The 72,089-nt window shown below is 41.1% G+C and overlaps 1 protein-coding gene across 2 annotated transcripts; it reads right to left on the bottom strand.

The window, feature by feature from the left end:
- Positions 1-43,887: 43,887 nt before the first annotated feature.
- LOC122454325 (gamma-aminobutyric acid type A receptor subunit pi) lies at positions 43,888-69,795 on the bottom strand. 2 transcript variants are annotated; one of them, XM_043488708.1, is made up of 12 exons: positions 69,658-69,795; positions 64,809-64,904; positions 63,978-64,096; positions 59,526-59,593; positions 58,562-58,779; positions 56,990-57,072; positions 53,732-53,869; positions 53,114-53,266; positions 52,451-52,638; positions 45,635-45,807; positions 45,142-45,269; positions 43,888-44,130 (listed from the first exon to the last, which is right to left on the bottom strand). In XM_043488708.1, the coding sequence occupies exons 2-12, from the start codon at positions 64,859-64,861 to the stop codon at positions 44,015-44,017; spliced, it is 1,437 nt and encodes a 478-aa protein (XP_043344643.1). In that variant the 5' UTR covers positions 64,862-64,904; positions 69,658-69,795; the 3' UTR covers positions 43,888-44,014. The 2 variants fall into 2 exon arrangements, with proteins under 2 accessions (XP_043344643.1, XP_043344644.1); XM_043488709.1 differs by lacking the exon at positions 45,142-45,269.
- Positions 69,796-72,089: the final 2,294 nt, after the last annotated feature.

Here is a 72,089-nt window from a genome sequence, read left to right as displayed (position 1 = left end):
TAAGTCTACCTTATTTCTTTTTTAATAACTCCATATTCCTCCATATGTGTATACTATGATTTATTTAATCAATCCTGTACTGAGAAATTTACTTCTTTTTACTTTGTAACTAAAGCTTATAGTAGCAATGTTAAGTGAACTAACATATGCTCTATAACTAGGAGAGGCAGAAAAGACAAAATTTTGCCCTCAGGGCATCTGCAAACACTGCTCCAAAAAGGCATTCCCAGGTTAACTGGTACATAAGTTGATTATACATATACTCTTATGTTGTATGTTGACTTAAACATACAGTTTATTGTTCTCCAAGAACACTTTATCTTGTATATTGTCACCCTGTGTATTTAAATTATATGTAGAGTACATCATGAGAAACACTGAGCTGGATGAGGCACAAGCTGGAATCAAGATTGCCGGGAGAAATATCAATAACCTCAGAAATGCAGATGACACCAACCTTATGGCAGAAGGAGAAGAAGAACTAAAGAGTCACTTGATGAAAGTGAAAGAGGGGAGTGAAAAAGTTGGCTTAAAGCTCAACATTCAGAAAACAAAGATCATGTCATCCGGTCCCATTACTTCCTGGCATATAGATGGGGAAACAGTGTCAGACTTTATTTTTTTGGGTAAAATCAACTGGAGATGGTGACTGCAGCCATGAAATTAAAGGTTGCTTATGCCTTGGAAGGAAAGTTATGACCAGCCTAGACAGCATATTAAAAAGCAGAGACATTACTTTGCCAACAAAGTTCTGTCTAGTCAAGGCTATGGTTTTTCCAGTGGTCATGTATGGATGTGAGAGTTGGACTATGAAGAAAGCTGAGCACCAAAGAATTGATGCTTTTGAACTGTGGTGTTGGAGAAGTCTCTTGAGAGTCCCTTGGACTGCAAGAAGATCCAACCAGTCCATCCTAAAGGCAATCAGTCCTGAATATTCATTGGAAGGACTGCTGTTGAAGCTGAAACTCCAATACTTTGTCCACCTGATGCAGAGATTCTTTGGAAAAGACCCTGATGCTGGGAAAGCTTGAAAGTGGGAGCAAAAGGGGATGACAGAGGATGAGATGGTTGGATGGCATCACTGACTCAATGGACATGAGTTTGAGTAAACTCCAGGAGTTGGTGATGGACAGGGAAGCCTGGCGTGCTGCAGTCCATGGGGTTGCAAAGAGTCAGACACGACTGAGCGACTGAACTGAACTGAAGAACACTTCTGAGCATTGAAAGGGGGAGATATTAATGCATATTCTGGGCTAATCATGAAGCCATCCTGTAGGGTGGAGCTAAGGTTTATACTGGCTGTGAGAAAAGAAGTTGGAGGAGTCACTGTGGGCAAGCATGGTGAAGGGGACTTCTGTGTAAGAGGGCTGGTTGGCAAGCCTGTCAGATTCTAAATGGGGTAAGGAGAGCATTCCATTGTGAGAGTGGTCCTTGGAGTGTACAGAAACTAGCAGAGGAGGAGAGTATCTACACAAGAGTTTTGGCCAATTGTGGGATTTTGGAGCCCAGGTAACATGAAGAGAGTGTGTGTGCATTGAGGGCATGTTGGGGGCATAGTACAGGATTTTGATGTTCAACAGGCCTGATAAAGGCATCTATGCAGGTGTGTGGTAGGGGCTAGCTAGGCCTGGGAAGGGTGAGGGGAGTGTTTACATGGAGTGGTGTCCTATAAGAGGTGTCAGAGCCCAAGCAGAGAAAGAAGATATCAGTGCAGAGGAGAAATTGGCAATGGAGTTGGAAAACTGATTGGGAAATTGATGAAATAAATACATAACAATAATGGAAGTCAGATTTTTCACTGTGGGAAAAAAATTACAAATATGGAAAGGGGGAAAACTAGGATGAACCTTGTGGTGTTGGATTAAGATTAGAAGTATCAGTGAAAATTCATGGTTTTCAATATGTAGAGATAAATATAGAAATAAATTTAGGTGCATATATATACCTACATATATGCCTACTGAGAGTTCCTGAGGTCAGAAATACCCCAACATTAATGAGCACACCTAACATCCAGAACTTGGCCTCTAAAAATTATTTTCTACTTACAGGAACCAGTCCTATGGAGAAATAGCAGATTCCAAATTGGGGCACGTAAGTACAAAATGTGTTTAGAACATTTTTTGGTTGTCAAAAACTAAGGAAATCTTCAAAGAATGAAGGGGGCCTATCAAGAGGCCATAAGAGCCAGCTTGAAGGGGCTCCCACTTGCCAAATCTAGGAAAAACCAGGCATCAAAGTAAATTATATTGATAAGATTATAACATTTGATGAAGAATGGATTATTTACATACTCTCATTGCAGTTCCTTGCAAAATACGTACAAATTAAAGAAAGCAAAAAAGGGTAAGTTTTCATTGCAAAAATCTCATTCACCACCTTAACTGAGTGATTAACATAGATCATATTAGTAATGGGGCAAATGTAAATCATGTGCCTCTTGACAGGATGCAGTAATAACACAGCATCATCTCTGTGATAGTCTCATAAAAGGTGCATGTTCTGAATCTAATCTTGAAACATTATGATTAACATCAAGCTCAAATTGAGAGATATTCTATAAAATAACTGGCCTATAATCTTCACAAATTCCAGGGTAATGAACCTCAGTCAAAGGCTGATCCACTAAGAAAACTAAAAGAGAAACAATAATTTAAATGCAATGTGGGACTTCTCTGGCAGTCCAGTGGTTAAAACTCCACACTTGCAGTGCAGGGGGCACAGGTTTGATCGTTGGCCAGGGAAGTAAGATCCCACATGCTGCAACATGGCCAAGATTTTTTTTTTAATGCAATGCATGATTTGAACTGGATAATTTTATAATAAAGGACACATTGGGAATACTTGGCAAACTTGAATGAGATCTAAGAATTAGAAGGCAATAATGTATCAACGTTAATTTCCTGATTTCATGATTGTATTGCAATTATGTAAAAGAATGTCCTTGTTTATAGAAAATAAATACTGACATATTAGGCGATAAGATAATTGTGCTTCTTAAAATTGGTATGTGTCTTAGATTTGAAGAAATTCAGTCGATAATTTTTATTATCTTTGAAACAACATCACTTAAATAGTTGGGTGCTCTGTCCATACAGACAATAATCTGTAAAATATTCCGAGACCCCTAGGACTGGTTCTTTGTAATGGCAGAATTCATTTTAAGAAAATAAATCCTCTGAGAGAAGGCCTAAAGCAGAGCACATCATGTCTGCTTTAGGAATATACTTGGATTACTGTTTTACAAAGGAAAAAATGAAGATACATTCCAGGTACATGCCAGTAATGCTTGCCATTAACTCACTGATAAGATCTCATTGGGTGATAATCTGAGAAGTCAAAATGTTGGCCTCAGGAGTCCAGGGGAACCTGTCTGAATGATGGGTGTACAACCAAATTTTAGAGTGTTAAAAGGAGACAATGGTTGGGTAAAGCATCTGTCACCCTGACTAAGAAGAGAGGCCATGTAATCATAGTGCTAAAAGCAACACTGAACCACTTTCAGGGCTCCCACTCTATAGAGTGACAGTAAAAACCTTCTCTGGAGATGCCCACTTACAGAGTGATCACAGTATATGTTTGGTTGGTGATTTCTCTTTCAAGATGATTTTCAAGAATTAAGATATTTGAAAATGGAAAACAATATATGGCATTTCCAAAGGCCCATCTTTTTTTTTTTTTTTTTTGAGGTAAGAGAAGCATTTTATTTTATTTGAATCTTTTTTTTTTTTATTAGTTGGAGGCTAATTACTTCACAACATTTCAGTGGGTTTTGTCATACATTGATATGAATCAGCCATAGATTTACACGTATTCCCCATCCCGATCCCCCCTCCCACCTCCCTCTCCACCCGATTCCTCTGGGTCTTCCCAGTGCACCAGGCCCGAGCACTTGTCTCATGCATCCCACCTGGGCTGGTGATCTGTTTCACCATAGATAGTATACATGCTGTTCTTTTGAAATATCCCACCCTCACATTCTCCCACAGAGTTCAAAAGTCTGTTCTGTATTTCTGTGTCTCTTTTTCTGTTTTGCATATAGGGTTATCGTTACCATCTTTCTAAATTCCATATATATGTGTTAGTATGCTGTAATGTTCTTTATCTTTCTGGCTTACTTCACTCTGTATAATGGGCTCCAGTTTCATCCATCTCATTAGAACTGATTCAAATGAATTCTTTTTAACGGCTGAGTAATATTCCATGGTGTATATGTACCACAGCTTCCTTATCCATTCATCTGCTGATGGGCATCTAGGTTGCTTCCATGTCCTGGCTATTATAAACAGTGCTGCGATGAACATTGGGGTGCACGTGTCTCTTTTCAGATCTGGTTTCCTCAGTGTGTATGCCCAGAAGTGGGATTGCTGGGTCATATGGCAGTTCTATTTCCAGTTTTTTAAGAAATCTCCACACTGTTTTCCATAGCGGCTGTACTAGTTTGCATTCCCACCAACAGTGTAAGAGGGTTCCCTTTTCTCCACACCCTCTCCAGCATTTATTGCTTGTAGACTTTTGGATAGCAGCCATCCTGACTGGCATTTAATGGTACCTCATTGTGGTTTTGATTTGCATTTCTCTGATAATGAGTGATGTTGAGCATCTTTTCATGTGTTTGTTAGCCATCTGTATGTCTTCTTTGGAGAAATGTCTGTTTAGTTCTTTGGCCCATTTTTTGATTGGGTCATTTATTTTTCTGGAATTGAGCTGCAGGAGTTGCTTGTATATTTTTGAGATTAATCCTTTGTTTCTTCATTTGCTATTATTTTCTCCCAATCTGAGGGCTGTCTTTTCACCTTACTTATAGTTTCCTTTGTTGTGCAAAAGCTTTTAAGTTTCATTAGGTCCCATTTGTTTAGTTTTGCTTTTATTTCCAATATTCTGGGAGGTGGGTCATAGAGGATCTTGCTGTGATTTATGTCGGAGAGTGTTTTGCCTATGTTCTCCTCTAGGAGTTTTATAGTTTCTGGTCTTACATTTAGATCTTTAATCCATTTTGAGTTTATTTTTGTGTATGGTGTTAGAAAGTGTTCTAGTTTCATTCTTTTACAAGTGGTTGACCAGTTTTCCCAGCACCACTTGTTAAAGAGGTTGTCTTTTTTCCATTGTATATCCTTGCCTCCTTTGTCAAAGATAAGGTGTCCATAGGTTCGTGGATTTATCTCTGGGCTTTCTATTCTGTTCCATTGATCTATATTTCTGTCTTTGTGCCAGTACCATACTGTCTTGATGACTGTGGCTTTGTAGTAGAGTCTGAAGTCAGGCACAAAGGCCCATCTTGAAACCAGATAATTTGAACATGGGTTGTACCAGAGACACTTCACAAGGGGATTGCCACAGACTTGGCACCTTCAGCAATGGCCTAGCATTAGCCATTTATAAACAAGCCCTTTGTGTGTTCCTAGTGTTGGACATTTCATACACAGGCCCTGTTGGACTACCTTACCTGCAAATAGCCTGGTGATGACCATTTTCAGGAGACACCAGAATTTTGATGGGAGGAGAGTTTGGGAGAGAATGAATATATATATGTATGTATGTATGTCTGAGTCCCTTTGCTTGAAACTATCACAACATCATTAATGGGCTATACTCCAATATAAAATAAAAGGTTTTTTTTCTAAAAGAGACACCAGAATTTTGAAAATGGACCAAGCCAAGATATTTCTTAAATGAGCTATCCTAATCAAGCTTTCTTTCTCCATCTTTCTACTGCTCTACATTCATCCTCAAACATATACTTGGACAGTCTGTTTAAAACTGGGATAATGCACATCATTTTATAACTGTGTCTACTGCAATGCAATCGTAGATGGATCAGCCTTAGTCATTTCTCAAACTGGTTCACCAACTCCAGACTTTTTGCTTATTTGTATGGCAAATAACAGATTGCCTTGATGATTCAGTTCAGTTCAGTCACTCAGTCGTGTCTGACTCTTTGCGACCCCATGAATCACAGCACGCTAGGCCTCTCTGTCCATCACCAACTCCCAGAGTTTACTCAAACTCATGTCCATCGAATCAGTGATGCCATCCAACCATCTCATCCTCTGTCGTCCCCTTCTCCTCCTGCCCCCAATCCCTCCCAGCATCAGGGTCTTTTCCAATGAGTCAACTCTTTGCATGAGGTGGCCAAAGTATTGGAGTTTCAGCTTCAGCATCAGTCCTTCCAATGAACACCCAGGACTCATCTCCTTTAGGATGGACTGGTTGGATCTCCTTGCAGTCCAAGGGACTCTCAAGAGTCTTCTCCAACACCACAGTTCAAAAGCATCAATTTTTCTGTGCTCAGCTTTCTTCACAGTCCAACTCTCACATTCATACATGAATACTGGAAAAACCACAGCCTTGACTAGACGGACCTTTGTTGGCAAAGTAATATCTCTGCTTTTTAATATGCTATCGAGGTTGGTCATAACTTTCCTTCCAAGGAGTAAGCGTCTTTTAATTTCACGGCTGCAGTCACCATCTGCAGTGATTTTGGAGCCCAAAAAAATAAAGTCTGACACTGCTTCCACTGTTTCCCCATCTATTTGCTATGAAGTGATGGGACCAGATGCCATGATCTTAGTTTTCTGAATGTTGAGCTTTAAGCCAACTTTTTCACTCTTCTCTTTCACTTTCATCAAGAGGCTTTTTAGTTCTTCTTCACTTTCTGCCGTAAGGGTGGTGTCATCTGCATATCTGAGGTTATTGATATTTCTCCCGGCAATCTTGATTCCAGCTTGTGTTTCTTCCAGCCCAGCGTTTCTCATGATGTACTCTGCATATAAGTTAAATAAGCAGGGTGACAATATACAGGCTTGACGTACTCCTTTTCTTATTTGGAACCAGTCTGTTGTTCCATGTCCAGTTCTAACTGTTGCTTCCTGACCTGCATATAGGTTTCTCAAGAGGTGGGTCAGGTGGTCTGGTATTCCCATCTCTTTCAGAATTTTCCACAGTTTATTGTGATCCACACAGTCAAAGGCTTTGGCATAATCAATAAAGCAGAAATAGATGTTTTTCTGGAACACTCTTGCTTTTTCGATGATCCATCGGATGTTGGCAATTTGGTCTCTGGTTCCGCTGCCTTTTCTAAAACCAGCTTGAACATCTGGAAGTTCATGGTTCACGTATTACTGAAGCCTTGCTTGGAGAATTTTGAGCATTACTTTACTAGTGTGTGAGATGAGTCCAATTGTGTGGTAGTTTGAGCATTCTTTGGGATTGCCTTTCTTTGGGATTGGAATGAAAACTGACCTTTTCCAGTCCTGTGGCCACTGCTGAGGTTTCCAAATTTGCTGGCGTATTGAGTGCAGCACTTTCATAGCATCGTCTTTCAGGATTTGAAATAGCTCAACTGGAATTCCATCACCTCCACTAGCTTTGTTCGTAGTGATGCTTTCTAAGGCCCACCTGACTTCACATTCCAGGATATCTGGCTCTAGGTGAGTGATCACACCATTGTGATTATCTGAGTCGTGAAGATCTTTTTTGTAAAATTCTTCTGTGTATTCTTGCCACCTCTTCTTAATATCTTCTGCTTCTGTTAGGTCCATACCATTTCTGTCCTTTATCGGACCCATCTTTGCATGAAATGTTCCCTTGGTATCTCTAATTTTCTTGAAGAGATCTCTAGTCTTTCCCATTCTGTTGTTTTTCTCTATTTCTTTGCATTGATCACTGATTACCTTGATGATTACCTATCGGCATTTTTTTGCAAGTAGTATCCAATTGCACCTGCAATGTGAGAGACCTGGGTTCGATCCCTGGGTTGGGAAGATCAGTAAGAGGAGGGCATGGCAACCCTCTCCAGTATTCTTGCCTGGAGAATCCCCATGGACAGAGGAGCAGGGAGGGCTACAGTCCATGGGGAAACAGAGTTGGACATGACTGAGCTACAAAACACAGTACAGCACAGTATCCAATTTCAAACGATGTTATTGATTCTTAGAATATATAAGGAATGTTATGCTAAGTTACCTCTTAGTGAAATAGAAGGTTACATTCATTTAAAACATTAATCTTCTTCATTCAGCCTTTTTCACTTCCTCTATGATGCCTATCAAAAAATTTAGCACAGAGAAACACTTTATCATTTGATTATTCTTTCTTATCAACTGAGATAATATTTGGTCATCATATGAATAAGATAGGCTCTTAAATGAGGAGAATACTGTTTTAAAAAACTAGATCCTAATTTACCTAGTTTTTGGAAATTTGAAAAGAGTGATTCGTTCTATGTGAATTTTTACAGAAAATTTGACTTTCAAAAATGCATTGTTGTTATACAAGTAAATATAGGTGGCATTTTTATGTGAAATGTCTATATTCTCATACAAATGTGTTTCCTTTCTCATAGTCACTGGCTTCATATTTTTTCTCTTCTTCAGTGTAGTCTCCATAATTTGTATTTTTCTTTATGATTTGGTTCCTTGCAGGAATTTGCTATGTAAGTGAAGACTCTATACAGACAACAAGTAGGAGATTATATAAGTGAAAAATACAATGTATTTAAATAACTATTGGCCAGAGAGTAGATCTTTCTGTGCTCTAGTTACCCACACCCACCCTATCTCTTTACCTCTTGTTATAGACTGAGTGTTTGGGTTCCACCAAAATTGATATGTTGAAACACTAATCTGCAACATAACTGTATATGGAAAAGGGCCTGTGAGGAGGTGATAAAGGTTAAACGAAGTCAACAGGGTAGGGCCCTAATGTGATAGGACAGGTATCCTCCTGAGAAAAGGAAGAGAACACCAGAACTCTCTCTCTTTGCAACCATGTGAGGACACAGTGAGAAAAGGACCATTTGCAAACCAGGAAGAGAGCGCTAATTCAGAAACTGTACCCTGCTAGGCCTTCATCTTGGACTTTCCAGCCTCCAGAGCTGTGAGAAAACAAATTTCTGTTATTTAAGCCACATTATCTATGGTATTTTGTTATGACAGCCCCAGCAAACTTAGACACCCCTATTCTTCTCTTCCTCCCAGTGCACACACCCCTCTCCATTACATACTGTTACTCATCTAGCCCCAGAATTCAACTATATACATATTTGGATTACTTTATTAGTAGATTTCACAGAGTATTTGAATTGAATATGCACCACGCATAATCATATTATTTATTTTTATTTGATGTACAAAGAACTGTGTTTTTAAGTGGCCAAGTTCTACTCTGCCTTTTCAGCTTTAGAATCTATTTAAGGGCACTATTCATCTTGCAACTCTGAAAGCTTGTATCCTTTTACCAACTGCTTCCTATTTCTTCCACCCCACAAGCCCCTGGAAAACTCTGTTTCTGTGAGTTTGATTTTTTAAAAGATTCCACAGATAAGTAATATCATGCAGTATTTGTCTTTGTCTGGCTTATGTAACTTAACAAAATGCCCTCAAGATCCACCCATGTCACAAATGACAGGGTTTTCTTCTTTCTCATGATTGAATAATATTCATATATATTATATTCATGTATGTATCTTTCTATCTAACTATCTTATTTATCCATTGATGGATACTGAAGTTGCTTCCATATCTTGACTATTGTAAATAAAGCCTCAATGAACATAGGAGGGCAGATATATCTTCAAGAAAGTAATTTTCTTTCCTTTGGCTATGTATCCAGAAGTGGGACTGCTGGATCACATAATAGTTCTCTCTCTCTCTTTTTTTTTTTGAGGAATCTCCATACTGTTTTCCAAGGTGATGGCATCAACTTCCATTCCCACCAACAGTGCCCTTTTCTCCACATTCTTCCCAGCATTTACTTCTTGTCTTTTTTTTTTTATTTTTTTTATTTTTTCAGTGGGTTTTGTCATACATTGACATGAATCAGCAATAGATTTATACGTATTCCCCATCCCGATCCCCCCTCCCACCTCCCTCTCCACCCGATTCCTCTCACTTCTTGTCTTTTTAATGACAGCCATTGTAACCGTTGTAAGGTGATATCTCATTGTGCTTTTGGTTTGCATTGACCTGATTATTAGTGGTGCTGAGCATCTTTAATATACTAGTTGTCCATCTGTATACCTTCTTTGGAAAGATGCCCATACAGATCTTCTGACCATTAATTGGATTGTTTGGGGGTTTTGCTACTGAGTTGTATGAATTCCTTATATATTTTGTATATTAACTGCCTTATCAGATATGTGATTTACAAATATTTTCTCTCATTCTGTAGGTCGCCTTTTCATTTTGTCGATGGTTTCCTTTGCTGTGTAGAAGACTTTTAGCTTCTATAGTATAGTATAGTATAGTCCCATTTGTTTATTTTTGCTTTTGTTATCTTTGCTTTTGGTGTCAAATTCAAAACAACATTGTTAAGACTGAAGTCAAGGAACTTAGTCCCTATGTTTTCTAGGAATTTTACAGTTTCAGGTCTTAAATTTGAGCCTGTAATCTCTTTTGAATTGATTTTTATATATGCAGAAAATGAGTGTTCAGTTTCATTTGTTTGTTTATGGATATCCATTTTTCCTAGCATCATTTATTGAAGAAACTATCCTTTCTCCACTGAATATTCTTAGTTTTTCAAAAATTAATTGATCATAAATGTGTCACTTTATTTCCAGGCTCTCTATTCTGTTCCATTGATCTATGTGTCTGGTTTTGTGTCAATACTATACTGTTTTGATTATATTTTTGTAATATAGTTTGAATCAGGATGTGTGATGCTTCCAGCTTTGTTCTCATTTCTCAAAATTGCTTTGGTTAATTTGGGATTTTTTGTGGCTCCTTACAAGTTTTAGGATTTTTTTTTTCTATTTCTGTGAAAAATTCCATTGAAATTTTGGTAAGGATTGTATTGAATCTATAGATTGCTTTGAGTAGTTTGGATATATAAACAATTTAGGTGTTCCAATCCATTAACATGGAATATTTTCCTCTTTGAGTCTTCTTAAGTTTCTTTCATAAGTATTTTAGAGTTGTCAGTGTATAGATCTTTCACCTCCTTGGTTAGATTTATTTCGAAGTATTTTATTCTTTTTGATGCTATTGTTAGTGGAACTGTTTCTGTAACATTTTTTATAGTTTGTTGTTAATTACCAAAATAAAACTTATTTTTCTATATGGACTTTGAATTCTGCAATTTTGTTGAATTTATTGATTAGTTCTAACAGTTTTTTGGTAGAGTCTTTAGGGTTTTCTGTATAAAGTATCATATCATCTGCAAATAAAGACAGTTTTACTTCTTCCTTTCCAATTTGGATGTCTTTATTTCTTTTCTTGCCTAATTGTCTGACTAGGACTTCTAGTACTATGTTGAATAAAAGTGGTTAGAATGGACATTTTTTATTCCTGATCTTATGGGAAAAGCTTTCAACTTTTCACCATTAAGTATAATGTTAGCTGTGGGTTTGTCATATATAACCTTTATTATGTTGATGTACATTCCTTCTATATCTAGTATGTAATTTTTCTCTATCACCGTGTCTAAACCTCTGAGTTATACTGATGAGATCATACACATGAAGTAGTTTTGTAGATCTTCTAGCACCTTAAATATGTAAAGTGTAATATTATTGTATTGCCTGACATGATTATAATGGAAATGTTTTAATATTTCAAACCTGAACTTTAAAATGCAATTTGGAGGAGGGAATTCATTAACATTGTCAACAGATATATTGACTATGTGAGCTGTACAAATAATTCACATGCCTGCATTGACATAAACCTATTATCACCAGAAAGGAACATTTTGTCTGCCTTTTTCTTCCACTCCAGATGTGCTATTGGATGAACTGAAACTGCACAAGCAAAAGTGGCATCATTTCAAGTGAAGTTCTTTGTATTTTAAAGAGCAAAGAAATAATAGGACCTACAAGAAAAAAATAATTAAGTTAAAAATGGCTCTGGTGTCTAAAGAAATATTTTTATAAATAATTTGTGCATGTGTAAATTCAATTGGCACAAATAATTGAGGGCTTTTAAAATTCATATAAGTAGTCAGTAGATTTTCAGCCAGAATTGCTACAACATGTGGTATACTTATGGTCAATTAATCCATGACAAGGAGGCAAGAATATACAATGGAGAAAAGACAGTCTTTTCAAATAAATGGTGCTGGGAAAACTGGATAGCTACATGTAAAAAAATGAAATTAGAACATTCTCTAACACCACATATAAAAATAAACTCAAAATGGATTAAAGACCTAAATGTAGACTGGGTACTCTAAAATCCCTAGAGGAAATCGTAAGCAGAACAGTGTTTGACATAAATCACAGCAATATTTTTTTAGATCTGTCTCCTAGAGTAATGGAAATAAAACCAAAAATTAGCAATGGGGCCTAATTAAACTTAGAGGTTTTGCATAGTAAAATAAAACAAAAAGACAACCTATGGAATGGGAAAAAATACTTGCAAATGATGTGACTGACAAGGGCTTTGTTTCCAAAATATATAAACAGCTCATACAGCTCAATGTCAAAAAGACAAACAACCCAATCAAAGATGGGCAGTAGATCTAAATAGACATTTCTCCAAAAAAGACATGCAGATGGCAAACAGGCACATGAAAAGATGTTCAACTTCACTAATTATTAGAGAAATGCAAATCAAAATTACAGTGAGGTATCATCTGACACCAGTCAGAATGGCCATCATCAAAAAGTCTACAGATAAGACATGCCGGAGAGGGTGTGGAAATAAAGGAACCTTCCTACACTGCTGGTGGGATTGTAAATCGGTTCAGCCACTATGGAGAATGGTATGGAGGTTCCTTAAAAAACTAAAAACAGAGTTACCGTGTGATCCAGCAATCCCATTCCTAGGCATATATCCAGAGAAAACTCTAATTCAAATTCATTATATTCATTATATTTAAATTCTAATTCTAATTCATTAAATATTACTCAGCCATAAACAAAAATAATGGAATAGTATCATTTGCAGCAACATGGATGAACCTAGAGGCTTCCCAGGTGGTGCAAGTGGTAAAGAACCTACCTGCCAACACAGAAGACATAAGAGACTTGAGTTCGATCCCTGGGTCAGGAAGATCCCCTGGAGAAAGGCATGGCAACCCACTCCAGTATTCTTGCCTGGAGAATCCCATGGATAGAAGAGACTGGCAGGCTATAGTCCATAGGGTCACACAGAGTTGGACATAACTGAAGTGACTTAGCATGCATTCATGGAGGACCCTGTGTACAGGTCAGGAAGCAACAGTTCGAACTGGACATGGAACAACAGACTGGTTCCAAACAGGAAAAGGAGTACGTCAAGGCTGTATATTGTCACCCTGCTTATGTAACTTATATGCAGAGTACATCATGAGAAACGCTGGGCTGGAAGAAGCACCAGCTGGAATCAAAATTGCCGGGAGAAATATCAATAACCTCAGATATGCAGATGACACCACCCTTATGGCAGAAAGTGAAGAAGAACTAAAAAGCCTCTTGATGAAAGTGAAAGAGGAGAGTGAAAAAATTGGCCTAAAGCTCAACATTCAGAAAACTAAGATCATGGCATCTGGTCCCATCACTTCATGGGAAATAGATGGGGAAACACTGGAAACGGTGGCTGACTTTATTTTTCTGGGCTCCAAAATCACTGTGGATGGTGATTGCAGCCATGAAATTAAAAGACTCTTGCTCTTTGGAAGAAAAGTTATGACCAACCTAGACTGCATATTAAAAAGCAGAGACATTACTTTGCCAACAAAGGTCTGTCTAATCAAGGCTATGGTTTTTCCAGTGGTCATGTATGGATGTGAGAGTTGGACTATAAAGAAAGCTGAGTGCTGAAGAATTGATGCTTTTGAACTGTGGTGTTGGAGAAGTCTCTTGAGAGTCCCTTGGACTGCAAGGAGATCCAACCAGTCCATCCTAAAGGAGATCAGTCCTGAATATTCATTGGAGAGACTCATGTTGAAGCTGAAACTCCAATACTTTGGCCACCTGATGCGGAGAGCTGACTCATTTGAAAAGACCTGGATGCTGCGAAAGATTGAGGGCAGGAGGAGAAGGGGATGACAGAGGATGAGATGGTTGGATGGCATCACTGACTCAATGGACATGGGTTTGGGTGGACCCCGGGAGTTGGTGATGGACAGGGAGGGCTGGCGTACTGCGGTTCATGGGGTCGCAAAGAGTCTAATATGACTGAGTGACTGAACTGATGGATGGACCTAGAGATTATCATGTTAAAATCATACAGAAAAAAAACAAATACCATTTGATATCACTTATATGTGTTATAAGTGATATCACTTTTACCTTCATTGCTGGAGAGCCTGTGGAGAAAAAGGAACCCACCTACACTGCTGGTGGGATTGTAAATTGGTGCAGCCACTATGGAGAATGATAATGTTTTGTAAACACCAAACAGAAATGGAGTCACAGACATAGAAAACAAACTTATGGTCATCAAAGGGGAAAGGAGTGAAAGTGAAAGTCACTCAGTCGTGTCTGACTCTTTGTGACCCCATGAACTATATAGCCCATGGAATTCTCCAGGTCAGAATTCTGGAGTGGGTAGCCATTCCCTTCTCCAGGGCATCTTCCCAACCCAGGGATCCAACCCAGGTCTCCCGCATTGCACGTGGCTTCTTTACCAGCTGAGGCTCAAGGGAAGCCCATGAGGGAAAGGAGGAAGGGATAAATTAGGAGTTTGGGATTAACATATACACACTACTGTATATAAAATAAACAACAAGGACCTACTGTATAGTATAGGAAAGTGTATTTGATATCTTGTAATAACCTATATAATGGAAAATAATCTGAAAAAGAATATATAACTTGAATATAGATGTACTTGTGCTCAGTCGCTCAGTCGCTCATTCATGTCCGACTCTGTGCGACCCCGGGGACTGCAGCCCACCAGGCTCCTCTGTCCATGGGATTTCCCAGGCAAGGATACTGGAGTGGGTTGCCATTTCCTCCTCTGAATATATGTGTATATATATGTAACTATGTATGTAGATAAAATATGTCTAAAACTGAACCGTTTTGCCGTGCACTAGAAACAGCATAGCTGATTTGCAATAAGAATCAGCGATAGAGAAAATGTGTGTGGAGCTCGTGCGGTGTGGAAGAGGAGCTCCAGTGATAAGGAAACCTCCGTATCTGAATAAGTTATGAGTTTATTCAGAGACGCTTGTCATTCAGTGAATATGGGCTATTTAGGATGGAAAAAATTTTTGTTAAAATTTCTAAAAGTGTTTGGTAAAAATGAGAACTGTGAAGAATGTTGCTGTAAGTTGGGTGGGGGAAGCTGAGGAGAAGAAATTAAGAAAATAATGGGGGAAAAGTTCTCAAATATCTGATAAGGGACTTGTATATAAAATATAGAAAGAATGATTACAATTCAATAATAAAGGACAATCCAATTTAAAATGGGCCAAATCAATCTGAATAGACATTCCTTCCAAGAAGAATACAAGTGGCTCATATGCATGTGAAAAGATGTAACATCATGAGCCACTGGGAAAAGCATGTCAAAACTATAGTCAATATCATTTCACATACACTAAGACGGCTATCATTTAAAAAATTAAAAAGTAATAACAAGTATTGATGAGGATGTGGAGAAATTAGAAACCTTATAACCTTCTGGTAGAGATACAAAATGTTGCTGATGCTCTGAAGAATGGTCTCAATGGTTAAACAAAGAGTTCTTCATGATGCCGAATTTCTACCTGTAGGCATATGCCCAAGAGAAATGAAAGCACACCCACACAAAAATTGTCCACTGGTGTTCATAGTAGCATTGTTCCTGATAACCAAAAAGTAAAAACAACCCAATATACATACAATGAGATAATAACAATAGAAAGGAATGAAGTACTAACACCTCCTATAGTATGCATGAACCTTGAATACACATGTTTAAGGAAAGAAGTCAGTCACAAGGACCACATATTACATGATTACATTTATAAAAAATGTCTAGGGCTTCCCTTGGTGGCTCAGATGGTAAAGCATCCACCTGCAATATGGGAGACCTGGGTTCAATCCCTGGGTTGGGAAGATCCCCTGGCAAAGGGCATGGCAACCCACTCCAATATTCTTGCCTGGAGAATCCCCATGGACAGAGGAGCCTGGCGGACTACAGTCCGTGGGGTCGCAGAGAGTCAGAGATGACTGAGCAACGAAGCACGGCACAGAATAAGAAAGCCTACAGAGATAGAAAGGAGATTAGCAATTGTCTCTGTCTGGACAGGATGGCTAGTGGGATGACTAAGAGGAGTGGGGTTTCTTTATTGGGTTAATGAAAATAAAAAATTGACTGTGGTGAATGAAATTTTGGTGCTTGATGCATAGCTCTGTGAATATACTAAAAACCATTACATTGTACACTTCAGATGTGTGAATTTTACGGTATGGGAATTATATCTCAAAACTATTTTAAGAAAAGGAGCATATCAAAAAATACAAAAGATATTTTTTATAATATAAGGAATAAAAATAGTCATTACTGCAGGATCTCATTTTCAGTTTGTAGTTGGGAGAGGAAAAAATATATGTATTTGAACACTTACATACCAAGCTTTGTATAATTCTTATTGAACACAACCTATTGGCAAAATAGGTATTTTTTTAGTTTATACGTAACTTCAAGGATATTAAGCATCTTGCCAAGGTCAATCACATAGTTAAGTGGTAGAGCCCAGAGTTAAATAAGCTTTGTCTGTCTGCAAAGTATGTATTTTTGCCATTGTACTGTTTTCCCCCTTACCCCATAACTAGCTTTATAATTTTATTTCAATAATGCAGCAAAATCTAAAAAGACTCTTTATTCATAAATGAAATTCAGTAACTACGAATATAATGAATTCTATTGTGGTTGTTATTTTTATTTTTTAAAAATCACATTAAAGTATCCCAAACTTCTATGAGTTGCCTCCGAGGACATTTTTATCCATTTAGAGAATAAAATTAAAAATATGTGCATATGTTTAATTAATATTTGTATTACTAAATTATGTATACTAAGAATTCTCTTTGAAACATAATTAAATGTCACTGTTGTGTGAGTGATACAACATCTTGGAAACTGACGTACGGCCCAGAATACAAAGCTTGAGTCATCTGTAATCCAGCTGTGTGAATTTTCTTGTCCCTTTAACTATTTGTTGCAGTCTATGTATCACTTGATACAAGTCAACATTGTATGGTTATTTAATGGCTGATATGATTCTATTAAGGCAGATAGCTTTTATAAATTTTATATTCTATAGCTTCTATCTCTTAATATGAAGTATTTTTTCATTAGCAGCAATCTCAAGGAATCAGAATGGTCTATCAGTCAATTTAACATTAAAGTAGTTTTCCTTTTTTGTTCTGAGAAAGCAAGAATGTTGATACTAAGAGCACTAAATAAAAAACCAGAAATCACATAAGTTCCCCTTTACACAGGCGAAACTACTCTATGTGGCCCTCGGAAGTATTAGCTTGTGAACATCCAATCAAAAATAAATGGGATAAGAAATAAAACAAAAAGTTAACTTGTGTTAAATTGTTGCTTCTCAACATTAGGGAGTACGTTTTATATCAAGAAATTCATGAAGAATAGATGATTTAACTTAGCTCTCTTAAGCACCAAAATTTCTGTCCTAGCTTGTGCTGAAAGCTTCCAATATTCGGTAATATTTTCTTTTTTATTTTTTCTCTTTTGGAAGTATTTTGTGATTGATTACAATAGTAACCTTTTCTTGGACTTAAAATGAATCAAACCCATCTAGATTTAATCCTGAATTGTCCACAAATCACTTACTCTATTCTGGGTAAAGGAAATTGATATGACTTCACTCTTCCAGCTAATGCTGCATATTAATCTACGAAGTTGGCCCTTTAGTTTTCCTGTATGTTACAAAGCTTAATCTACTAACAATAACCTGTGCTAATACCATACATGATAAATGTACCTGTCTTGTCTGCAAAAGGTCTAACAGGCTTTCCATTGCTTAAGCATGATCAAAGTCTAGTATCATATTATCTGCCAAAACCCCAAAGAAAAGCATATCCAGTAGAGTGTGAAACCGTATTATGTGTGTGTGTGTCAATCATTCAGTCATGTCCAACTCTTTGGGACCTCATGGACTGTGGCTTGCCAGACTCTTATTATCCATGAGATTCTTCAGGCAAGAATACGGGAGTGGGTTGCTATTTCCTTCTCCAGGGGATCTTCCCAATCCAGGAATCAAACCCAGTTCTCTGCATTGACAGGCAGATTATCATCTGAGCAACTAGGGAAAGCTGTTAAACTGTTAGGTTTGTATTATTTAGCTCAAGAACATTAAAGAGTTAAGTAAAATGCAACTTTGAAAGTATTTTAAATGAGTTAAGCTTGTTTGTAGTTAAGTATATATGTGAGTAAATATTTTTAAATAAGTGCAAATGATTTCTTATGACTGTAGAAAAATCATAATTATGTCGGCAAATTGGTCATTTTGCAAAGCGTGTGAAGTCAGACCATTCCAGGAAGGTATTGACATAAATTAACAGAGTAATGGTTAACTCTATTTTTGTAAATGTGGTGAATTTTTAAAGGCTTGTCACAAAAATTCTGAAAGAATCCTGCTTGTTGAATGAATTTTCTTATACTTCAACTTCAAATGGTGCTATTATTCGTGTAAAATTAGAATGGGGAGGGACTAACCAAATCAAAAATGGTAAGATTTTATTTGCTCAAACCACTGACATTACCAGTCTTTTTAGACTTATCTTCTCAGCCTCAGGAACTCACAGATTACACTGAAAAATTGTGAGTCAATGATTAGAAATGATGTAGAAGATTTCTGAAAACTAGCTTTGATGATCTGAAAAATGATACTAGAAGAGCTAGTAACAAAAATTTTTTTAAGTGGACTCTGGAAAACTAGTCTTAAGAATACCCATTAATAAATACGATAATGCTATCAGGATCAGCGTTCCTGTGGTTCTACTACTCTGAAGAAAAGACCTACTGTCTCTGATTTACAACAGAATATTTTCACAATAATTTATTAAAGCTAATTGAAGATATTATTTTGAACATGTGGATCTGAGGCAAAAATATTCTCTTCGCTAAGCTATGTATTTCTCAGGAATTCTGAGTTTCAGCACATTTGGCGCTCTGCAAACTGTATTGTATCTGTAGTTCTTATACTCTGTTAGAATGGGGTGATATTATTATAGTGGGGACATTGCTTTTGAAGCTTTATCTCATTCTAGGAAACCGCTTCTCGAGATCTAAAGGTTTTATTTGTTAGAAACAAATGTATTAAGGAAAACTGTGCCTATGGACTTTTGAAAACTAAGTGGAATGACCATATTCTGAAATGCAAATGTTTGTACTACGAGCATATGATATCACAGTGGATTCTAGGTGCTGAACTTTCCCTATTTCATTAATAGTTATTTCTAGAACTATATTTTGAAGTGCTTGGTGAGCAATTTAGAGCTCTGGAGAACATATATTAAGACATTTGAAAATCTGTAAGAGTGGCTCATTTTCGAAGAATCTGCAAGAATAGCTCATATCTGAAGAATGAATTATATTAATATGGGCTGCAAAACTATCTCTGTGAAAGTTGTTGTAATTGCTTTATTTTTCTTTATCTTTTCCTATGAACATAGTAGTTTTAGGTTTACACTTGCTTCTTTATCCTATCAAGGAAAATGCAGCCTTAGAGAAATTCATTTTGGCTTGTTATGGCTCTTAAAAGCACTGAAGTAAATGCAAATGATTTCTCATTGACATAGGAAGCCTTTTCTACTACTTATCAAGTAATGTAGATTTGCAGTCTAATTACATGTGGTTCTTTCAAATGACATGTTTTGACTTTCACACCAAAATGAAATTTTAGCTGACTGAATATATGCCATGTCCATATATTGTTGAATCCAGAACAGATATAATTTGTATTTATCAAGGCATTTACCTTTTTGTGTCTTATTATTTTTAATTCTATCTGGATATCACCAAATTAAAATTTAGTTGATTTTGCATAACTGTAGAAGAAATAAAATTGTTTTTATTGTTATGAAATATATTAATATAAAGAGAAATATTTGCTATTACTTGGTGAAGTCACATAGTTGAACTCTATTACAGTTAATTTTTTGACTCATATAATTTTACCTATGGAGCACCACTAAATGAAGCACTGGGCCACTAACTCCATATACCTGAGATTTGTGGATCTGCTGGAGGTCAAACTACCCAGAAGTTAGGTCAGATTATAACCACAAATACATATAGGCTCTTACATCATTTCAATACATATAGTCAATGTTAGAAGCAGAAAAACACAGGCAGAGTCCTATATCCTCTATTTTGAAAATACTACTGAATGGTGTGTGTGTATGCTAAGTCGCTTTAGTCATGTCTAACTCTGCGACGCTGTGGACTGTAGCCCTCCAAGCTCCTCTGTCCATGGGGTTCTCCAGACAGGAGTCCTGGAGTGGGGTGCCATGGCCTCCTCCAGGGGGTCTTCCTGACTCAGACAGTGAACCTGTGTCTCCTGAGACTCCTGCACGGCCGGTGAACACTTTCCTGCTGAGCCACCAGCGGAGCCCCACTGATTGGCATGGGGGTCCTGTATTACCTGATTCGTGAAGTCCTTTGTGTTCTGTGCTAACACTGGTGTTCCTGACAGTTTATCTCCTTGATGTGGCACACATTCTCGTAGGTCGTTCCTTTTGGCCCACCAGTGTTTTCCTGGGTCACATATATACACTGTGGCTTGGGGATTTCTCCATCTACCAGCACCTCTTCATCCAAACCACATGCCAGGTAGTGTCTACACTGACCATAGAGGTTATTATTTCTGTCCAAGTCACAGAGCTGACCTTCCATAGTCTCACTTTCTAAGCAACAGCCACATCGACCTAACACAGTCCCAGACAAGCAGATTGCAAGCTGGGAGCACAGTTCTAAATCATATTTTCCTTAGTCATCATCTACCCTGAATAATCTCAGCCAGCCCTTGTGATGCAAAGTGGGGAGACTTTGCAAAACATGTAGTCAGGCTGCAGAGATCACTGTGCTTACTGGAGGCCTCATTCCAAGCAGTGAACAGGAGCCTTGAATGTTTAGTTTTAAGCTGAGAGGGGGTAAAGTCTCCATTTCTTCTTTTTCCTCTCTCCCCTCAAAAAAAAAAAAAAATCACAAATTTGCCACCAATGATTTCAAGCCAATATTGACATCAGATTCCAAGTCTAGAGAAGATAAATAGGATATTTAAACATTCACAAGTACTCTTCTGGGATGCAATTTTTATAAGGACGGCTTTTGGGTTTAAGACAAACTACACTGTTGGCAATGGAAGTATAGTTTTGCTTCCTGTTGGTTCTGGGAGCCAAATCCTGAGACAGTTATTATATGAGAATAGAATTGTTTTATACCACTTAATAGTGAAGCCCAAGAAGTATTAATGAAGAAAAATTATGTAAAGTATAAAGTTGATTATCATCTGTGATTTTTTTTAAAAAGCTTAGGGACTTTTAAGAGTGCTTCAGAGTGATGAGTAATGCAGGCAAGAGAAAAGCATCTGATAGTGAAAGATGAGAAACAAATAAGCAAATAGAAAACACTACTTGTAGGAAACAGACAATTTAGGGAAGAGAAGAAAACATTAAAAAAAGAAACTATATCTTTAAAGAGAGAAAGGAAAAAATTTCATCTCTGGAATGAGCACAAAATGCCATGATAAGCATTCAGAGAAGAAGAAATAGACCTTGGAAATGAAAAATAAAATACCAAAAATAAAAAGCTCACTAGTTTGAAGGAAAAGTTGAAGAAATCATCCAAAATAAAAAATAAAAAGGCAAAACAATAGGCAAGAAGAGAGGAGATAGAGGGTCTTAATTCTTGAGTTCCAATATCTAATTAGTAAAAGTTAAAGAAATAGATGCTGTTAAAGTGCTGCACTCAATATGCCAGCAAATTTGGAAAACTCAGCAATGGCCACAGAACTGGAAAAGGTCAGTTTTCATTCCAGTCCCAAAGAAAGGTTATACCAAAGAATGTTCAAACTATTGCACAATTGTACTCATCTCACACGCTAGCAAAGTAATGCTCAAAATTCTCCAAGCGAGGCTTCAACAGTATGTGAACCAAGAACTTCCAGGTGTTCAAGCTGGATTTAGAAAAGGCAGAGGAACCAGAGGTCAAATAGCCAATATCCACTGGATCATAGAAAAGGCAAGATAGTTCCATAAAAACATCTACTTCTGCTTTATTGACTATGCCAAAGCCTCTGACTGTGTGGATCACAACAAACTGTGGGCAATTCTTAAAGAGATGGAATACCAGACCACCTTACCTGTATCCTGAGAAATCTGTATGCAGGTCAAGGAGCAACAGTTAGAACCAGACGTGGAAAAATGGACTGGTTCCAAATTGGGAAAGGGTACGTCAAGGATGTATATTGTCACCCTGCTTATTTATATGCAGAGTACGTCATGAGAAAAGCTGGGCTGGATGAAGCACAAGCTGGAATCAAGATTGCTGGGAGAGATATCAATAACTTCAGATATGCAGATGACACCACCCTTATGGCAGAAAGCAAAAAGGAACTAAAGAGCCTCTTGATGAAAGTAAAAGAGGAGAGTGAAAAAGCTCAACATTCAGAAAACTAAGATCATGGCATCTGGTCCCATCACTTCATGGCAAATAGATGGGGAAGCAATGGAAACAGTGAGAAACTTTATTTTCTTGGGCCCCAAAATTACTGCAGATGGTAACTGCAGCCATGAAATTAAGACACTTGCTCCCTGGAAGAAAAGCTGTGACCAACCTAGACAGCATGTTGAAAAGCAGAGATATTAACTGGCTGACAAAGGTCCATCTAGTCAAAGCTACAGTTTTTCCAGTAGTCATGTATGGATATGAGAATTGGACTATAAAGAAAGCTGAATGCCAAAAAATTTATGCTTTTGAACTGTGGTTTTAGAGAAGACTCTTGAGAGTCCCTTGGACTGCAAGGAGATCCAACCAGTCAATCCTGCTGAAGCCAAAGCTCCAATACTTTGGCCACCTGATGGAAGAACTGACTCACTGTAAAGACCCTGATGCTGGGAAACATTGAAGGCAGCAGAAGAAGGGGACGACAGAGGATGAGATGGTTGGATGGCATCACTGACTCAATGGACATGAGTTTGAGCAACTCTGGGAATTGGTGATGGACAGGGAGGCCTGGCGTGCTGCAGTCCATGTGGTTGCACAGCATCGAATGTGACTGAGTGACTGAAGTGAAGTGAAAGAGAAACAGAGAAATTATCACAGGGAAGGAAATTACCAAAGAAACCATACAGGAAAACTTTTCAGAACTGAATGCCATGTGTCTCTAGGCTGAATGGTCTACTAAGAGCCCAACACAAATGAGGTCAGCTTCAAGAGTGATCAGTGTGGTCTGGGGCACTTTTAGGCTCCAGGGTGAATGTTGGGAAAAAAAAAAAAAACAAAACAAAGCATGCACATCCAGAAAAAGGATAAATCACTTGATGCATTTAATCATACTGAAAATTTTGTGATTCTGGGCAGAGAGCTAAGGATTAATTAGTAACAGAAACATAAAATACTGAAGAAATGAAAGGGCAATGCAATTATTTAATTCCAGAGAAAGCTATTATACAAGAAAATAAAAAATATCAAAATATAACATTATTGTTGTTCATCTTTGAATAATATTTATATGTCTAAATCAGTGAAAATATTGACTATCAGTTCAGTCAACAATTCTTACATTTTTATATTAGAAGGAAAGAAGAGGGGTGCTGTGGGGGAGGATATGATGATTGAGAGTTAAACCTCATCTTTTATAGTGGTCAATTATAATTCAAAAATTTAAAAATAAAGAAAGAGCAATTAAGCATATTTTAAAAGATAATATGGTAGACAGTATGGGACTTCCCGTGTGGTCCATTGGTTATGAGTCTGCCTCCTGATGCAGGGGACGTAGATTTGATCCCTGGTCAAGGATCTAAGATCCCACATGCCATTGGGCAGCTAAAGAAAGCCTGTGCACCACAAAGAAGACCCAGTGCAGTCAAAATAACCAGTAATAATAATAAAGAAAATACAATAGGAGGTAGAGAGCAGAAAAAGCAGTCAAAAATTGTTTGCTCTGGGGAATGAGAATTAAAGGTAGGAAGGGACGGGGCAAGGAATCGTTGCTTTTTGTTTCAAGTCCTGTAGAACTTTTTAATATTCTGTGCACATATTTCTTGGCTAAACATAAATTTTAAATTAAAAGTAGTAATAACAGAACACAGATAATTGCTTATGGCTTGGTTTAAATCTTGACTCTGCCTATCACGACCTTGCCTATCACTCATGAGCAAGGATATTCATGGGCAAGGATATTCACCAACTTGAACTTAAAATTTTCTTAAAATTGGAAAACATTTTGCAGAGTTGTGATGAAGATGTAATAAGATATATCTGTAAAAGCTTCTAGGGGATACAGAAGCACTTAATAAATAGCAGCTTTTCTTTTTTCATTAGTTCACGGCAATCAATAATTATAGTAAAAGTAAGTCTTCTTAGAATAATTAACCTACTCTGGCACAGTAACCTTTGGCTGAATATCACTCTGGGCAGAATATTATATTGGCTTGCTTTAGACTCTTGCTAAGTGGCCTGGCTGTTGCCTGAGAAACAACCATTTAAACTAGACATATGGATTTCTGTCTAAGTATGATAGATGAGGCAAGATAACAGCTGGGAAGGGGTGAATCTCAAGGAAGATGGGTGGGGAGGGAATTGATTTTGGTTTTCTTCAAAGGGCTGGTGTCATTTTTCTTAGATTTGTCATCATGTCTTGTTTGATCACTTGAAATCTAGGTGTCAAATACCAGCTGCATGCTTTACAAAAGCAGAAGGTTTTATAGAAGAATCTGAAAGGTTTGGGAAATAAAGAGGAAAGGAGGAGATAGTGTCTGATGACAGTTGCCATCCTAGTGAAGGACAGCTATCACAGGACAGGGCGCTTTGAGGGATCCTTAAACCAGGAGGTAGGATGAGAGGGGCAGCAGGATGTGAATGTAGAGGGGACACAGATGAAGCATCCTTTGTGTTCCAAATCTTGGCTAGCCAGTTTCCTTTGAAACCTCACAGCCCTAACCTTAACCCAAATAACTAGCTCAAGATATGGCTATTTATGCTCCCCTTCCCCACTTTGTCAAATGAGCAAATGTAAGCAAAGAGGTTAAATAATTTGCCTGACCCTGAATATTTAGCAGAGCCATGAACTGTACCCAGGTGAATCTCACTTCAAAGTCCAGTGACATTTTTCATTCTATCACTCTCTCTCTCCAGACATGAACTTCTTTTTATGAAATAATTGTATGCAAGTCTTCTGTATGGCATAAAGCATTATACAAATCCAATATATTTTAGGTATTATTTAACATATGAAAGGGAGAGATACCTGAAAATCAGAGAAGTGGTTATACTCATGTAACACTCAGTGTATTTTAGTTTGTGGAGCAGCTTGAACAAAAGAGATGGGGATATGAGGCCAAAATTGAGACAGAGATGAAAGGCAGTGAATTTCAGTTTTTCCAGAGAAAAAGAATAATAACTATTTCTGAGTAGTAGAAATTGCTCAATTGAAACACTTATTTCTTGCATGAAAAATTATATAATACAAATTTTCTAGGTATACAATTAAAAAGGGATTTTTCGAGGCTGATCCACAGAAAAATTGGGTCCTTGCTACTTAAAGTGTGGACAACTCACCTGCCTCACCTGGGAGTCTGTTGCAAATGCAGGATCTAGGCCCCATCTGAGTCAAAGTGAGCTTTTAACAAGCTCCCCGAGTGACTTGTGTGCACATTTCAGTCTCAGAAGCATTGCTTTAGGCCAAAAGCCAAAGATTGTGGATGAAGAGAAAAGGGCATAAATTTGGGTGAGGAGTTTTCAGGGCTACATACTTTTTATGAGAAAAATGAATTTAAAGGAGTACCCTGAGTATTTTTTATGACTAATCAGTATAAACAAATCACTCCAGTTGCCACAAAAGTGACTAGACAGTGGCTGGGAAGTGGAAGTATGAAGGGAAGTTATAAATAAAGCTCATTAGACAAACAAAATGTCTAGGTATTAAAAGAGATCGCAACATTTAATTCAACCTACCATTTATCAGCTACGTTTTAATGAACTGAGAAGGACTTAAATGAAATCTTGAAAATTTAGCTTAAAAATTTCCCTCTAGTAATGTTATAGATGTTATGAATAAAATAAAAGCAAAATTTCGTGGATTTCTTGCTTGTCAAAGCAATTCAGTGTTTCAAAAAGAAGTTTAGTTTACTCCTACAGTGTGCTAAGGAGGAGGAAGCCAATGTCTGGCCCTTTGTGAAGAACCCAGAGGCTGAGCAAGAAATGGTACCCTTAGATCTCCTGAGCTCCCACTAGGGGATAGGTCACATTTCCTGGCAGCTTGTCATCACCATTTATAACTCTGCACTCTCAGCAGAGCATTATACTGGAAGAGATTGGTGGAGACATGAGGCAGGAGTACAGAGATTCAAGGATTCACAGTTATAGCTTCGAGTCTCTGACCTAAAGGAAATTACAACCCCTGAAGTGCTCAGGGAGTGAATTAAACACTTAGACTCTTTCAATCAATTCATTAACAGGCTTTTAGCAAACACATACTTTGTGAACAGCTCTGTGCAGTAATACCAAAGTGTAAGCCATAGTTCTTCCAGAATTTTTACATTTCCATGACAGAATTGGCAAGGGGGAGTCGAGGAGGGAGGATGCACATTTGGTTAGGAAGGGAACCATAATAATTCACTGCTGTATTTAGGACTTGACAGTATACAAAACACATTCCGACTTAGTAGCGATCAGTTTTCTCATTTTTGGAGCTGTGCGGACGTATTTGAAAAGGTTTAATGACCCACCCAAGGTCGTCTCCACTGGTAAGCTGGCAGATCTGGAAATAAAATCCAGATCTTCCACTGCTTAATTCCATGAGAAAGAATAGCCCAGAGGATGATGGTGATGATGGTGGTGGTGGTGGTGGTAACGGTGGTGGTGGTGATGGTGGTGGTGATGGTGGTGGTGATGGTGGTAGTAGTAGTGGTAGTAATGATGGAAGTGTGGGTGATGAGGATGGTGGTAGTGGTGGTGATGGTGGTGGTGGTGATGGTGGTGGTGATGGTGGTGATGGTGATGGTGGTGGTGGTGATGGTGGTGGTGGTGATGGTGGTGGTGATGGTGGTGGTGGTGATGGTGGTGGTGGTGATGGTGGTGATGGTGATGGTGGTGGTGGTGATGGTGGTGATGGTGGTGATGGTGGTGGTGATGGTGGTGGTGATGGTGGTGGTGTGGTGGTGATGGTGGTGGTGGGGTGGTGATTGGTGGTGATGGTGATGTGTTGATGGTGGTGGTTGATGGTGGTGGTGGTGGTGGTGGTGGTGGTGATGGTGTATGTGTGTGTGTGTGGTGATTGGTGGTGGTGATGGTGGTGGTGGTGATGGTGAGAAGTAGTAGTGTAGTAATGATGAAGTTGGGTGATGAGGGATGGGTGGTGGGGTGGTGGTGGTGGTGGTGGTGGTGATGGTGGTGGTGGTGATGGTGATAGTAGTAGTGGTAGTAATGATGGAAGTGTGGGTGATGAGGATGGTGGTGGTGGTGGTGATGGTGGTGATGGTGGTGGTGGTGGTGATGGTGGTGGTGGTGATGGTGGTGGTGGTGGTGGTGGTGGTGATGGTGGTGGTGGTGATGGTGATAGTAGTAGTGGTAGTAATGATGGAAGTGTGGGTGATGAGGATGGTGATGGTGGTGGTGGTAGTGTTACCAAGTCCAAGTCTGTACTGCTCACAGCTTGCCAGGCCAATGAGTTGAGAGACAAGGTGTTGGGGCAAGGAATAGTGACTTTATCCAAAAAGCCAGGAAACCAAGAAGATGGCAGATTAATGTCTTAAAGAGCCACTTTAATTCAGAATAGAATTCAGGCTTCTTTTATACTAATGGGAAAGGGGAAGCAGGAGGGTTCAAGGTCAAAGAATAAAGGTGGACCACAGACTTCTTAGAACCACCTGGCCTTCAAGGAAAGCGTAACATTTCGTTTCTCCACTTGCTCATGTACGCTGGATCACAGGGCTCCTGCAAAACCTCGAGTTGTTTGCAGTTTACTATTTTGATCTCTGCTTATTCGCACAGTTTCTAGGCTGGAAGTAAATCTATCTACCACAAGTAATAGCCATAACTAACCTGGGACCATGGTATGAGAACTTTCTTCAGGGAACCTAATGAGCTATTTGGGCACAAGCAATATTCCTCTAAGATTTAACTCTTGATGTGCAGGGCTAAAATAATAGAATACATAGGCTAAAGAATGAGAGAGGCAGTTTCAAACATGGTGTTAGTTCTGTTCTTCCTTTCTTACAGTGGTAAGGAAGGATAAAAGTTGAGAAAAGCAGTGCTAAGGACTCTCCTTCTTAAACTTAAAGGCATTCCTGGTACTCCTTCCACCGATACTGTTTGTTCTATCTGAAGGAGAAAAATGAGTGGCTTCAAGGAACTAAAACTGAGGAAAAAAAGAGGGATCCCAATGTGATCTTAGCATATATGGGGCTTCCCAGAGCTCTATGAAGTGGATGTAAGTGAATAATCCTTATTGTAACCCACAACAGAGGTTAAAAAATCAGGAGCTTCAGTAAATGCATCTGGCAAGCATTCCGTCTTCCCTTAAATAAAATAAATACCCTTAATAAAGCCAATGGAGGCAGGGTTGGTGGGAGGGGTGGGGGGTGGAGAGGGTGTATATGATTTATTGTGGAGCAAGAAGAGGGCCTTGATGGCTCTGAACTATCTATTTAGAACTGCTGATTCTAAAACGAAGTTGTACATTGGTTTCTCTTTTTGTGCCAATCTTACATTTTTTAAAAAATATAACTTTTATGAATATCATCATTAGTGCTATAAGCACAGGGAAGTATAAGTTAATTTTACAGTAAAGTGATTATTAAATCCATTAGTCATATACAGGGAATCCATAATTAACTTATTCTCCAGCATCAAGTAAATGATTCTACTGTGTGCTTTAAGAAAGCAATTGTTCACTAATATGCAAAATACAGCAGAACTATTAGATCATAAAGCTATGCAATCTTATAATTAAATTATAAATTTTACATATTTTAATAATGTGCTCTATATACTTTAATTGTTTTCTACGCAAGATTAAAAGGAGGTGCCACGGTTTTTCTCAGACATATTATATCTTGACCTGAACCGTGCAATACTTAATAATAATTGATGAGTATCTACCAGGGATGGCAGCAGTCTTTCAGCAGCGTCAGATATTTCTTCGGATTATTGCCAAGGACGAAAATAAAGATATGCATTAGTCCTAAGTGGAGTTGCAGCCATTCCTGTGGGCTTTTCTTTTGTTTCCCCGCCCCCTTTGCCGTTATAACAACCACAGGCATCCATGTTCCCTCTTCCCAGAGCGGGCAGGCCTCCATTCTCACTGCCTTGGCCGACAGTGTGGGTAAGGCAACACACACATTAAATTCTCTGCAGGGGACTTCTGTGCCTGCATGAGCCATCTATTGTTGTTATTATATTTTGGATTAAATAATGATGCCATTTTTTTCCATGTGCACAATTAAATGTGTTTGAAAGGCTTGGGAAATAGCACAAATCTGTGCCTCGGGGGGTGCCTCTGTAACCTTCTGTTTTTCCAAACCCTGATTGCTGCAGTGGGAACCTTAGTGCTGCTCTCCTTTATTCTCCCTCAGAGGGAGCCAGCCTTTCTCAGATGGTTCCCCTGTTCTAGCCGGCTTTCCAGTTTTTAGGAGTAACATTGCATTGAAAATGCCCTCCACACAGGAAGAATACAAAGTTCATTCATTCCGTGAACACCTATTGAGAGTTTACGACAGACATGCCCAGCCCTGAGCTTAACACTCAGATTTAAGTTTTTAAAAGATGAGGTTTCTTGACTTAGGTCTGTGAATCAGGTTTATTGCTAAGGCTTACACAGTTTATGTTTGTTAGGGCTTTCACAAGGTGTCATAGACTGGGTTACTTAACAACAGAAATTTATTTTCTGAAGTTCTGGAGGCTGGAAGATCAAGGTGATCACAGGGATGATTTTTTTTCTGAGACCCTATTCCTTGGCGTGCTAATGGCCCCCTTCTTGCTGTTTCTTTGCATAGTCTTTTTTCTGTGTGTGTCTGTGTCCTAATCTCTTCCTATTAGAACGCCAGTCATAGTGGATAGGGCACACCAGAATGACTTCATTTTAACTTAATTACCTCTTTAAAGTAGTTTAAAGGGCTTCTCTGATAGCTTAGTTGGTAAAGAATCTACCTGCAATGTAGGAGACCCTGGTTGGACCCCTGGGTTGGGAAGATCCCCTGGAGAAGGGAAAGGCTATCCACTCCAATATTTTGGCCTGGAGAATTCCATGGACTTCATAAGTCCATGGGGTTGCAAAGAGTCAGACATGACTGAGTGACTTTCACTTCTTTCACCTCTTTAAAGACCCCTATCCCCAAATACCATCCCAATCTGACATGCTGAGAGTTAAGACTTCAACACATGAATTTGGGGGAGGGCACATGGCATCACTGATTCAAAGGACATGGATTTGGGTGAACTCTGGGAGTTGGCGATGGACAGGGAGGCCTGGCGTGCTGCAGTCCATGGGGTCACAAAGAGTCGGACACGACTGAGCGACTGAACTGAACTGAACTATTCAGTCAATAACACTAAGGGATCCCCATTAACAAGCCCTGGCTAGGGTGGGGAAAGCTTTTTGAAGGGTAACTCTAGACCAAGTTTCAAAAGATAAATAGAAGTTACTCAGATGACCTTATGGGGAAGGAGGATAGGCAGTCTAGGTGGACAGGGCAAGATGTGATGATTAGTCTTGAGTATGGTCAGAGCTGAGTGTGAAATGGGTGGGGAAATGGATTGACACAATGTTGGGTCTGGAAGGTGGGCAAAAGGACAATGATGGAGTGCCACGTGAGTCATGCTCAGGGATTTGGACTTTATCCTGAAGGCTCAAAGGAACCACTGAAGGATTCTAAGTTGGCGAGTGGTGAAATTTGTTTTATTTTTTTACAAAAAAGGTGGTATGTTTAGGGGCCCAATGTCCCAAAGGTCACCAATATCCCAAAATATCTTCCCTATGTGATTTGCTTCAGTACCTGAAATTCTCAATAACAAAGAAGCTCTCCTTTGGGTCATTGTCCTGTAGATGCAATCCTATTTATTTTCTTGATGGCATTAATCAAGATCTGTAATGATAATTTGTTTTGTGTAGTTATTTCTTTGATGGTCTGATCACTATATTTCCTCTGCACCTAGCATAGTGCCTGGCTTATAGTGGTTGCTCAATACACATTTGCTGAAAGAGAGGATGGGTCATCTCGTCCAAACAACACATTAAGCCATTAAAGCCAACAAGTTGACCCAGAATCCTTGAAATAAGATGGAGATCAGATAAATTTGGGCAACAGCGAAGTGTTGCCTGACCTAAATGAAGTTAGGTAGGACAGGCCAGGGGGAGGAGCCCCGGCACATGGGCCACCACCCCACTTAGGCCTGTCACTGGGCGGCTGTGAGGGGTGGGAGATGACGACTAATTGAGGTAATACACACGAAAGTGATTTGTACACTGGATTGGGAAGCTAGATGGCCAGTGGGAATCACACCTCTGCCACTCACTACCCACGTGACCCTGAAAAAGTGGCTTACACTCTCTTAAATTCCATTTTCTCATCTTGAAATAGGATAATGATAGTCCCTAACTTTTAGGCTGTAATGAAGATTAAACAAGTTAATACAAGGAAAACTTTTACAATAGGGTCTGGCACATCATAAGTGTTATGTCAATCTTGGCTATTATAATATGTTTTTGAATTTTAATTAGAGGAGGTACAATTAGCCCCCTTGATTCTGATCTCTACTCCTTTGCTTCCAGCTTCTAAGCTACTCCTATTCAGTTTCTAAAACCTAAATCATGTTACTTCCTTACTTAAAAATCTTAGGCTTGAAAAAATTCTTGAATCAAGTTCAGATTATCACACTGATATCATGTGAGTGTTCTGTTCCAGGCCAGGATCAGAGGTTGTGAGAAGATAAACACAGAAGTACCTTCTATCAATGGCCTCACATGGTTTCCATCAATGCTTCTCAAAGCTCAGGCCACAGACCTCCTGCTAGCATTTCTGGTGCTGAACAAAACGACAGTAAACCAAATCTGTAAGTGCTCAGAGCAGAGTGAGGGCAGAAGTCTAGGGCTTGACACCATCACCAGGATATGGAGCATGTTCTAGAAAAGGAGAGATAGTAAGTGGGACACTGGGAGCTACAGTATTCTTTCTAGAAAATTGGTCACACATTTTATACCACCCAGAAGAGAGCAACTGAGGCTGAGGGAGGTCTCAGCTCTTAGGAAAAGATGGAATTGAATGAAGAATTCAGACACTCTCAGGCCATCGCTGTAGCTACACTGTGGCTACCCAGACCAAACTTGGCTTCATAGAATCAGCTGACAGAGCAAGATCCTGTTTCATTTGTGAGTTCTGGACACAAAATCATTCTCTGTGGCAGCTCTGATATTGGTGGCTGAGAGATTTAGCTCTGTCCTGTTTATATAGCAGCAGTTGATAGATAGTGACTTCATAGTTGGATATTTATGAGAGGTTTCATTTCAAATAATATAGTTTTGGCCCATGGCAATGCGAAGGCTCTTACCCATTATTACTGAGAAGCTAAATCTTTAGGATATTGTAACTATAACTGCAGGGTCTGTTTGATCTACCCGGAAGAACTGGAAAAGTTAATATTTTTCAAAGCAATGAAAGCTTTATTATAAAAAAGTCTCATTAGGAAGTTATCTGTCCCTAAAACATATAGGCTATCAGAAGGTCAGGTATTAAAAAAAGCAACTTTTCATACTTTTCTTATACCTTATGACTTCTATCACGTAACAAGGTAATTAAAAAGAAAAAAAAGTTTCTTGCTTTCCATTACAGAAACCAAACACCTTGCCATGCCCTCCAGCCAGGTCCCAGCTCTGAGAGGAGCTGCTGAGGCCCATTCCTCACCCTTTCAGGACAGTGGTCTTTGCTGCGTTAGGAACTGAGACTTCTACTGATGCAGTGCTGTTCCCAGACCTAGAGACCGTCAGTGCATCATGAGTGTCCTCTGTTTCTTCGGTTGTAAGAGAACGCACCCCCATTTTACACCACCTGGGCCTATCTTCCGAAGTCTATGGGGTTTAAATCCCTGTACTGTGATGGGAGATCCTTGGCAATTGGGTCTGGAAAAGATGGGTGAGTAGGGTGGTACCAAAGCACTCAAAGGTGGGTGCTGGGAATCAGGGCTTCCCTGGTGGTTCAGATGGTAAAGAATCTGCCTGCAATGCAGGAGACCTGGGTTCAATCCCTGGGTCAGGAAGATCCATCAGCTGGGAAATATTCATGTCACTGCCGCTCTTCTCAAAGGGACACTGGATGGCACACAAGGGCCCCATTCACAGGCAGTCTTTTGGTTTGGGGGAAGCATATTAAGAGCTTGATGGCTGGAGAAAAATTGGGCAAGTAATGAGGGTGATAGATTTAGCAGAGGGCTTACAATTTTCCCTTTTTATATTTGTAGTGCAGGAAATTCACCAGGACACAGAGTAACCCCTTATGTTTTTAGAGGGCCAGTGAGGGGAGCTTTGCTGGTGTTACGGGTGAACTGGCCCATCCTCCCATCCCAGCACCAAGTTCATTTGTTGAAGTCCTAACCGCTAGTACCTCTGAGTAGGATTGTGTTTGGAGATAGGCTCTTTTGAGAGATGACTTATTTAAAATGAGGTCATTTGGGTGGTGCCTAATCCAGTGTGATAGTTGTCCTTGTAAGAAGAGGGAATAGGACACAGATGTGGGAACTGGACACAGAGGGAAGGCCATGTGCAGCCACAGGGAGAAGAGAGCCACCAATAAGACAGGGAGCAACGTCAACCCTGTGGTCACCTTGATCCTGGACTTTCAACCTCCAGAACTGTGGGAATACGCATTTTTATTGTTGGAACTCCCCTGGCAGTGCAGCGGTTAAGACCTTGTGCTTCCACTGCAGGGGGCATGGGTTCAATCCCTGGTTGGGGAAAAGATCCTGCATGCTGTGGCACGGCCAAAAAAGTTAAAAAATGATAATAACAGTAACTTAAAAAAATAACAGCAGACAGTAAATTTTAAAAATAATAATAAATTAGGTTTTGTTTTAGCCACCCAGTCTGTGGCACTTTTTTATGACAGCCCCAGCAAACTAACGCAGGTGTGGTTAAGTCATTAGCCAGCAAACTAATGCAGGTGTGGTTAAGGGCGCAAAAGGAGAAGGGCAGACTCTATAACCGCACATCGCCATGCACAATGTACTTCTTTCCAAAGTGTGAACCACTGAACGGGGCACTCTGCCTTTCCGTGTGCCTGGGCTCTTACACAGGCTGCACTGCACTTCCACCACGGATTCTGCTCCAGGGGCTACAGGGACTTCTTACCTTGGCCCAGGAGAAATGTTGGGCTCTAAAAGTTTGAGGCTAGATTTTTTTTTCATATATTTTAATGTCTCATTAATCAGATTTTAAGGAAAAGTTACTTTCTTGGTATAGTCAGGATTTCTTCAATACCTAAACTATTAAAAAATATTTGGTCCCCAATTCTGTTTCTTGCTATGTTGCTACTATAGAATCTAATTCAGCATTTCCCAAAGTGTATTCTATAGCATATCCATAAGATACTCTAATATATTTTATTCACAAAAAGGATTTTATTGTAAAAAACCTTTGGGAAACACTGAGTATTATACTTCCCTCTTAGATATTCATCATATACATTACATATTAGAAGCTCTGAGAATTCCTGCATCAAAGGAATCCCTTTAACTTTATTTAATCCTATATCTTTCAAAATTATTTGACTAAAAATACCTTTTATTCCCAGATCATCTAGCCAAAGTGATATTTCAAGAACTACAACAATAGGTTACATTTACTCTGGCATTATTGTGTGCAGGGCATTGCTTTAAGCAGTGCATTTATTTTAATTCATTTTCTACTGATAACAGCCCAGGAAAGTAAGGACTATTACCATCCCCAGTTGACAGATGAGGCATACAGAGAGGACTAATTTGACTAAGATGACACAGCTAATAAACCTCAGCCAAGTCTCAAAATCAGGCATTCTGACTCCAAGGAGGGGTGCTTGGAGAAACAGCTCTGATCTCTACGGACAGAATTCGGTTCAGTTTTCTTGGATTCAATGAATGTATTCATTCATTCAGTAAGTGTTAACTGGATACTTTTTATGTGGGAGTTGCTCTGCTAGGCACTGCAGATGTCCAGTGAATAAAGGCAGACAGACTTCTTGCCTGAAGGAAGTACCTATCTCATGGAATGACAGTCACCAACCAATGCTTCAAGGAGGTGTAAAATTACAGTTGTGATCAAGTTACAGAGCTTTTTAATAAAAGGCATATACTGATACAAAGTATGGGGTTTGAGTTGTTTAGAGAGAAAGGGAGGTGAAAATTAAGCCTAAAAGTAACTATCAAGATCCAGCGCTGTGGGTGATATTTGGCAAAAACTCCCACAAAGACTTGATTTAGTTTTGCTTCTCTCAAACTATGGATTTTAGTGTTAGTCACTCGGTCGTGTCCGACTCTTTGCGACCCCACAGATTGTAGCCTGCCAGGCTCCTCTGTCCATGGAATTCTCCAGGCAAGAATTCTGGAGTGGGTTGCCATTCCCTTCTCCAGGGGATCTTCCCAACCCAGGAGTAGAACTCAGGTCTCCTGCATTACAGGTGGATTCCTTACTCTCTGAGCTACCAAGGGGACACTAACCTTGAAATGAAGCTATGTGGTGCCAGCCCTTGGTCAAATTGTCACTTCCAAAGCCCAAGGTTCCCGGCAGCTTCTTGCACCTTTCACTTCTTTGTTCAAATGTTTCCCATTGTTCATTCATCCTGGGGTAGATGTTTTGAGGATTATCTTTCCAAGAGGACAGCTGCATTTTCTCTGGGATTAAGCCATAAGCAAAAAGACTGAAAGTCTAGTAGAGAGACCTTCCTTGGGCAGGATCCCTGTTGAGAGGTGGTCTCCATTTCATCTTGGAATGTAGCCAGGCTACTACTTTATTTTCAGTACATAATCCTATTTAGGAGAGTTGTTTTTTTTTTTTTTTAAATGTGGGAATGGTGGCAATGACAGCTAAAACTTTATTACGTAAAAATAAAAAAGGATGAGATGTGCATTTTAGGGTCTGACATATTAATTAGAAATTTTAGAGGCTTCACACTCTTCACACTCATTATCTTCACACTCTTAGAAGCACCTGTTTCCTACTCAAACCAGAAAGAGAAATCAAGTAGGTTCTCTTTTGAGCTATTCAACTAAACTTCAGTGTTAGCTGAGTCTAAACAAGAGCATCTGTTCTTGAAAGTAAAAATCCAGTGCTTGAGAGCCACTCTTTGTTTTTAAGTCTCTCTTAAATCAATAAGTCTAGAGCCATTAGGTGCCAACAAAAACCAGTTAAACCAGAAGCTGTCATTTTTTTTAAACTAGTAAGCTGTCCTTTATTTTTTATACAACAACCTAACAGCTAAAGCTCTAATAAAATATAGATATCATTTATTAAGCATGCAACAGTATATGCCAGGTATGGTGTTCGGTACACTGTACACTTTGTATCACGCCAGCCTACAAGGCTGTCCCCTTCTTACAGAGAAGGGAACAGGCTGAAGGAGGTTGAGTCACATAACTGACTGCAGCAGGCAGAGCCGGGGCTCAGACCCACGCTGGCTCAGACAGAGCCGTACCGTCCAACCTCCCCAGGGCGCTGCCTGGACTCCTCACAGGGTCAGTTTGCCTTTTCTCGTCATCCGTGAGTGACTGGCTTTGGAGACGGAAATTTCAGTGAATATACAGTGGTTGAAGGAGTCATGTTCTCACTGTTTGAATTTGTTTCATCCCATAGCATCATCTAATTTGGATCCAGATTCTGAATACTTCTAACAGCTCATTGTAAGGGGGAGGCAGTATGATATAATGGATAAATCATGGGTCTTGAGACCAAATAGACCTTGGATTCAAACCTCAGCCCTGCTGCTCACCAACTGTGTAACACTGAGCCAGGCAGTCAGTCTCACTGAATCATTGTTTTTCTTATCTGCAAAATGGGTTAGCAGCATTTACCTTATAGGAGTACATTCAGGGTGAGAGACAGCGTAGGCTAGGTGCTTAGTATATGATTGACACTTAATAGGTTGTAGCTATTGGCTCTCATTTACACACATGGGCTCCTGTCCTTTTGTGTGACTCATAATATCAAGTCTATCTAAAGTGTCTGGGAAGAAGAGAAATGCCTAAAATGAGAAATGAGAAAACTGATGGACTGCATTGTGGTAATTATTCTTAATAATTTCCGCTAGTAGAAGTTTGAATAAAAGTTATTTTATGCCTCTGTTCTACTTGGAAAACATTATAAAACTTTGAGTAGACAACAGTGGTGATAGTGCAGTGAGCTTTTCTGATAAAGATATAACTTTATTGCCCTTTATGTACTCTCTTGGCTAATAAAGTAAGCAAATGGAAGGTAATTTGAAATACCTTTTCTACCATTTATAGTGTCAGACTACACAACTTACCTTTAAAAATGCAAAAGATTCATTGCAATGAAAGGTATGGCTTATACATACAAATGCATTTTTAAAACAATTCGCCTGTGCTGAGAGGATTCATGATCCGAGATCTTTCACCATTGCAGAAATGAAATAGGATTTTCTTGCTAACTGTGTTTGAGGAGCAGCTAGCTGGGTAGAGGCATGTTGTGTGGGCAGGGGCTTTTAGAAGGAACTGGTGAAAAGCTGGATCCTATGTGCTAAAAAATGGCTGCAGAAAGTCCTTTCTAGGGAAGAATGATCTTATTTGGTAGCAAAGATTCCAGAGATATACTCTGCCAAAAATTTCTGGGGGTAGGACAGTCCTGGCAGCTTGAGAGAGATCTTTGAGACATAGACCACAGATGATAACTTTAAATCTGAATAGGGTGTGACTTTTCATAACAATGCTGTGGACGTTGTAATGTTGCCATCCCGTGTGTGCACAGGCAGTGCACAGAACCGTCTGAGGAGGTAATCGAATCAGTGAAGAGAGTGCTGGGCTTAGACGACACGCCTTCCAGTCCTGCTCTGTACTGTCTGCTCTTGGATGCATCCTCTGATGCCTCTGACCATTAGCTACTAAAATGTCATATAGGCTTGTTGCTTGTCATGATGTCCCAGCTATATCCCAATTCTGATTTTCTAGGGTATGTAATGTGTGCATAAGCATATGTCAGATTACTTAGGACCCACTTCTATTGCACATTTCCAAAATACGTTCATATTTATAATCTCCTTTTTAATTCTATCACAAACCTGATGGCTCAGCAGGTAAAGAACCTGCCTGACAATGCAGGAGACACAGGAAACGCAGGTTTGGTCCCTGGGTTGGGAAGATCCCCTGGAAGAAGAAATGGTGACCCACTCCAGTGTTCTTTCCTGGAGAATTCCATGGACAGAGGGGCCTGGTGGGCCGCAGTCCATGGGGTCACAGAGAGCTGGACACGACTGAGCACATGGCACACACACAGACCTGTGAGGCAGGAAGGGCAAATATTTTTGTTTCATTTGACAAATTAGTGAACTTAGGCAAACAGAGATTAAGGTAATGGCAGAGCCCAGATCTCTCGACTTTCTTTCCTGGGCTCCTACACTAAGTGAAACTGCATTAATCTTTCATGATATGTTAAAAGGGTTTGGAATTGGATTCTTTGTGGAAAAAAGATAACTAGGTAAGTTATGTTCAATTACTATAAGAGTAGATAAAACAAAGACCTATTTCCATTGTTGAAAATTTGCCTGTGATTCCTTCTATAAAATGGATAAGAATGTTTTGTTAGGATGTAAAAAACATACAAACCCAGAAAAGGTACATCTCATATTCTTTTAAATGGATACTTTCTCCTGAGACTCCTTTACATTCTGAAAATTCACTTTATTATTACATTCTAAGGTCCATAGCTCTAAATGCCACAGCATCTAACTTTTATTGGTGATATTTGTGGTTATCACTTTCCCCTGTCATCCTTTCCCATTTCCTTTGTTTTGTTCCACAATACGATTTGATTTATGAATGAGGGCTTTTGATGCTTCAAGATATATTTTGGCGAATTGGTTCAATAACTTGTTATTGAAAAGCAAAATCCATCAGGGACATATTTGCCTACTTCCCCTAAAAAGAAATCTCCCATCAAAACCAACTGTTATTCATCAGTCATGCCATGCTTCTGTATGTTATGAGAACATATCCACATTTTTGGTTAAATATGTCATAACGTTTGCAACCTGAAAAGCCAGCTTCAAGACTACCTCTAAAATTTGGAAATTAAACAACTGTTGTAATCCAGAAGATAATAAGTGTTAGTCAGTTGCTCAGTCATATCCGACTCTTCACGACCCTATGGACTGTAGCCAGCCAGGCTCCTCTGTCTAAGGAATTCTCAAGGCAAGAATACTTGTGGGTAACCATTCCCTTTTCCAAGGGATCTTCCAGATACAGAGATCAAACCTGGATCTCCCACATTACCGGCAGATTCTTTACCATCCGAGCCACCAGGGAAGTCTAACTGTAATTTGGATTCTGGCTAAACTTGCAAGACCTGCTTTTGGTGCACATGCAGAGTAAGTTGGTAAGCCAGCTCAAAGAGGCCCTAAGAATGAAATAGAAGTTCGAATTTGGAGATGACCTTTTAGGTCACAACTTTGATGATCTCATACTTCTCAATTGAATCTTCTTCTTTAGTCACTCTGAGAATTCTTATTTTAAAAAACTTCTTATTTTGTATTGGGGTATGGCTGATTAGCAATGTTGTGATAGATTCAAGACAACAGTGAAGGGACTCAGCCATGCATATATGTGTATCCCTTCTCCCCCAACTTCCTTGCCAGCCAGGCTGCCACATAACATTAAGCAGAGTTCCATGTGCTCTGAGAGTTCTTGATGAAATTTTGGGGTCATACCCCTAGCCTCCCTGAGAGCTACCTTCAAGCCTAATTCAAGCCTACTGCTCCTCAACCCATTGCAGAAGCCAAAGTCTTTGGTTGCATGCAGTCTAACTCTTTGCCTTCCATGTGAATGTTTTTAGTTCATTTCTGTGCCTGTTGAGGTTTAGTGTTTCACAAACCAGGAATTGCAATGAAGAATTGCTGTATCCTCCATATGCCTTCCTAACTCCTCAACCATATGTTTTCATTGGGTGTCTTTTTATCATGTTGCGGCCTATCCGAAATAATAGCTGTCCTGTTCCTTCTTGGCGCTAATATAGAAGATTCCATGAGACAAAAGAAAATTTTGCTTTCTATCTGCTGTATACATTATTTATGTTCAATAATCATATTGAGTTGGACTCCTCTTCCATTTGAGAAACACACTGTATTTTTTTCCTAAAAAATATAGCTTTAATGCAGCTGTTGTCTTTTCCACCAAGGCATTTGGCATCTGTCTTCCCATTTGACTTGACATCAAAAATATCTGGAGAGCTCTGAAAATATAGATCTTGAGTCCATAGGTCTAGGGTGAGACTCTGAAATCTATTGTTTACAAAGCTCTCCCAGTGAATTTGATGATCAGCCAGATTTGGGATCCTCTCTTCCAAAGCATGGGCTTCCCTGGTAGTTCAGCTGGTAAAGAATCCACCTGCAATACAGGAGACACTGGTTCAATTGCTGGGTCAGGAAGATCCCCTGGAGAAGGGATAGGCTACCCACTTCAGTGTTCTTGGGCTTCCCTGGTGGTTCAGATGGTAAAGAATCCACCTGCAGTACGGGAGACCTGGGTTAGGTCCCTGGGTTCGGAAGATCCCCTGGAGGAGGGCATGGCAAGCCACTCCAGTATTCTTGTCTGGAGAATCCCCATGGACAGAGGAGCCTGGCGGGCTGCAGTCCATGGGGTCACACAGAGTTGGACACGACTGAGTGACTAAGCACAGCACAGCACAGCACTTCCAAAGCATGTGAGTTGGGAGTCCCTAAGACCATCCACAGATGCAGTGGTTTTCTAGGAGAACGCATAGGACTCAGCATACAGTGGTACTCATGGCTATGATATATTATAGCAAAAGGATATAAAAAACAATCAACCGAGGGAAAATAAAAGCACATGGCCTGAAGGGGAGAAAACAAGACATGGACTTCCAAGAGTCTTTTCCCTGTGTCCTCCCTAGGACATGCTTAATTTTTTCCAGCATGCAATTGTGACAAGTGTGGAATGCTGTCTACCAAGAAGCTCATTAGAGACTCAGTATCCAAGATTTTACCTGGGGGCTGCTCACACAGTCACCCCTTTGCTTAGCATGATCCCAAATTCCAGACTCCCAGAAGAGAAGCAGGTGTTCAGCATAAACCATATTGTTTGTACAAATAGATTAGGCCCAATGAGCCACTCTAACTAATTAGGGAATAAGGAGAACTCTCCCCGAATCCAATTTCCCAGATGTCAACTAAGGGTCACCTTTCAAAGAGACCATTTTAAAGGACAGCAGTCTCAGGCTTGCTATGTTAATAATTTTCTACACAGTAAGTGAACTAAGTTTCTGTATTGGGTAGGAGGAGAAATTTACAGATGAAGATAGAGATTTGGGTGATGAAGTGTGAAATCCTATTCCTTGAGGATTTGAATAAAATTCATGCCTTGACTTGAATAGGAAGCAGGCCCATCATGAATGCAGAGTATGAACCACTTCACTGTCAAGACTGGTTAGCCCATGGCTCTAGTCTGGGCTTATTAAAGAAGAGATAACCGGTTTGTAGATGCAGAAGTTCTCGAAGATCACAGAGACATTGGATCAATATACAGCTAATCACTCACTTTTTATGCCCTATTCCCCTTTCTGGTTTTCCAAATGGGATTGTTTCTTCTCTAATTTCTGAAAAGGCACAATTTTAAGTAGTTAGATTGGATGGTCAAAGCCTATCTCACATCCAAGTCACTGAAAGCTATGAGTCACATGACTCCCTTTCAAATCCCCCAAAAGAAAGCATAATTTTGGAACTCAACCTTGTGGGCCACCAGGAATATTCTCAGGCATACATTCTTTGTTAGCAATACTTGTTACGACACTTTAATTTTTTGAAGCCAGAGGCATCTCCTTTTATCTACAACCTCCCAAGTTTACCTAGCAGATTCTTCTGCTTTCAAACAGGTGGATGGCAAAATCAAAGAGGAGAAAAAATTATTTATTCTCATGGGAAATTTCCAGATGGAGACTAGATGTTTATTTGAGCATTTCATTATTCAACTGCATTTCATTATCCAAATTGCACATTTTCTTTCTTCAAAACAATTAGATTTTCTTTTAAGTTTGTTTCTATTTACTTTTATTCAGTTCGCTTACTCAGGTGAATAGTGGAACAGTATGTCTCGTGTACAAAACCTTCCTGAACCTAATGACAGTCATTATCATTTAGTCTTGCTTTTCAAAGTGCAAAAAGGCCTTCTTATTGGATCTATTTTCCAAAATTTTAATCACTTCTGCAACTTTTCTTTGACTCATTTTCCTTTTCTGTACATCCTTCTTAAAAGTGTCGTGGCTAAACTTGGACTTAATGTTTTTCAACCCAAATATACTACAGTCTGATATATACATATATAAATTCTCTATAAAAATTCAAAAAAGATGTGTATTATATATTTTAAAAGTTATTTTAAAAACATGAGATATGTATTCAAATGTTCTTTCCTTCTTCTTTAAATTCATTAGTAAAACACACAAATTATATTGACTGTATGATGGGGTATACAGTCCTGTTAAGACTCAGTTTTTAAAATGTGTATTAAGAAGCGAGGATCTTTGGTAGTAAACACATTACTAACTGAGCAAAATTAACTATGAGTAAGTAGCTGAGAAGAACTGTATGTGTAAGAGTAACGCATAGTACTGAGGAAAGATCACACCTGAGTCCTGGTGGTCAAACTATACAGTATCACTATACTTTCCTGTAACTGAAAACCCAAACTGCATTTTTTTCTCCTAATGGTACTCCTCTGCGTTGCCGACTTATTTTCAGCTTTGGTCTAATGTAGTCTCTAGCTCTTTTTGCCATGCTCATTTCTCCATTTCTTCCTTTCATTTGAAATTAACCTGCCGTCATCTGCTTGTTACTGAATGTATCTACATCTATGTATGTATATTTTCCTCCCTGTATTGAGAATATTGATATGGATATTAAATATTGATATTCTCAATATCAAAATAATTGATGAGATTAGCCTTGCTATTTTTACCCAAGAAATAAATGCTTTGGATGAAACAAGTTGGGGACTGATCTGGGTAGGAATGACACATGGAACAGACTTAGGATACTCGGAGTGCTTTCACTGAGGGCTCTAATATTGCAATCTACGTAAGTTTCATTGTGACACAAAAATCCAAGAATTTTTTTCCCCAAAGTATGTTCTCAAACTATAAAAATATCATTCAACAAAAACAAAAGAGAATTTAAAATTGAAGAAAAAGATTTGGAAGGGAATCTAGGACATTTTTTGAGAAGTAGGTCTTTCAATGCCACCAGGCCTGGCTGTTTAACTGCAAAGCAAGTGTTGTGGTACAGTGATGTCAGAGAATGATAATGACTATTTCACGAGTGTTTACCTTCCTCAGTAGGAAACAGTAGGGGTGTGTGTGTGTGTGTGTATGAATATATATGTGTATGGTCTAGGTTGAAGGGAATATGAGGATGGAAGAGTGTGAGTCCACTGAGTTTGTATTATGATGAACAACTTTTCCAAATGGGATCTTAAACATATTCTATAGATGACCACTTGACTTGGTGTGTAGCTAATATGATATATTTATTTCACAGTTTCACATCTTCATACCTTTTTAAAAAATATAATGCTTGACTGGAGTTTCAAAACACATATTTCCTTTCAATCTTTATTAAAAAGAATCACAAATATTATTGAACCATACAGTTGCATCCACCTCTTTAATTCTTCCATTCCCATCAGAAACATTTCGTTTAAAAAGCTCAGTTGATCAAACCCATAGAAACTAAATTGTTAGCAATATCATAAAGGGGGGAAGAAGGACAGCCTATAGTACGGGGATAGGAGAGAGATGATCTTCCAAAGCCATGGTTCGTTTCTGAAAGGAAGAGTAAAAGGGTACATTTATTAGACAGGGAAGCTAGAGAATTAAAGATGGCAAGATTCTTTTAAAAGATTGAACCTGAACCAAAGCCTTTATCATGGCACACTCAGAAATTACCATTTATGGTACTGTTGGCTGAGTTAGGCCAGGAGGCAGGGACGCACCTACGGTGCTTCTTTTGTTAGGGTGAGAGCGGCTGGGCTTGGAAAAGATAGCTCACCTGCAGCACCTTGTTCTGTGACAAGTTACTGACTGTTACTCAGAAAGCTCTGGACCCAGGATCAAAATTCTCCTACTGAGGCAGGATGAGCCACTCAAAGTAGTCCAGCCAGAAAGATCAGGTGTCTGAGCAAGCCACTTGTTTCTGGGTGATGTAGCTCATTATCTATTATAATAAGAATCCTTCCTTGTCATAAGAGCATAGGGATAAAGGCTCCTCATGGAAGGATGCCGGGGATCCACTGCTGGCAAATTGTTGCTCAGCGTTGAAGCAGCAGATAGAATTGGACTTGATTCTGCAAGGCTTCATGTCTGTATAAAGACTCTTAGAATAAGTTTTTTAAAAGTTCCTCCATTTTTCCCATGATGTGGGGAAATGGCTTCAGCATTGTTTAGTACTGGCATGCACATAATAGTAAAATGATAAGACATGTCAAATGGGAGAATGAAGCCCCAGAGCTCTCCCAGTTTGGGGAATCCATTATATCTTTAAAAAAGGAGAGATTTATGTTTAACATTATTGGTCCACTAAATTTTCCTTCACTTACATTTGATTTTCAATGGTAGGACTTATTGGAATATGCAGACAGTTCTGTTGTGGCAATAGATACTATATTAAAAACTCATCTTGGTATTTACTGCACTGACCTTCAGTTAATTTACTTAAACCCACATTTTAATCAAAACTAAAAACTAGAAAATGTTACTCCCCAACTAAGCAACAATGTATTTTTTAAGCACTGTAGAGATTTAGTAAATAGCATGTGTGATTAATTTAGAAACAACCTCTGCCACTTGACTCAATACATGTAATAGCTTCCTTTTCCTTTTTCGTATGAGTTAAATGCAGACCAGGGAGCCACTGGGCAGTCAGTCCTGAGAGGGCTTGTAATCTTGGGCTCCATAGGGATGTCCTTCATAAAAATAAAAAATAAATGGGTAGATATTTCTATTAAAAGATGTAGTGCTAGGACCTCTGCACAGCTTAGATAATGGTTGGGTGACCCACTCTTTGAGGAGAAGCGCTCAAATGTTATCTTAGTCACTGTGGCGCCATTAGGTTAGGGTGCACACTTGGCTTAGACTATCGTTTACCTTATTACATTGCTTTATTGATGATCTTTGGCTTGCAAACAGTTCAACATCTTCTCAAAAATACATATAGTATGCCCAGTAAAATACATTGGCTAGCATAAAAATCAAAGGAAATAGTAGTTTGGAATATCGATCAACATTACTAGGGTTTTGAATTGTGAAATAATCAACAATCCTGCCCAACTTATCTCGGAAGACAAACTTGAACTTGTCACTGGTTTTCATTGTCAAGTTGCTGTAGTCAACGTTATCTCCGGAAATTTCAATGCTGGCAAAACTGATCTTCCGTTTAAAGCTGGAGATGGAGCTGTTGATGATGTTAGTAATGTTGACTTCTTCCACTTCCTTTGCTTTCCCCTAGTTCATAAACACGGTGGTTAGTTTGATAGACGACTTAGCAAAATAAGTATGTGGGTATTTATATACGTGGGGCTTCCCTGGTGGCTCAGTGGTAAAAGAATACACCTGCCAATGCAGGAGAGGTGGGTTCGATCCCTGGGTCAGGAAGATCTCCTAGAGATGGAAATGGCAACCCATTCCAGTATTCTTGCCTGGGAAATCCCATGAACAGAGTAACCTAGAGGGCTATAGTCCATGTGGTTGCAAAGAATCAGACACGACTGAGTGACTAAGCAACAACAATTCATATACGTAGAGGTCTTAATACTGAATAATTAGGTTTAGGAGAGAGCAGTACTGAGTGCCTTATATACTGGCTCGTAAGCAAGACTTGGCAGTCCTGATATCCTGCTTATAGGCCCCTGTCTTTAAGTCGTCAGCTTGTATAATGGGGAGAATAACCATTGCCCATCCTAGATGTGCAGAGCTGAGTGTGTGTGTGTGTGTGTGTGTGTGCTCAGTTGTGTCCAACTCTTTGTGACCCCAAGGACTGTAGCCCACCAGGCTGCTTTGTCCATAGAATTTCCCAGTCAAGAATACTGGAGTGGGTTGCCATTTCTTTCTCTAGGGTGCTGAATGTTAATTGCTCAGGTCAGTTTGAAGATAACTGACCTGGTTTCAGATCCCATTCTGTCTTTCACTATTGTGACATTTTAGTCAACTCAATTCCTTTAGAACTTGATTTCCTTGCCTGCAAAATGTTGATAACATTAATACCTACCTCTTGAGAGTGATGGGAAGATTAAATGATATAAATTATGTAAAGCATTTAGTAGGTGTTTGGCAATTTCGTGCTATTCCAGGGAGAAGGGAGTAACTGGTTATGGTAGTTAATAGAAATCAGCAGTGTCTTAAGGTTTTTGCCACACAAACAGAAATAATGATGGTTCTTGCAATCCCATGGAGTTGCCATTCTCCACCATAGCTGGAACAACATAGCATGTGGACTGGAAAGAAAACTCAGCTATGGAACGCAGAGGCAGCCTGGCCCCAGGGCAGAGCCTGGGTGGGGTGGTGGCGGCCCTCGTTGACTCTTATCCCAGCAGCACATCAGAAGCAGCCCAGGCCTCTGACAATGGCTGACTGCCCCCAGTCCACACAGAGCGTCTACACGGATCCTGCTTGCCCTGTGGTGTGACTTCACAACAGGGCTGGGGTGGCAGAGGCTGGAGGAGTGATCAGCTACGAAGGAAAAGAGGACCTGGACCCGAGGCTGCACCCGAGCAGAGCAAAGGCAACAATTGCTGGTACCTGCCCAGAGAGTACATCAGAGAGAAGGCGGGCCTCTCTCTGCAGCCTGCCCAGCTATAGGCCTCCCTTTCTTCAGCACCTCCCTGGGGCTGGCAGGGGGAAAAGCATACATTTAAAAGGGATAGAGCCTGCATGGGTCCAATCCTCAGGGCTTCTGCTCCAGCAACTTGGGATCAGATCCCACCCTAATAGGGTGAGGAGGGTGACCGGGCAGAAAGGAAGTCACACCTCACACCAGGCTCTGGTCCTAGCCCCTCCATCTCCAGTCCCACCTTCCACCAAGGTGACAGCTGCCAGCACATGCTGAGGAAAGACACGACTAGCTTCCACAAGTTTAGCTTTCCCGCAGAAGCACTCTGTATAGGGACATATCCACATGAGGCCTATGCAAGGCCACCATAGGTAGCTGTTTCACCTAAACTCGTATAGGCAGAGAAATTTAAGCAAAATGAAAAGTCAAAGGAACTGATCTCAGTTGAAAGAGCAAAAGAAATCCTCTGAAAAAATAAATAATGAAACAGAAATAAACAATATCTGATAAAGAATTCAAAACATTATTAAGAATGTTAACTGAATTGGGGAAAAGAATAGATGAACATGGTGAGAATTTTAACAAGGAACTAAAAAATATTTTTAAAAAGGCCCAATCTTAGGAATTCCCTGGTGTCCAGTGGTTAGGACTCCACACTTTCACTGTCGAGGGCCTGAGTTCCCTGGTCAGGGAATGAGATCCCACAAACCGCACAGTGTGGCCAAAAGAAAAGAAATGAAGAATTTAATACTGAAATAAAACACACTAGAAGGAATGAAGCAGACTAAGTGATACAGAAGAATGCATAAATGATCTAGAAGATAGAATAATGGAAACCACCTAATCAGAAGAGCAAAAAGAAAAACAAATTAAAAAAAAATGAGAACAGTTTAAAAATGAGAACAGCTCTGGGATAATATCAAGTGAATCAATGTTCACATTATAGGGGTCCCAGAAAGAGAAGGGGATAGAAAATGTATTTGATGAAATTATGACTAAAAACTTCCCAGACCCAAACAAGGACCAAATATCTAGGTACAGGAAACACAGAGGGCCCCAAGCCAGATGAACTCAAACAAATTCATACCAAGACATAATTAAAATGCCAGGTGTTAACAATAAAGAGAGAATTCTAAAGACAAGAGAAAAATACAGAATCATATACAAGGGATCCCACATAAATCTGTCAGCTGATTTTTCTGCAGAAACTCTGCAGGCCAGAAGAGTGTGACATAATACATTCAATGCTCTAAAGGGTAAAACCTGCAACCCAGGTTATCCTAGATTACCATCTAGAATTGAAGAAGAGATAAAGAACTCAGACAAACAAAAACTAAGACAATTCATCAATAATAAACTTACCCTAGAAGAAATGTTAAAGGATTTTCTCTAAGTGGAAAAGAAGAAAGAATCTATAGAAAAGGGATAATCCTATATCCCTTTACTAGAAAAGGCAAACGTACAGTAAGAATTGAGGCTCAACCACTTAAATAAGCCAGTGTGAAGATTAAAAGACAAAAAAATTGTAAAAACAACTATAACTGCAAAAAACAGTTGAAGGACACATGAGATGTAAAGTATGACATCAACAACACAAAGTGTAGGAGAAAGGAGTAAAAAATGTAGCTCATTTACAATGTGTTTGAACTTAAATTACTACCAGTTTAAAACAAGTAGATACCACAAGTCAAAAACCTACCACAGATACACAAAAACTAAAAAGAAAGGAACGTAAGAATGTTATTAAAGAAAATCACCAACCATAAGAAAAGAAACAAAGGAAATGAACTGAGAAGAACCAAAAAAAAAAAAAAACCGAAATGAGTAATAACATGGCAGTAGGTACATAACTGTCAGTAGTTATTTTATTTTTTATTAAACTTTTTATTTTGTATTGGAGTATAGCCAATTAACAATATTGTGATAGTTTTGGGTACAGTAAAGGGACTCAGCCATACATATACATGTATCCATTCTTCCCAATTCATTGAGCTCCCTCCTAGATACACTGCTATATTTAAAATGGGTAACCACCAAGAATCTACTTTAGAGCACAGGGAACTCTGCTTAATGTTTTGTGTAAGCCTCGATGGAAGGGAATAGTTACTTTAAATGTCAATAGACTAAATGCTTCAAACAAAAGACAGGGTGAGTGATAGGATTAAAAAACAAGACCCACCTATATGCTGCCTACAAAAAAGTTAAATGCACACAAAGACTGAAAGTGAGGGGACGGAAGAAGATATTTTGTGCAAACAGAAGTGATAAAAAAGCCAGGGGAGCAATACTCATATCAAACAAAATAGACATCAAACAAAGTCTGTAACACAAAACAAAGATGGAAACATACAGTAATCAAAACAGCATGGTACTGCACAAAACAGACATACAACTCAATAGAATAGAATAGAGAGCCCAGGAATAAATCCACTTTATAGTCAATTAATCTATGACAAAGGAGATGAGAATATATAATGGAGAAAAGAGTCACTTCAATAAGTACTGCTGGGAAAACTGGACAGCTATATTTATAAGAATAAAATTAGAAAAATTTTATTTAAAATTTAAAATTAAATTAATTAAAATTTAAAATTAAATTCAATTTTAAAATTTGTATAAAATTTAATTTTATACAAAAATAAACTCAAAATGGATTAAAGATTTAAATGTAAGACCTGAAATCCTAAGAACCCTAGAAGAGAACATAGGGAGAATACTCTGACATAAATCATAGCAATATTTTTTTGGATCAGTCTAACAAGACAAAAAGAAACAAAAGCAAAAATTAAACAAATGGGGCCTAATTTAACTTAAAAGTTTTGCACAGCTAAGGAAACCATTAATAAAATGAAGTGACAACTTACTGAATGAGACATAATATTTACAAATGACATGAACAGCAAGAGGTTAATATCCAAAATATATAAACAGGTCATACAGCTGAATATCAAAAAAAGAAATAACCCTATCAAAAAAATGGTCAGAGGAGCTAAAGAGACATTTTTCCAAAGAAGACATACAGAATGACTAACAGGCAAATGATACTTGACATATCTAATTATTAGAAAAATGAAGATCAAAACAACAATAAGATATCACCTTGTATCTGTCAGAATGGCTACTATCAAAGAGTCTACAAATAAATACTGGTTAGGACATGGAGAAAAGGGGATCCTTGTACACTGTTGGGAATGTAAGTTGGTGCAGTCACTATGAAAAACAATATGGAGGTTCATCAAAACACTGAAAATAGATTACCATAAGATCTAGCAATTGCACTCCTGGGTATATATCCAGATAAAAATGAAAGTACTAATTCAAAAAGATACATGCACTCCAATGTTCAGAGATGCACCGTTTACAATAGCCAAGATATGGGAGCAACCCAAGTGTACCTCAATTGACCAATGGATAAAGAATATGTGAGATACATATATATGTATATATATAATGAAATATTAGCCAACCATAAATGTGAATGAAATTTTGTCATTTGCAGTAATGTGGATGGATCTAGAGAATATTATGCCTCGTGAAGTAAGTCAGAAAGACAAAGACTGTATGATATCACTTATATGTGAAATCAAAAAAAATAAAACAAATGAATACAACTAGCAAAACAGAAACAGACTCACAGATATAGAAAACAAACTGGTGATTATGAGAGGGGAAAGAGAAAAGAGAAGGGGCAAGATAGGGGTATGGAATTGAATGATTTAAACTACTATGTATAAAATACATAAGCAGCAAGGGTAAATTGTATAGAACAGGCAATAGCAGCCATTATTTTGTAATAACTTTTAATGGAGTATTATATATAAAAATAATCATTATGCTGTACACCTCAAACTCATATAACATTGTAAATCAACTCTACTTCAATGTAAAAAATAAATTTAATTAAAAAAATAAATTAATTTTTTAAAAAAGAAAGCCTACAGGGAGTAAAATAAATGAAATACGTATTCTTTGGCTGGCACATATGATCATTTGCCTTTAGTACTTGAGTAATATGACTGTGTGAAACACTGTTTACAATAGTCAAGCACAAGAGAAAAGTCAACTGGATCTCTGGGCTATTCTGAATCCTCCTTTTCTCCCCATTAAACCTTGTACAGTCCTGACCCTTTGCTGAAGGTGGGCAGCTCTTCTGCACTGGATCCCTATCATTTTTTTTTTTTTTTTTTGCCTGTTAGCAGGAGCTTTAGTATGCCAATGTCTATCAAACTGAGCTTCCAAAAAATCCCAGGGTTCCATAAGCCTGCAGAGAATAATAGTTAAGGGCATGGTCCATTGCCCACTGCAAGTGGGAATAACAGATGTGTCAGACTTTGGAGCCAAGCAGATTTAGGTTCAAATCTCAGCTCTGCCTTTTCCTGTCCTTGTCCTCTTGAATAAATTACTTATCTTCCCATACTCAGAACCCACAAGTGTAAAAATAGGGATAGCCTTACTGAGTTGTTATGAGCATTTTTAACAGGGTTCTACAGATGGTAAAGAATCTGCCTGCCAATGCGGGAGATGTGGGGTCAGGAAGATCCCCTGGAGTAGAACATGGCACCCCACTGCAGTGTCCTTGCCTGGAGAATCTTACGGGCAGAGCAGCCTGGTGGGCTACATACAGTCCATGGGGCCACAAAGACTCGAACGTGACTGAGCACATGACCACGGCATGATGACCACGAGCATTTTAAATGGCATAATATTTGCAAAGAGCTTGTGACTATGTCTGGCACATACATGCTCAATTGATAATAATCGTTATTATTGTTATTCTGAGAGATGAACCATGGTGTTTCACTGCTAAGCCAGATAATGAGTCCTTCCCTGTTAGCAGAAAAATATGCTAATCATGAAATTTGCCACAGTTTAATTTTTCCATACATTTTTCTGTAAACCATTACTTATATAATTTAAGAAAACAAGAAGGCAACAAAAGAATAAATAGTAAATACATATTAATCTGGAACTTATAAGCAGCTGCTCATGTTTGATTTGATCCTAGGTTTTTCATGGATGCTTGTTCTCGTGGCTGTGATTTTATGTTGCATACAGATAAAACAGTTATTTTCTGCTAGAAAATATTAATATCTCATTGGCAAAAGAATAGTCTTTTTAAAAAGGTGTCATATTAATATCTCATTGGCAAAAAGAATAGTCTTTTTAAAAAGGTGTCATGACTGTCAGATTCCCCCAATTGAACAAGGATGAGAATCACTGATGCAAAGTGAATCCCTGGGGGTCAGGAACCAGGAACTGGTCGACAGACCAGTATATGGCACAGGTGATGAATTATATACAGAGTCCCCAAATTCTTACCCGATCTTTGGCTGCCATCTGCTGTAAGGAGCTGTAGTGGGCAACTGCATATTCCAGGAGGGCCCCAAACACGAAGCTAAAGCATATTCCCAGGTACACATCGATGGCCTTTATGAAGCAGTTGGTGTTTGGGAGAGAGGTACGGGACCCAATCATCAGTGTGGTCATTGACAATACGGTGGTCACTCCTAGGGAAGAAGTGAGCAGTGTGCCCGTGTCAGTGGTCAGCACACCTGCCATCACCGCCTGGCAAACTGTCTCCATTCAAGAGCTGGCAAAGTGGGGACAGGACTCAGAAATGGAGCAGAGCTCATTCTGAAAAGTCTGTGGCCTTCTGGAAAAGAGTTGATTTGCCCATTTGTACAGGTATGAGTGATACGACTTTAAATTTTAGTTTCCTTCCGTCTTCTCCCTGGAGGGAGGTGTTCAGTAAACAAAATAACTGATAATAGTCCATCTAATCACCATTCTTCCTTATCTGTTACTGTAAAACAAAGTTTAAAAATACACTGTTCCTAACATAGTCTCTCTCTCTTTCTCTCTCTCAAGAAACCAGCTCCTAGAACTATCCTATGAATATCAAATAAAAGAATGGCAGAAAGTTAAAAAAAAAAAAAGACCTAATAACCCAGTTCTTAGAAATCTCCCGTTGGAACTACTTACCAATGCAGGTTCTTGCAGGAACTGAATCAAGGGAGATCCAAAACGAGACCCAGGATAACACCACCAAGAAAGTGGAAGGAACATAGGTTTCCAAAATGAAATACAGGACATTCCTCTGAAGCTCAAATTGCAAGACCAGTCGTGTGTAATTTCCTGATAGGGTGAACAAGGGATAAGAGATCAACCCTACTCACCTGGCATTCCCTGTGGGATGTTTAACTTAGCTATATTTGCATTAAACCATCCATTGTTCACCAAAACATAGTTAATAATGAACTGTCACTATAGTTTCAATGAAAGAGATTGTGTTTGTATAGCATGGCATTTATGGGAGTGCTATGCCCCCAACCACGAGCCTCATCCTGTGCCTTTGTCTGTCACAGTATTCCGCAAGCATCACTGCTGGTTTCCATGATACCTGCTTCACTAGACTGTGAGCCTCTTGGGGACCATTTCAGTAGTGGGTGTAAAGCAGGTAAAAGTGCCAAGCCAACACACTTGGCATATCACAGAGGGGGTCTTGGGTCCAGAAGGGGCCAAAGTGAAAAAGAGGTGATATTTCTGACTCAGAATACAACTAGGCTATATTGCTCTTGTGCAAATTGTCCTACGAGTTACCTGTTTCCTGCTGTGACCTGGTAACTGAGGTGAAATATTGTTGTATGGTGTACTGAGCAAGTCGCAGGTTTTCCAGTCCCCGCACAGAGTCGTTCCCTCTCAGCCAGCTGAACTCGACGTCGTTTCCATCGTAGCCCCCTGCCAAGGGAAAGAGTGCCCTGATCAGTGCAAGAAGGTGGCAGAGTGGTCTGGTCTGGACAACGCTGTGATGGAGAGACAGCAGAAGCTCCATCTCGGTGGTGCTAAGTCTAAGGATGGTCCCATGCAAAACCTGGCGTGATTTCTCCAGTGTAATCTCAGTGTGTACCCAGAATGGGCTGACCTGCTAGGGCTTTTCACCACCAGTGAGAACCAGCTCTGCGCTAAGCACTGTGTACACCCAGTAGATGATAAGTACCTAGAAATGGCCTCTATCATTATTTAAATGATATTTTTGAACACATATCTGTGAACTCACAAAGATCTATAGTAGCCATTGCCTTTCAGGACAGTCTAACACTTTGGAGGGGATTCTCAGGGACATTTGGTCTGTTCATATTTTCATATTGGCATAATGCAACCAAAAAAAAACCAAAAAACTTTCAGTCAGCCACTTTATTGATGTCTGCAAACATAAGTATTTGATAAACCTCAAAGCAGTTTTACTAATAGTGATGACAGTAATAATAGCTACCTTTTATTAAACATTTACATTAAGTCCTTTACATATTATGTCTCTAAGATTCTCACAAGCTTGCAAAGTAGAGCTATATATTTCTTCATTATTTAAAGCTTTTTTTTACATTTTATGAAATTGAAATGGATCTTACAGTTGATATACATTAAGTAGAGCTTAGAGCTTACATTTTTCTGCAGTGTTACTATTCAATAAATGCTGTGCCTTAGAACTAAGGAACTGTAATGTTTTGCCCCTTTTATACATGAAAATTATCAGATTCAGAGAGACTGCATAACTTTCTCAGGATAGCAAAGCAAATGAGAAACAAACCAGTATTTGACCTCAAGGAAGTTTAATACCAAAGCCCATGGATGATGATGATAATATCTATCACTTAGTAAGCAGTTACCTTTCTAAGTGCTTTGCAACATTATCATCTCATTTAATCCTCAGATAATACCTTTGAGAAGATAGATGAGTGGTTAATAAGCACATAAAAAGATTCTCAAAATCATTTGTCATAAGGGAAACACAAATCAAAAGCACAGTAAGATACCAGTTCACATCCACCAGAATGGCTGAAATAAAAAGGTAGACAATAATAGATGGTGAGAGTGTGGAGAAGTTGAATGTTGCTGGTGGAAATATAAAATGGTGCAACCACTTTGGAAAACAATTTGACAGTTTCTTGAAAAATTAAACATAAATTTGACCCAGTGTTTTAGTCCTAAGTATCTATCCAAGAGAAATCAAATCATGTCCATAAAAGGACTTGTACAAAAATGTTCAAAGCACCATCATTCATAACAGCTGAAAGGTGGAGACAAGTGGAGCAACTTGTACTGCTTGTATCATTTTGTCTGGAATCCCAAAGGGAAAAAGTATCTAAAAAAGTAAGTTGTACAAGCATCTACTTAGGTACTTTGCTTTTATAATTGATGGCGGGGTTGTTGTCTAGTCACTAAGTTGTGTTCTACTCTTTGTGACCCCATGGACTGCAGCACGCCAGGCTTCCCTACCCACCATCTCCTGGAGTTTGCTCAAACTCATGTCCATTGAGTCAGTGATGCCATCCAACCATCTCATCCTCTGTCGCCCCCTTCTCCTCCTGCCCTCAGTCTTTCCCAGCATCAGGGTCTTTTCCAGTGAGTTGGCTCTTTGCATCAGGCGGCCAAAATACTGAAGCTTCAGCTTTAGCATCAGTCCTTCTGATGAATATTCAGGGATGATTTCCTTTAGGATTGACTGGTTTGATCTCCTTGATGTCCAAGGGACTCTCAAGAGTCTCCTCCAGCACCACAATTTGAAAGCATCGATTTTTCAGCACTCAGCCTTTTTTATGGTCCAACTCTCATATCTGTACATAACTACCAGAAAAACCATAGCTTTGACTATATGGACTTTTGTGGGCAAAGTGACTGGTAAATGCTCACCTTCTCATTGCTCTGTCCCTGAGTGGATATGGACAATTGTGGAATAGTATCAATTCTTTCCTAGGGATGGCATTCAGGAAAAAACCCTTGGTGAGGTTTCTGAACCCAGATTCAGTGAAAGCTTCCTCTGCTCACTGGGGACAATATTTGTGCAAGCAGAGTGCTGGAGTTTCCAGGAGAATCTCACTCCTGAGATTTGAGATGAGCACAGCCACCCATGGGGGGCAATTGCTTTTTGTACGTGGGGCTGAAAATGAGCTCTCTTTTTGATAACCTCAAGTTTTAGTCTGCCCCCAAATAGCTGCATTGCTTCAGGAAGGCTTTTCATGCATTTAATCAATAAGGTAATTAATCTGCCTGCCTGAGTCTTTAATTAAATGTCTACCTCTGAAAAATGACTGTTGTCTCATAATGGTTCTGTTTCTTGAATGTTGGCCACTAGTGTCCTCATGCACGAAGTACCCAGTGGTTTCCAGAGCCTGACTGTAGTTTTTCCTCCTTGTGCAAGCCGTGCCTTGACGCCTTAACAATCACTATCTGTGGCGTTTTCTTCCTAGGATTTGTGTCACAGGTGCAACCTCCCCATGGTGGGCATTTCGGAGTGGTTTACCAAGGAACCACAGGATCACTCACAGTGCCAGGAATTCATTTGACACCCATCAACTTAGAGCAAATCCTCATTCTTCATCATAAGCAAATCCCCAGGATGCAGTTTAGATGTTCACTTACTGACATTATGCTACTAAGCTTTATATATATCGAATAATTTATTTTGGAAGTTTAAAGCAGTCTTGCAGTAAATGGCAATGATCGTTTTGTGGATCTGCCGTTTCCTACTTCTGCTGTGCTCTTCCTGGCTTCCATGACTTGACAGTTCCTGAGACTCCTTCCTAGTCCTACTGACTCCTGTTTGCTTTGCTGTCCTGTCTACTTTTAGGGGGAAACACTTGGTGCCAATGCACAGTGGTCCTCTCCCAAAGACATAACGTTGAAAGGTTTATTTTTGAAAATCTCTAAGTCTCTCTGGACATACACCCAGAAGGGATGAACCCATTGTCATCAACATCAAGAAGAGAAAGTCTACTATGAATAGGACACTCCTCACACATACACAGATCTAAGTCACCCCAGAAACTCATCTAAGGGGCCCGCATGACGTATACTCACAGCTCTCTAGTTGCAACTTGCATGTCTGTGTGTCCATGGGGTATTTAGACAGGTCCATGTTACATGCAACAGTTGTTGTGATTCTAAGAAAGGAAAAATGGATTCATAGAGAGTGTTATAAGGATGCTATAGAAAGTATACACTCCCTCTTAAGGGCCACTCCAAGAGAACTTTCACCTTGACTCTTAGAGTGAATGTGTGACTTGGTGCCTACATTCAAAGCAGTCCTGAGTTTTTCTGCACTAAGCAACGCCCATGAGACTTGGTTAAAGCGAGTCCAGAGTGCAGAAAGTTAGAATGTTGGCAATTCAGAGACAAACTTGCAACAATATCACAAAACAGAATCATTCATTGGCTTTTTTGAGATGCTTCTACATCCAGTTTATTCTGGGCTCTGAGAGTCAATAACTTATCTAAGGTCAGAGAGCAGGAACTTGTCCTAAATCTGTCTGACTCTAGAGCCAGGCTATTAAGCCTCATCCATTATTTGTTATCCTTGTACAAGACACTGCTATGTGCCATAATACAGACACACACACACATGCACATGCACACTCACACGTGCTTCAGGAATGCAAGGAATGGGCACCTTAGTATTAACTGGGGTTAGGGTCAAGGGAGAGGTCTACTGGATGGACTTTTTGAAAGAGGTGTTGGGGTTTTGGCTGACCTTTGTGGCTCAGCTGGTAAAGAATATGCCTGCAATGCAGGAGACCTGAGTTTAATCCCTGGGTTGGGAAGGTCCCCTCGAGAAAGGAAAAGATGCACACTCCAGTATTCTGGCCTGGAGAATTCCATAAACTGTATAGTCCATGGGGCTGGACACAACTGAGCAACTTTCACTTTCATGAATAGCTGGTCCCTAGCCTTCTACTGAAGGCCTCTAGCAGCGATAGGTTTGCAGTCATGGTCTAGCCCTGGCGGAGGCAGTGGTGAATTCTCTGCCTGTAGGCTGCTCCAGGGAGCACCTTAGGGGCATCTTTCCTATTGTCGCCAAACAACAAGTGGAACCGATGACTACAGGTGGTAAGGCTTTGGAGGACTGTACTTTGATTTTTCTATCTGTACAAGAAGGGCTCACCTAAGTAGAGATGTATTCTGTAGCCACCAACTGCCCCGTTGCGCTCATGAAAAGGAAGTTCTTTGTATCACCTCTCTGTTTGCGTTTGCTGTTCCCCTTCCCTCTTCCTAGCTAACTGCCTTTTACTCTTTAAGCCTCAGCTTAGAGTCCTGCAAAAGCCTCCTCTAACATCACCACAAACCACTGTCCCACTCCCGCCTCGGGCCCCTAGTGCCCTGACTTCCTTGCTTATGTGTCTGTGCCAGGACAACATCTGATTCAGCTCCATGGCCTCAGCATCCAGCACAGGCCTGGCACAGAGCACGCATTCTCAGAAGAGACTTGTTGAGCCCAACTGGACTGAGAGAGGGCCCTTCTGCTCTGGGGACAAGGATCTAAGAAGGCAGGCCCATGAGAAGGGGAGGTGGTTATTTGAAGACTGGTCAGAACATCCTTTGCCTTTCCTCCCCGCTCTTTCCCCTCCAACCCTGAGGTCACAGGTGCCCAGTTACCTGAGGGCATACAGGACAGTGCCATTGGAGAAGAGGCGGATGAGTCTGTTTCCCACTGTGACTTCGTGGAGGAAGGACTTTTTGGACTCCACGATGTAAGTGTCTGGCACCCAGAGGAACTCCACTAGGCGTGCATCCAGAGTGAAGCTCTTGTTGCCTTCGAACACCAGCCGCTGGTCCGTCCAGCGCTGTCTGAGGTATATGGTAGCTGTGTAGTCCTGAGGGGCAGCCGGGGAGAGGAAGTGGATGGAAGGAGAAGGCTCAGAAAATGCAAGGAAAAGGGTAAAATCTTACTTCCCTCCCCACCTCCACTGAGGTCAAGAGCGCATGTCACAGTAGACAGGGGTGAATGAAGCTTGCCTTGAGGTGGTGGCCTGTAGCAATAAGAGAACAAAGCACCTTATTTATTCTGGATAATAATGCCCACTGCCCAAAGGGAGCCCCTTAGGAGCATGTTCAGGGCCTGAACTAACTTTCCCTTGATCACAAAGGCCACAGGAAGCTTTCCAAGGCTTTGGTGAGCAAAGTGCTCAGGCTGTCCAGTTTCCCTGCAGCCTACAGCGGACTCACAGCAAAGTGCCTATAGCGTCACCTTGTCTAAGATGCGTCCTCTTAAGTGAGAGGATGGTTGAAAGAAGTTATGTGACTACTGGTTTTGTCTCCTGCTCTGTGAGGAACCCCATGATATTCAGGCTTCCTCCCTGCAGTGTTATTTTTCCCCATTCCTATCCCTCACCCAGCACACCCACTCCCCCATTTCTCCCCTCCTAGCCTTTGAATCCAGTTTCCCTCTGATACTCAGAGATTTGTTTTACAAGCATCTTCCACTGTCTTGAGTTTCAGGATAGGTCTGCAGCTCCTGCCATTCCAAGTAGGTCTCTGTTCTGTTTTGAGCTAGAATGGGTATCCTCAGAGAACACAGGAAGGGGGCTCAGCGGGTGGAAGGCGGGGGAAGCACGCTTACCATGTTGCTCTCTGAGATACTGGAAATACTTGCAATGTCCAGAGTCAGTGCTATCTGAACAGGTTCTCCTAAGATGAAGGAAAAACAGAAAGCCTTACATAGAAATATAAACAGATTTGCTAACATTAGCACAGTTAAAAAATATATAGTTATATATATTAATAATTAATTTAAAAATATATATAAGAAACATATGGGCTTCCCAGGTGGCGCTAGTGGTAGCGAATTTGCAATGCAGGAGACACGAGAGACGCAGGTTCCGTCCCTGGGTCGGGAAGATCCCCTGGAGAAGGGAAAGGCAACCCATTCCAGTATTCTTGCCCGGAAAATCTCATCAACAGAGGAGCCTGGTGGGCTACAGTCCATGGGATTGCAAAGAGTCAGATGCGGTCACAAAGAGTCAGGCATGAGTGACGCAGCTTGGCAAGCACGCACATAAGAAATAAATGTATTAGGAAATTTAAAAAGTAACAATGACCTACTGCAAAATTTTAAACAGTTTAGAAGCTTATAAATAAAAGATTAATTTCTATCCTCCCCCTCACAGGAGAAATGACGATAGAGGGTGTGCCTCCCTTTTGTATGGAAAAACAATGCACACATATACACTTAGCTAAACACCCGAAAGCGAGACCACACTATATTCATTAGTGTTTATTTTAAGGCATGGAATGGTATTTGCTACTTCTTACTTGGAGGACTTTTTCCTATGGTGCTTGCCAGGGACTCATTTATTTAGAAATGTAATAGAGATTTGGGAATTTGTACACAAATATATTTTCCCCCCTCAACCAAGTAAATTTACCACCAGATGGCATTCAAGACTGCTCATGGTTGAGCTTCCACTCACTTCCTGACATCTTTCTCCTCTTCCTTTGCTCTCCAGGAACCTTAAACTATTTAGAACTGCAGAACCATCCCCATTTGGTCTGGTGTACAGATGCTGGGCCTCAATCCTGGAGTCTGGACAGATGGGCCTGACTTCTGAGGGTGCCTGTCTTACCTCTCGAGTGAAGTAAGAAGAAGTGAAGAAGAATGGGAGCCACCATTCTCAGTGGCCAGGCCAGGAATGTTTACTCCCCCTGAGACTAGAGATGTGGAACAGAAGTCCAGGAGTCAGGAAGATGTGAGTCTGATCTGGGAAGTTAGCAGACCTTTCAGAGCTGCAGCCTTCTCACCCGCAGGCTTGAATAATACTAAATGACATCAGAGCGTCACAGAGAAGGGTAAATGAGAGAAGGTGTGTGATAGCTTCTTTGCAGGGTGGTGACGAGACAGAATATACAGGAAGTGGCTGCCTAGCTGGGCATATAGAAAGTGCTCAGAAATAATTATGTGTAAAAAGCCCCCAGCATGGTTTCTATCATGTGATACCAGGCACTTGGTAAATAGCATTTCCCTTCCCTTATCCCTCTCTTCCATGATCTTAGCTAATTCTGGAAAAGAAACAACTTTCCTCACCAGGTTAATAGGTGGAAAGCATTCACTTGGGATAATAACTGGGGGTACCTCTGGAAACGGTGACAACACATTAACTAGGAAAAGGAGCGGCGGAATTCAAAATGCTTCAACACATCACACTGGGAGGAATCAGAGAGCAGCCTAATTATTAACTGAAGGAAATCAAGCCGCAGGATATAGGTTAAGAACTTGGAATTGGAGTTTTAAAGTTTATACTGGCTTTAAACAGTATAATTAAACAGTATAATTAACTGAATACTTGGTGGGAAAGGGGTAGATCTTTCAGGGCAGACCCTGGAAGGTACTGAAGGAGTTAAGGTGCTAAGTGGCTCTCTGCCCCTCATAGCAGCAAGGTGCAGCATCAAGAAGAGAAGCTTAGGGTCAGAGTGGCCACATCACAGCAGTGTGACTTTGAACAAATTGCTAAACCTCTCTGTTCTACAGTTTCTCATCTCTAAAATAGAGCTACTAACGTTGATCATCAGGGTGGGGTGGGAAGGCAAGTGCTCGGCACACAGCAGGCCGTGGGTCAGCACTGGTTACCATCCCCGAGGAAGGTGGAGAACCGAAAACGTACAAGTGCTTCAGGCTCACTGTGGGTTTTTGTGTGTTTAGTTTGTTTCTAGGTAGTCTAGTCCCAGCTTTTTTATGGACCAGAGTTTGTTCTTTCTTCCCTGTGAGTTAGAAAAGTGAGCAGAGCCACCAGAGGGCAGCTTTCTCCTAGGAAGCAGGTCAAGAGCAGGTCCTGGCAGAGGCTTGCAGACCCGTGCCGCCAAGCTCAGTCCCTGAAAAGCCCTACGGAGATCTGGCCACTCAGGGACCTTAGGGTCCTAGATCTAGGTGGACAGACATTACTCCAGGGAACTGCAGCCCCTCCATGGGCCTGGAGGCTGCCTCATACATGTAGGTTCTGTCAGGAGGCAGCGTGCCAAAGGCTCGTGACAAGGGGTGGGGGTGTGCCTTCCCCTCCTTTTGACTGAGGACCCCTTACCCCATTTCCACCCCAGGTGGGTCTCGGCCTCAATCCCTGAGGGCCACCTCAGGCTCAGAATGGGTACATTACCCAGGGACTCTGCACCCTGTGGGTCCACGAGCCAGCAACAAGAAGGGCAGTGTTCTGGCCCAGTTGTTTGGCATTTGGGAGGCAGAGAAATTGTTCAGCAAATCTAACCAGGTGTGCACACTCCTGGGCTTGTCATTAGCATTCAGTTGGTCCTGGGAAAACAAGGGGAGGTGGAAGCCCCCAAGGTCCCTTAACATAAGGACCTCAAATCCTAAATGTGTGGCCGTGAGGTTGGGTCTCTCAGATCTCCATCAGAAGGGGGTGAGTGGCCCCAGCTGCTGTGCTCTGAAACCTTTCACCACACTTGTTCAGAGGCCACACTTCCCATGGGCTGCATCCCACTGGGGCCTGGACGTGTTAGGAATACTAAGGCAGGCCTGCTCCTGGGAGGCACAGAGATGGGAGACTCCTCTGATGGGAACTTCCGCTCAAGGACTTCGTGGTGGACTTCCCGAACATGCTTAGAACTGCACTGTGGTCTAAGGCACCTCCACCAGCCTTTCTTCCCTCCCTCCCTTCTTCCCTGCATTGCAGTCTGACAACTCTCCAGCTTCCTCCTTTTCCTGCCCCATATTTTGTCATAAATATGGCCCCAATAAATATCTTGCAAGGATAATCCCCTCTCATTGTTTGCTCCTCAGGGGACCTGGACTAACCCACTAATCCTAGATCTGACCAGAGAATTTTATTAATATCAACTGAAGGGAGGAGCAGGAAGGCAAAGGGATTAAAATAGATGGCATCCTGACGATATATTTACACACTTCACTCAATCCTCCCTGTGAGGTAGATGATATGCCCCCCAGTTACAGAAAGCTAAGATGCTTGCCCAGCAGTTGAGCCAGGAGCCAAACTCAGGTTTATTCAACTCCAAGGCTCTTTCTACTACTCAAGGTGACAAGACATTAGTAACCACGTTGTTCAGTCTTGCATTTTACAAACGAGAGGCTGAGACCCTGTGGGAAGGAGGTAGGTGGTGGCCTCATTCTTTCCATCCTTGCCTCACTGTTCAAGATATATTAATTGATAACTTGCTACCTGTTGAGCACTGAGATACCACTGGGGCTAGTGAAATAAATAAAGCAGGATTTCTGCAAGGGATGTCAGCCTAGAGCCGAGACAGACATAAAGCCAGGGACAGTATCAGCCGGTAACAGCTATGATTTAGAAATATGTTCAAAACAAAGTGTGAAGAAAGGGCATGAGGCCTGGAGGAATCTGTGTGGGCTGCTCAGAAGAGGAAGCCTTTGATCTGAGACATGAAGGAAAACTGGCATTTTACCAGGAGTCAAATTGGAACAAGCTCTTCTTGGCAGATAAATAATCTCAGCAAGAACCATGGAGACTAGAGAGGCCAAGGAGGTCTGGGGGCACATTTGTATAAGGGCAGAGCGGGGAGAAGCTGGGGAGATGAGGTTGACAGACAGATAGAGGTGGGGCTGGGAAGTGCTGGGTGTGCCATGCAAAGGGCTCTGGACTTTAGGCTGGAGAGACTGGGGAGCAGGAAGAATTCTGAGCAGCAAAGGGCCCAGGTGGGTCATCCCAATGGCAAAGTAGAGGGTTAGTCTTGAGGGGGCAGGCTGAGGTGTGAGGAACAGGTGGAACAGTCCTGGTGAGACATAGTGGGTTTCTCAAGTAATGATACCAGAAGTGTGGGTAGAAGGCAGACAGTGGGTGTGGGGTAGTGAGGAGGCTCTAGTAACCTCCCTGGGGAGGAGGATTTCTATATCGTGCAGGTGGAGAGACCAGAGAAAGTACTTTCTCCCAGCATGAGAGCATGAAAAACCATGGGCAGCTGTTTGTATCCATCACTACCAATGTTAGATCAGAAAAAGCAGCCAACTACAGTCTCCTGAAACCCTCGTCTGCATATTAACTCTGATCGTGTTCCTTTTGAATTGATGTCCTGGGCAAAAAGAACGACCTACCGCCAAAATTGGGCCTGAGAAACTTGTTATATCCTGCTGTGAGATTCTCAAAGCCAGGCAGGGACAGTTTGTCGCTTCTGCTGACCTCGATGTTAAGCTGATTCCCCTGGACGCACACCCTGCAGAAGAGAACAGGTTTCAGTGCACGCGTGTGCTGACGTGTGGATCAACATGCGTACATACAAACTTGAAACTTGAGCTTGTGTTTTCATGCATGTGTGTGGTTATATGGGCTTCCAGGTGGCTCGGTGGTAAAGAATCTGTCTGCCAATGCAGAAGACGTAGGAGACACAGGTTTGATCCCTGGGTCAGGAAGATCCTCTGGAGTAGGAAATGGAAACCCACCCCAGTATTCTTGCCTGGAAAATTCCATGGACAGAGGAGCCTGGAGGGCTGCATGCAGTCCATGGGTTGCAAAGAGTCAGACACAACAGAGCACGCAAGCACGCACATACGTGTGGTTGTACTCATGTACCAGTAGTGACTCTTCCAAAGAGAACCCTCTAATTTTCAACTGCTGAATGAAACATATCTCTATCTCACCCACTTTATTATGCATTTGCCATGTATCATAATGTCGTGGTAATTTGGAAACACTCAAAACTTTCCCCCAAAACAAAAGGGATTTATCCATCTCTGACCATTTTGGAAGCTTGACTTCTCCGGATAGAAAAAAAATGGCAAGAAAATGTATAGTCCTGGTACGTCAGAGGGGTGAAGGCACGAGGCCTTGTCTTGTCCTTGCTAAGTAGAAAGGACTGCCACCCCTCCCACCGTGTGCAAAACGCAGAGCAATTCAGACCAAGGCCGCTGTGGGGCGGCAGAGCTCACCGTGCGGAGAGGAGACTCAGACACACGAGGGCCAGTTGGAGGCTGTGCCTCATGCTGAGAGCTGCATGTGTAGCGCGAGGCTGAAGGAGAAACGACCTGGGGAGACAGATGGGGCAGGTGGGAGGCAGACAACCCCAAGAGCGCACCTCCTCCCAGCCCAGCTTTTCTCTCCTGGGGGGTCAGGCACCGCATATTCTCCGCCTCCGTGGGGAGCAGCCTCTTCCCACACCCACATGCAGCTCCTCCTCCCTGCATGTCATCCGGGAATGCCTTCGTTTTGGAAGATCACATTGATTTTTTTTTTCACTTTTTAAAATTGGAATATAATTCCTTCACAATGTTATTCGTTCCTCCTGTACAACATCATGAATCAGCCACATGTACACATATATCCCCTCCTTCTTGAGGCTCCCGGCCACCACACCCCCATCCCACCCCTCTAGGTCATGACAGAGCACCAGACTGAGCTCCCTGCGTGATACAGCAGTTTCCCACTAGCTATTATACATATGATAGTGTACACACATCCATGCTACTCTCTCAACTCATCCCCTGCCCTACTCCCCCCACACTGTATCAGCAAGTCCATTCTCTGCATCTGGGCCTCCATTCCTGCCCTGCAAATAGCTTCATCAGTACCATTCCTCTAGATTCCATATATGATGTTTGTTTTTCTCCTTCTGACTTACTTCACTCTGTATGACAGGCTCTAGATTCAGCCACATCGCTTCAACTCGCTCAATTTCATTGGAGGATCACATTTCAAATAAAGGCTGAGGACTTGTTTAGAGAGCGGTTCTCCGGAGCAGAAATGTAGCTGGTGCATCCTGAGGTGCATGTGTGGACAGCCTCAGGACAGTGCTCACCCTGTCCTTGTCCTGATTTTCCAGGAGGACATCCCAACCACACACTCCCCTCCTACCATGCCGTATATCAGAGGGTCTAGGCCTGTTAAGCAGGAAATGAGAACTTCCCAAGGACCTCCATGTGCCAAGAAACATGTTAGATACTTTCCCACAGAGTCTCCTCATCTGTGCTCACAATGGCCTTGTGAGATGGGCAGGTTTATCCCTGTATTGCAATGGGAATATAGAGCTCACTGTGCCAGTGAATGTCAGAGGAGGCTTCGCAGACAGGGCTGGCAGTCTCAAGACCCAGTCCCCCTGGCGGCTGTCCGCCCGCTGGGCCTGCTCCCTGGGGCTTTGAAGCTGCTTAGCCGGCGGGTGAGCACTGTGTGCGTGCAGGCTGTCGGGGAGGCCCGGCCTGGGGGCCGGCCGCCTCGGTTTGGGGACTGCTGTCAGATGTCTCTGGCAGAAGCCGGCACCCAGGCGGGTGAGCCTGCAAGCCGTCAGGCTGCTGACAGCAGTGGAGGGCCTCAGGGCGGGGACGGGGCTCAGGTCTCCTTCCCAGGCAGCCCCAGATTTGACCTCTTTGGTAGTTTCTGTGAACAAGGTCACTTTCTGGAGTCTTGCCATTCTGGGGCTTAGGGTGCAAGTCAGCCATTAATTAACATTACTTACAAAACAAACACGTGTTTATTCTAGAAATGGAAATGAACTAGAGATGTATACAGTCACACGTGAAAATCTCAGTGATGTGTCGTTGTAGGTGTACTGATTTGACACATGTACCACTCGGGTGGGAGATGTTGATGGTGGAAGAGGCTGTGTATGTGTATGGAGCTCAGTTTTGCTGTGAACTTAAAAGTTCTGAAAAAATAAACTCTCTTAAAAAAACAGTGTAAAGCCCTCCCTCACTTCTCTAGTCTCATACATCTGAGATAACCATTGTTAACGGTTGTTTTATCCACACATCCACTATATTTTTATGTGCATATATATCTTTGCATGAAGAAAAAGTTTAAAAGCAAAACTGGAATGATGGCATACAGTTTTTGCTACATACATTTTCACTTAATAATAAAAGCAAATCTTTATTAAATATTGAATGCATGCTTTTACTATGCCAAGAACCTCTTCAATCCTCACAACAACTTTTTGAGGTAGTTACTACCATTGTCATCTTACAAATGAAGAAACTGAGGCTTGGAGATGATAAGAAAATACCAAGGTTATATAGCACATGAAGAGCAGAACTGAATCCAGGCAAGCTGAGCCAAGCACTTTTTTTTTTAGCGTTTTATGTTTTTTTATAGTTATTTCACTTTCATATTTCTTTAAAAAGTTGAAGTATATTTGATCTATAAGTACTTTTAATCACTGTACCATGACACCTACTCTTTCCCAACGTCAGTGGGAGCTTTCCATGTCACTCCTAGAGAGCCACCTTATTCTTTGTGATGGCAACAAGATATATTTCATAAGATTAATGTACTAATGTTTATATAACACATGTCCTATATGGTTACTAAGTTATTTCTGAATCTTCTACTATTACAAAATCACTGATGAACATCTTTGCACATGTGTAAACGCCTATAAATCTTCATTCTGTCATATTTCCCCACCTCAGCCTTTTCCTGCTCATACATCAACAATACCAGCCATGAAATCACCATCATCGATCCACCGATGCTCGTAATCACACCTTCTCCCTTTAGCGCATCTCCCCAGCCCTGTCCTTCCTCTTAATCCCAGCGTCATGTTTAAGAAGGTCCAGGGAGCACTACCATGCCTTCTATCCCTTCATTCAATTTTCCAAAGGCTTAACGAGATCCTTCTGTGAATCAGACTCATGTGAGGCCCCCCACGAGCTGCGGTCTGCTGGGGAGAGAGGAGTGTGAGCAGCGAAAGAGACCGGAGCTCCCGGTGACTGTCCTGTGACAGGGGCCAAGGTAAACGGATTCAAGGAAGGAATACAAAGGAAGTGCGTGGTGAGCTCCATGGGGGATGGTGAGACAGTGCTAGGATGGAAGTCATAGACAGGGTCATTGGGTTCTTGGAGGATGTGTGTGCATTTGCCAGGTGAATGAAGGAGGCCAGGGGCCCTCCAGATGGTGGGGACAGATGGAGTCTCGTTTATGCTCACCCTGCTACTTCTTGCACTGAGCCTCTCCCTGGAGCCCATGGCCACTGACAGCTTCCTCCTTGTCTGGCCTGGATTAGTGCCATTCTCGTCTGGGACACTCCTCAGCTCTCCCTGCTCTCATAAGGTACCACCCTCAATCCAGTCTTCAGCTCCAAGGCTCCGGTGGAATCATGTGTTTCCTGTGGTCAGCCCTAAGTTAGGAAGAGAGGATGTCTGGGCCCTGGGCCTCTGAATCTGCTCCAAAGAGTCCATTCTCTGAGAAGCTGTACCCAGGCTACACTTAGAAGTGTGATCCCATCTCACTCTGTTTGCTCTGCTTACAGTGCTGAGAATGTCTCAGTTTATAAGGGAAGAAAAGAGAAAAGGAGAAAGCCCTCCAAATGCTTGCTAGGTGCCACTCTTGATAATTAATCTCATTTAATTCTCATGACCAACGGACCCAGTAGGTGTTAATTTCGAGAGTTGACTCTCAGATCAGTGAAAGGTTTTGACTGAGATCACATGGCCATTAAGTGCCTGTGATTTGAACCCAGGGCTTCCAAGCCCCTCTTCTATGTGCTGTATCTGGGAAGAGAGGCTTCAGGTCCCAAGCCCATCTCTGGGGTAGAGTACTGCACCCAGAGCACGGCCTCAGTGGCAAGTGTAGCTGGGCCTCTGTCCCCTGTGGCAGAGGCAGCGCCCTTACGTGATGGTCCGGGTACCCACCCGCCTGATTGGAGGCTTGGGCCATCAGTGCTGACACAGACACTGGGAACGGCGTCACCAGGGGGCAGTGCTCAAGGGATTGTCCTGCGGTCACAATACGTGGGGACTCTGGCTGGAGCCACCTAGCCTCCTACATCTGTCGGGAACGTGGTACCCATGCACTCAGATCCACTCCTGAGTAGGGGCAGCCTGTGCACTCTTACCCTCCTCAGAGGGGTGTCTGCCAAGATCCAACTTCTACTGGTAGAACTCGAACTTTGGATTCAGACACCCCTGAGTTGTTAACCTCTCAGAGCATTGGTTTTCTCATCTAACAAAAGGGAATAGAAAGCACTCAACAAGCACTTGCTTTCATTCTCCTCTACCTTCTGCATCTTCCACAGGGACTTTGGTGACTCCACCATGACTACAGGAATCCAACGCTCAAGCTCTTTCTAATACAAACCAGGGTGTGAGCTGACTGTCGTGTCATTCCGAGGGCACTCAGGGAGAACAGTGTCAGACACAGGACTTCAGGGTCACCTAGGTGACTGATGCCACCTTTTTATAGGTGGGCTCTGAGAAGCAGTTGTTGTTTAGTTGCTAAGCCGTGTCAGACCCTTCGCGACCCCATGAAGCAGAAGTAATTCCATGCAGTATGTGCTGGTTTCTACTCCCATTCCCAGAATCGCCATCACACAGACACTGTGAACTTAAATTTGTCATGTTAGCCTCCTTCCTCCATGGGCACTGCTCCCCTGTCACTTCTGCATAGATAGAGCCATTTGTTGGAAAGCAGTTGGGGCACCTGCATTAGGCTGAGGTGAGGAGAGACATTATCGCCACAGGTCCACCTTGAGAAAATCACAGAAGCTGGGCTTGTGCGATGTGTGTCCTGGGCGGCAACACGAGAGGAAGACCTGTGGCTCTAGGATTGGCCCAAAGGTGCTCTAATCTCGATTCTGCTTTCTCTAAGATTGTTTAACTTCTCCCTGAAGTTTAGTTCCACTGTATTAATAAAAGGAATAGTTTGTAAGACAAGGGTGAGACCTCGTACAAAGGAGGTGCTCTGCAAATCCCAGCCCAGCCCCCTTCCCTGGGTCCCTGCCGGGCTTAGGTTTGGCTCCCCTTCCCTTTGCTCGCTCCAAGCACGCAGCGGGGCCAGCAGCTTCCTTACCAGTTTCCTTACTCTGTTAGGACCGGTCCTTCAGGTCTTCAGGCTGGGCTTTCAAGTAGGGCATAGTCTTCCGGGTCCCTGGGATTCTTCCCATTGTCAGCCCTGACCCCTGGGATGCAGACACACAACCACTCTCTGATGGAGTGGCTCTCTCTGTGGGAAAGAGGAAGCTGCAGGACCGGCCGGCAGACGGCTGGGTGGAGCCTCTCACAGCTCCTCCCCTGGGTGGGGCTCTGGCCAGGTTCCGGGTGTCTGTGGGAATTCTCAGCTCTGTCTGGGGCTGCTGGCTGCCAGGGACTTGATCCTGAGCTGTGCCTCAGCCACGCTCCTGGACCAGAGAAGATTCTTAACATGAACGACCCAAGAAAGTCAAATAAAATGGGTCAGCCCACCCATCATGTCTGGAAGATGAGTCTCTGGTTCTGGATTTGGAGGACTCCCTCTACCTTGGTATAATGAAATGAGAATTTGCAGTGTGCATCACCTTGGGCAAGCCACTTCACCCCTCTAGTCCTCAGCCTCCCATCCATAAAATAGAACTTGACCATTTCTAAAATTATGATTCCTGGTTATGTATTTTAAATGCCTTTTGGGGATCAACAGAGAACCTTATCTGTGTAGAAGGAGACTTGCAGAGCCCAGCACCTCATGCTTTCCACTCTGTGAAGTTTCGAAAAGAGACACAGAAGTCAAGAGAATAGGGGATAGAGGCTGAGCAGATCCACCCAGGAAGAGATCGGAGGGACTCTGGGACAAATCTGGAGAGATTTCTAGACTGCTCCAACTTCCCTGTCCCTACCCCTGACTCAGATGATTTTCCATTCCCCACAGAGTCCACTGTCAGAGCCTTCTTCCCCGGCCAGTTGAATCTCCTAACAGGTGCCTCACAGCGTTCTCTGAAAACTGACATGCCCTCCTTGTCACTGTAGCCAGTGGCCTCGAAACTCAATCTTGGCTTCCTGTGGGAAGGCACAAGGAATTCCCTGGAGGGTTGGCCTCGCACCCTGAGAGCTGGGAGCCAGGGAGGGAGTCGGATGGAGAGGCCCAGGGGCGAGCTGGCAAGATGCACCTCAGCACCTCCTACCCTCCTGACATCACTGCAGGGCTCCTGCCCAGATCTCTGCCTGTCTGGGAGACGGGACAGTAGGGAGAGAGGGAGACAGTTGAAGAGGGAGTCAATGAAAATTCAGGAAGCTAAAGGAGATAGGAAGGATAGAGGGGGGCTCCATGGGCCATGCTGCATAGATGCCTTTGGCTCCAAACAAGTTTCCTTAATGTGCCCCTGGAACCTGGCCAGCCTCACAAGCATTTCTGTGTTGGTTGGCAGAGACTAGGCACCTAAAAAAGGCTCTTTGATTTCTCCTGAGAGGCCTCACTTTGACCTGAGAAATTTGAAGGTGGCTAGAAAAGGAATGAAGGAGGATCCAGTTTCAGGTTCTCAATGAATGGAAAGTAGTTTGGGGCATTTCTCAGAATTTCCGACATGTTTCTCACATAAAACGAAGGTTCAAAAGTAACAAAGACAATTCAGAGATGGGGAGTGGGGATAGGAGGAGTGGGTGTCCTCTGACTCGGGAACAGTGACATGAAAGACCAGGCGGCAGTTAGCTGGGTGGCTTTGCAAAGTTACTTAACCTTTCTGTGCCTCAGTTTCCTTATCTGACAGATGAGGATGATGGTTTCTCGCAGTGTTGCTGCAAGAATTCAGCAGTGACAGGTTTGAAACTAGCTCCGTATTGTGCCTGGCCCGTTGTGGATACTTGATAAATTGTTCTTTTTATCTGATGTCATTGGCATCTTCTCATGTTTGTACTTACCTATTTAATTCTCCATCCAAGTATCTACCTACCTATCTATCTATTTAGCTGTCTATTTATCTATTTAGCTGTCTATCTATCTGTCAATCTAATCATCTACTCAACCATCCAGTATTTAGACTTCCCAATCAGATTGTAATAGATTGATTGCATCAGGGGCAGGGCAAGCCAGACCTCAAGTTAATAAAGTAGGTATGATGAGGCTTCTTATCTCCCAACTTCAAATGATGCTTCAGTTTAGTGGCAGCTTCTTTGATTTCTTTCAGATCAACTGAAGAAATGCTCAGAGTGGGGAGTTTGCAGGAAAGGCATGTTCTTATCCAGAAGACCCAGCACCCCTGCACCATTCAGGTCTCCTCATTTCCAAGAGTGACCTCTTGTCTCCAGATGCCTGAGGTCAGTGTTATTTCTGGATGTTCAGCTATGCAGGCACACTGCCCATGGGTTATTCATCATGGTATTCAAATATTAAGTCACCTGGCCACACACCCTCCTAGAATGTGTCCCAGAAAAACAAAGGCCAGGGTGAGTGCCTTGCGAGGGACCTTGATCACTCTGCACATAGGACTCTAATAAGTCATAATAATGCTGTGCATTTATATAGTGCTCTGCTGT

Source organism: Cervus canadensis, chromosome 16, assembly GCF_019320065.1.
Source record: "Cervus canadensis isolate Bull #8, Minnesota chromosome 16, ASM1932006v1, whole genome shotgun sequence".
NCBI classification, from domain to species: domain Eukaryota; kingdom Metazoa; phylum Chordata; class Mammalia; order Artiodactyla; family Cervidae; genus Cervus; species Cervus canadensis.
This window is presented reverse-complemented; position numbering and strand designations above follow the sequence as displayed.

Bases quoted from the DNA above. Each gene is read 5' to 3' on its own strand.
- LOC122454325 (XM_043488708.1), bottom strand. From the start codon at position 64,861: ATGAGGCACAGCCTCCAACTGGCCCTCGTGTGTCTGAGTCTCCTCTCC. The intron at 45,808-52,450 runs GTAAGAATTTGG...TTTATGAACTAG, and splicing joins AGATGGCAGCCAAAGATCGG to GGGAAAGCAAAGGAAGTGGA. The intron at 44,131-45,141 runs GTTGTTTCTAAA...TCTTCCTTTCAG, and splicing joins TATTGAGTCAAGTGGCAGAG to AAACGAACCATGGCTTTGGA.